The sequence below is a fragment of the Olea europaea genome, unplaced genomic scaffold (assembly GCF_002742605.1).
Source record: "Olea europaea var. sylvestris unplaced genomic scaffold, O_europaea_v1 scaffold2880, whole genome shotgun sequence".
Classification (NCBI taxonomy): Eukaryota; Viridiplantae; Streptophyta; class Magnoliopsida; order Lamiales; family Oleaceae; genus Olea; species Olea europaea.
In genome coordinates, this window is record NW_019247342.1 from 76793 (window position 1) to 138489 (window position 61697).

The 61697-nt window shown below is 36.3% G+C and overlaps 4 protein-coding genes across 4 annotated transcripts; all 4 read right to left on the bottom strand.

Moving 5' to 3' along the window:
• Positions 1-5670: 5670 nt before the first annotated feature.
• On the bottom strand, positions 5671-7027 carry LOC111384259 (lignin-forming anionic peroxidase-like). The gene is made up of 3 exons (XM_023008519.1): positions 6566-7027; positions 6295-6460; positions 5671-6190 (listed from the first exon to the last, which is right to left on the bottom strand). The coding sequence occupies exons 1-3, from the start codon at positions 6974-6976 to the stop codon at positions 5802-5804; spliced, it is 966 nt and encodes a 321-aa protein (XP_022864287.1). The 5' UTR covers positions 6977-7027; the 3' UTR covers positions 5671-5801.
• Positions 7028-24439: 17412 nt separating this feature from the next.
• On the bottom strand, positions 24440-25794 carry LOC111384261 (lignin-forming anionic peroxidase-like). The gene is made up of 3 exons (XM_023008522.1): positions 25333-25794; positions 25064-25229; positions 24440-24959 (listed from the first exon to the last, which is right to left on the bottom strand). The coding sequence occupies exons 1-3, from the start codon at positions 25741-25743 to the stop codon at positions 24571-24573; spliced, it is 966 nt and encodes a 321-aa protein (XP_022864290.1). The 5' UTR covers positions 25744-25794; the 3' UTR covers positions 24440-24570.
• An 18486-nt stretch (positions 25795-44280) lies between these two features.
• On the bottom strand, positions 44281-46000 carry LOC111384262 (lignin-forming anionic peroxidase-like). The gene is made up of 3 exons (XM_023008523.1): positions 45384-46000; positions 44892-45057; positions 44281-44804 (listed from the first exon to the last, which is right to left on the bottom strand). Exons 1-3 carry the CDS (start codon positions 45795-45797, stop codon positions 44416-44418), a joined length of 969 nt encoding a protein of 322 aa, XP_022864291.1. The 5' UTR covers positions 45798-46000; the 3' UTR covers positions 44281-44415.
• Positions 46001-51982: 5982 nt separating this feature from the next.
• On the bottom strand, positions 51983-55310 carry LOC111384260. Its single transcript, XM_023008520.1, has 6 exons — positions 55244-55310; positions 54655-54979; positions 54279-54613; positions 54037-54179; positions 53133-53866; positions 51983-52880 (listed from the first exon to the last, which is right to left on the bottom strand). The coding sequence occupies exons 1-6, from the start codon at positions 55308-55310 to the stop codon at positions 51983-51985; spliced, it is 2502 nt and encodes an 833-aa protein (XP_022864288.1).
• Positions 55311-61697: the final 6387 nt, after the last annotated feature.

Here is a 61697-nt window from a genome sequence, read left to right on the forward strand (position 1 = left end):
TATATATATATATATATATATATGTATGTATGTATGTATGTATGTATGTATGTATGTATGTATGTGTGTGTGTGTGTGTGTGTGTGTACAAAAATTGATGATAGAGTTTATGTTTATTGAAAATTAACAAATTTCATTCTCTAACTACTTCATGAAAGTTTGGATCCCTTTGGAATCGGACCGAACTGAACTGCGTGCACTCCTAATTTACCTTACATCTAAAATCTAAAGAACTCTTTCAAAGAATCTCTCTTTTCTAAATAGGGAATTTTTAAAAGAATATTTATTTACTATTTCAAACACAAAACATAAATAAATTGATGTCTAATTCTCTGTTCAATCTTTCTATCAACATAATGGTTCACTATCTCCGCCAACATCGACACCAACTGTCTCCACCACCATCAGAGTATCAGATTAAAAAACTTATTGTAATAATGAAACTATAGTTAGTTTACATTACGATCGTGTTTGATGGGATTAAAATTAAATTTTGATAAAAGTTGATAAAATGCATGGTTGGAAAATTGTGGGTCCAATCCCCTTAAATATGTGGTTAAAATTAATATTTAATTTTAACTTAAATTAATCTAGATTTTAATCACTACCAAACAGAATTTATCTTTGTGCATCCCCAAGGTCAATTTATAACAATTTTAAAATGTCGCAAGAGAGTTCGGATTAGAATTCTTCTTCTGTCAATGATTCGAGAACCGGATCAGAATGTCATCGGAAAAAAAATGATCTGACATTTGTTGCACACTTAAAATCAGACCAACAGGAATTTGGCCAATTAATGTGGAGAAGTGTTCTGTTCGGTGAACCAATTAATATTAAGATCGTCACGATTAACTACAATCATAGATCTGCCGATCGTGAAGCCATAACAAGGAAAATTCGGTAATTACAGCTTCGAAAATCCTCAGGGTTTCTAAGAAAAAGGTTACGTTTAAAAATCACTTCTCTATATATCCCTTGTTTGAGCCCCATTTTTTCAATAATAAATTTTTTCAAAATTCATTTTCAATCACACATTCTTTTATGAAATAATTATACACGTATTTCAAAATATTTTCTTACTTTTTAATCACACATTTTCCAAAAAATCATTATTTCACAATGCATTCTATCTCAAAAATGGGAATCAAACAGGGGATGAGGGGCATAATTTAGAAGTGACCAAAACATAACTTTGCATCATCCAATTCCTCACAGCCATTTAAACAATCATCTATTGCCACAAGCTATGGTCAAGCATTCAACGTCTCAACTTGACGGCACATATTTACGTATAGCAACAATATGCCTATTTGAACCTCACAAGCAATGAGGAGTCTCCTCGGCTATAAAATGATAAAAATATTGTTGTGCTTTGATACCAAATGATGTGAAATGTAAATATGGACGAGATAAATTCAAGAATATTGGACATACTTGTTTCGCGCGTGTTAATTCGCTAACAATTAAAGAGGATCAGACGATTGTGTAAGGGACGAAACCTCTTGAGACAAAATCCTAAAAAGGGGTGTTCCTTTTATTGGCGATGAATTTTACAATTGGAAATGGAAAACAACATGCCTCCAAGGGGCGCAAGCACACGAGTTACAGAAAAGGAAGTGTTTAAGTCTAAAAGCTAAAGGAATGAAAATTACATATTCTCTGTTCGAGAGTTTTGGATTCGGTCCTTTGCTTCTAAGTTCTTTCTCCCTTTTATACTTCATAGGCGATCCCTTTGTGATTAACTGCTCTAAAAAACTGCTTAATCGCCCTATAACTACCCACTTTCTTTGTAGTGGCCATTTTGTCATGAAACTGTCCTTTTAACTGCTGTCATTATCTTGCATCGTTCAACCGCTTTCGATTGAACCCCTTGAGTCGTGGAACGTGGTAAGGTTACTTTAGCAACTGCCTCAATAACTGCATTTCTTGATAATCATAATGCGTTATATTTGTTGATACCTTGGGCGACTTGAAGATTTGGGCGAGACTCCGGGCGATCGTATGCCACTCTATTCGTTCAGACTCTGAGCGACTTGCAAACTTGGGCGATGGCGTTACCGCACTATTGGGCCCCTTATTTGGGCCTTCACCTTGATTCGTTCAATTGGATTTCGTTCTTTGGGCTATCTGATTTGGGGATTCTCCAATTGGGCTTTACTCTCTAGGCTGTTCGATTTGGGCTGAATTTTTATGTGTCAACAATACTCTAACCTCTTTGATTAACAATATTGAACAAAATCAATTATAATTGCTGTTGAGGTTTGTTTTTAGGGAGTTTAAATGGCCAGAAGTTCGAGATACAATCAACCAAAATCAAAGTGAAGTAGCACAATTTGAACAACTAATATTAAATACATAATGAGGTAGCATAAATGGACCACATATGATCATGTTGATTGGTGAACTAATCAATGTTGATTTCGTGACTTATGGCTGCATTAGGCTGAATAATGTCCTATTGAGATCTGTAGCTGTTAGAATTAGTGTTTGACCCGAATTTTATTTGGAAGACTATTTGAAAATTCTATTTGATTGGAAGTTAGTTTTAGAGTTGGTGATAGGTTTGAAGAGATCTTGAATGTGTCCAAATTATAATCGGAAAAGCGAACATCGAACTGGTGCTCACCTGGCACCTTGATCCCGCTCTAGTGCTCAAAACAAAAGCACCAGTGCTTGCTTACTGCGAGGCAGTCGGCAGCCTTAGAGCGACGTTCATTCAACTCAATTCCAAGTTTTATTTTTGTGATGGCAACTAAAAATTTTCCAGATTAGAGGCAAGTCAAAGAATTTTTTACTAGAAAGTTAAAAAAACTATATAAAAAAAAGCTTCAACAGTTGTTTAAAGAACAAACAAGATCTAAAAAAGAAAAAAGAAAAAGATATAACAGCAAAAGACCCAAATCTTTAAAGAGATCCAATCAAAAAGTTGGATCGAAGGGAGATCGTAACAAAACTCTTTAGAAAACACAATTTGTTTTCAAAAACTTACAAAAAATTCTCAAGAAATTTTAAATTTGCAAACTAGTTAGTAGAAAAAAAACCCTAACCCTAATCTTTTATAAAGAAAGCTCTGATACCATCCCCTTTTTTAAGTCCCCATGTCCTCCCGTGTGGCGACATGGGGGCGAAAAAAGGAAAGAGAGGGATGGGGTTTCTCTCGCTATTAGTAAAACCGCAGAAAATTGGATGAATACAAAAAATTTTCACTCCTTATGATCCGAATGTTCAACCAAAGACCTATTCACCACGTTGAGCATCTACCAAGTAGATTTTGCTCAAATCCGTTAAAATCATCAAGAGTAGTACAGATCGAACGTATGAAAAGATTTTCTCTCTCTTCTCTAAAGATTACACCACAACAATCTCCTAAAAAATCTCTTTTGTACACCAAATGCAACAACAAGCATCATTCTAAAAGATCTCACGAAGAAGAAGACTATGCAGCACCGATAGAGAGAACCAAAAAACATTAGAAATCGCACACCAAGTCTTGAAAAGAGACGATTGGGAGCCTTTTATAGTTCATCAAAATGTTAGATCCAACGATCCCGACATGGCCACATTAAGGCCAATATTAACCGAAACTTATGAGGCAAAGTTGCATTCCACAAATGGGTTTTTACAAGTTAATGGACGAGAACCCGTAAGCACATTAGTGGACCAAAACATTAAGACCAATAGCAGAATAAAGAGGCAACCCGATAACAGAATGGGAAGCAGCCCAATAATACTAACAAGTAGCTAAATAAATAAGAAATAGATTCAGCCTGCATAAGGAAAATATCAATTATTTTGTGAATGTTCTAAAATATGAGTTAATTCGTTCTTGAATCAATGGATTTTATTGCCTAATTTTCTCAAAATGTGTTTCAAAAGGGTAAAAAACTTGAAAGTGAAAATAAGATGATCAACGAAAGGATTAACTATCACAATGTCAACCTAATTAAATATTTCTCAATTGTCCTTAGATGTCTACTAAGGAAAAAGTCAATCCACCATGCATCAACCATAGTGGAGATAAGTTGGTTTGAATTCTGGACATTGCTTGCCGAAATGTACAACCTGTTCAAGGTTTAATATTCAATTGTTAAGGAATTGTTTTTCGAGAAAACATTACTAAATGAACGTCGTGAGACATTTTTTCGTTTCATACGATGGCTCTAACACTTCAACAGTTGTTACATATTTAAAGAGCCATTTGACATTTTACTTTACTAGGAATTGTTTATAAATTGCCTTAAGACTTTTGACCTATAAAGATTTTCAACCCACTAAGTGGAATATTCAAAAACAAGTGCTAGATCAATCCTTCTCCGTCATGGGAAATGTCGAATTCCAAAAGAGAGAGAGCATGTATTTTTAAACGTGTAGTCTGCCTCTAAATCAATCTTAGAACGATTTTTTTTTTCTTTTAGCATTTCTTAAAAAAATTGCTAATAATCATTTTTAGTAGTCTAAGGATCCGAAGGGAAAGTGGGAAAGGTCTCACGAGTTTGGTAGGGTGTCAACAGTTTCCCTAAATCAGCCCTAATTAATTTCATCAATTTCGTACCATTTACTTGTTTCTCCCTATTCCTTCATCATCCTATGTCTTGAAGTGAATTTTTGTTTGTAAAAATTACGAATAAGCTATGAGAGGCTAAGAATCTCTAAAAGTATTTGTGTACTTGGATCGGTTTGATGGTTAATTACATGCGAGTGATATCAAATTGAGATTTATTCAAACATGTACTCGTGAACAAGAATTTGTTATCTCTATTGCAAGAAAGTTGTTTCAAATTAGATTAAAAAAAAACAAAAAAACAAAAAACAAAAAACAAAAAACAAAAACTGATTACACAGAGATTAATGTAAAAAATATTCTTAATTCTCAGAGTTGTGGCCTTTGATTCGGTTATTTTTTTTCCCTAATAATATACATATTGAAAATTATGATTTTTTTTTTTTTTAATTCAATCTGCTGCAGGGCTGATTCTTAATGCTAAGATTTCGTGAATCATTGCGGCGTATATCACAAGATGACATTGCATCAAAGTAACAAACACAATTCACTATTGTTTTGAAGTTTTCAAGAGCATTTTTGGACTAAGACACGAAGAGAAGTAAACCTTATATGCTTTGATATCAATGTAACATTAACTATATAACATACGATAATTAAGATTCGTTTCAAGAATTTCTTACTTAGAACAAATTATTTTTGAAATCTTTGTATGATTGATTCACATGTGAATCTCTTTATATATGCATTATGTGTTAGGAACTCAATTGCAATGTAAAACGGTTCCAAAATGCAGTTAGAATTTTGTTCTACCAAATGGCCTTCAAGTTTTTTGGGTGATTTCCATGCATGAATCTTTCTTATAAATAGTTAGTTAACATTAAAGTTTATATTTTCACTGTTACCGATTTTTTTAGCGCGTAATGGGAGGTTGACCTTTTGAATTCAAAATCGAATTACTCCCTTAGACCCATTTACAAAAGTCAATGTGTCGGATCAGCCCAAATGATCGATCCATGACCCATAATCCAACAATATTTTTTCAGGCATGAATGGATAGCATGTCTTATCTTGTGTGGCTTTCAATATTCTTGAAACTGGTAGTAAGCTATACATGGCTACAACTTCTCTTTGTTTTTAATATCAAATTGAATGAAAAAATGAAAAACTTGAAATCATAAAGAGCAAACTTTAATATTTGAAATCATAAAATGAAGACATAAAGAGAATATGAATAGAAATAGATAGACAATTAGAAACTTGGCTAATCTGCAACGAGATCACATAGGCTTGGAGTAAACTAGTTTATGACACTACAGATCCTTCTTATGATACCATTTTGGCCGGTGAGTGGTTCAATGTCTCCCATTTTGATCATGGCATTTCCAAAATCAGACAGGAATGTTCTTGGATTTCTACTGTACTCAGAAACGATACTGTCCGTTGATCCTCCACCGAAAAGAACTTGGTCTGATTGAAGGAGTCCCTTTCTCTGCATCAGATTCTTAAAGTAATTGTTATCAAAGGAATTGGGTGTCACCAAATCAAGTGCTGCCAAATTGTTGTCTCCACTGTTTGTAGGGCATCGGCGCCTACGAGTGCTGGCAAATCCGGCATCAATGTCCGTTCCATTGCTGTAAATCCTACGACGGAAAAGAAAACACTGCGCTTGGCCTATTGTGTGAGCTCCTGCACGAAAATAATGATTTTATATTGCATGTTCGAAAGCTCGCTGTGTCCCGACAATATCTAGCAAATATTGTAACTGATTTTCATATCACGTGTTTAATTACCTGATAAGGCCACCATATCTCTGGCACTAAGTCCTTTGTTGGCGAAGGCAGAAATAAGGGTACCGAGATCGCTAAATGGGCCTGGAAGATCAGTGTTAGCCACAGAACGACTTGCCGTAGTAGAATCCCTTCTTCCAAGATTTACAGTCCATGACGGACCACCAACCTGCGGTTTACGAAAAAATAAGTTTAGGTATTATAATACACCCACTCAAGTACACATATTTCATGGATCAACTGAAAAGAAAAAAGAAGAAATGCGTGTACTTACAGCAGCGGAGGCATCCCGGGCTGCTACAGCGAGTATGTCTGCGCAAGAAACAACTCCAAGACATTTCCGCTCAACCTCTCTCTTGGCAGCCTCTATGACTTCATAACCTCTTACAGAATTGACATTTGGAAATGCAGTTTTCTCACTTTCTATAGAAGGGGTTTCATCTAATAAGATTGATGCATCACAACCCTGAACAAAACAATCATGGAAATGGAGGCGAATGAGAGAGGCTGCCATCCGGCGCTCTCTGGACACTGCTTGCCGGATTGAGGTACGGATTATTCTGAGTGCATTTGGACATGTACTGCTATAAAATGATGGAGAAAGTTGAGCTTCACATGGTGTGTGGAGCAAGACGAAGACTAAAATAGAAACAATCGCATTGCGAAAGAAAGATATGGAATCCATTAACAAGTATATAGATGTAACAGAAGATCCACACGAACAATGAGATTTATTTGCAACTGAATTTGATTGAGAAGAAGGCGTTTCAGGTCTGAATTTATAGGACGAAATGTGTTGGGTCGCTATCGGCTGCTAAAACGCGTTGCTGTTGTTTTTCTTGGAACCGAGTAATTCAAATATTAAACATGGATTGGGTAAAATCTCTGTTGGTCAAACATGTATTTAGGCATTTTATACATATAAGTGTTTCTTTAAGACAGCTAATGTTGGAAAGCACAATGTCAAAAGTCGGATTATATAACTATTAATCGAAGGCTTAAAAGTTAAAAAAATCATATTACACCTCCATTTGAATGCGTTATTGAAAGTGAAGCTTGATCACTTATAAATAATTTGAAAATCACTAACTCATGAACATTATTAGCCCTGCAGTTTCTTTGCATGCTGGTGTACACCTCATGCACGGAATCAACAGTTGAGATTTCTCAACTATGAACGGGTAATCTGTAGGAATCAATAGTAAAGCTCAAACTAACTTGTATCAGCTATGATGGATTATCCATTCATTGTCTATTGAGGGGAACACTCCTTCCATACCAATTAGTTCTGTAATATTATATCAATAAATTTATCGATTGTGAATATAGTAGAAAAGATGAAAGGGAAGGAATATATTCCTTTGAGTCTAGACAAGAATTTAATTTACCATAAATTGAGATTGATATTCATGTGAGGTGACTTTAAATGATAACGTCAATAAATTGATTCTCTTATTCATAAATTTAGTTGTTTGGGTCTTATTATTTAAAATTCATTTTTCCTCAAATTCGTTTCCAGCTACATATTTTCCCAATAAAATATTTTTCTATGTATATTTAAAAAATTTCCTACTTTTTAGCCACAAATTTTTTATAAAAATCACTATTTACAAATTATAATACTATCTAATATCATTGATGTGACAACACCAATTTAGGTGACACTATATCATATGCCCAATTAAAGATAACATTGTGTGATTCATTTAATTGTTCATTTCATTTAATATTACTTAATGCCACGTATTGAAACAATAGTGTGAAATAGCATCAAATGTCGCCCAAACATGAGTTTAATTGAACTCTGAGTGCAAGCCAATTGGCAAAATTTCTTCTAACCCTTATGAAGAGGTCAAACCCTCGTGATGAGGCCAACCCCTCATGCACGAGATGATGCAAGGTGCTACATGGATATTCAGTACAAGATCTTCCATGATTGATTGATATGACCACTAACTACATCAACCACTCTACAAAGTCAAAAAATCAAATCTAGTCCATACAACTTAAGCCATAGGTTTGCAAATAGCCAGAATATTTAGCCCCTATTTGATAGCCATTATAAACAGAAATTGTAGAAAAACGATGTTTTAAATAGTGATTTTTGGAGAATATATAGTTAACAAAATAGATTTTTTTTGACCGTTAAGATGAAGTCACGTGTCTCTTCATCCAACAATTATTATTTCTCTCATATTATAAAAGCCCACATTAGTCTTTATTTGGTCGCATTCTTTTCAAAATACTTTTTTTTTTCTTTTTCTTCCTTTCGACTACACATTCTTCAATAAAATAATATTACACACAAATTCAAAATTATTTCTTATTTTTCATTAATTTACTATTCCAAAATGCATTCTACACAAAAAATGGGGCCTAAACAGATTTTTAATGCCATTTGAAAGTAGTGCAATTTTATATTCTCAACTATAACTTTCTCTCTTATAGTTCTCTCTGTACTCTCATATTTGAACCTATTTTTTGCGGTTCAAGTCCTTAGAACATTCCATGCTCAATTATATATTCTCAAATAGATTAACTTAATTGTCGGAGTGCTTGTGGTTGCCTCCCTCACCACCAGAGAAGGCTACGTTATTTAATAGTTTGTCCAAATGTGCAGAAAAGAGGTTACATGGACATAAGTGGAATTATGATATGTTGGTCATGTCATTCTTAAAATTTTTGGGTCAAAAAGTGTTATTCTTTTTCTTTGATCCATGATACACCATTAGATGAGTTGATTTAAACAATGTTTACCTAGAGAAATGACAAGGAAATAGATTAATTAGTCAATATCATACTAATTATAAATTTTTCTACTGTCGTTAGATGTCAACTGAGGAAAAAGTCGTTCCACCAGGCATCACCATAAATTTAAATTTGATAAAGTTCAATTGTTGATGCCAACTAAGAAATTCTATGGCGAGAATATGTTTACAATATTACATAAAATGCCTAAATACAGTTTTGACCATTGCAGATTTTCAATCCACTGATGAGTTAAATAAATGCTAGATCAAATCCATTTCCGTTTCCAAGAAAAAGAGCATGTATTTTTTAATCATGCAGTCTGTCCCTACATCAGTTTTAATTTATTTTTTTAATTAGCACCTTTTAGGACTCTTTCACCAAGTTTTATTGCGGAATTTTGGGGACGAACTTTTAGGTTTCTAATTGATTTCATTTTTGTAAAAATTATTTGCCATGAGTTCAACCATAATACTCGTTTAGAGCTGTGTAGCTACGTTTGGCCAACCAGATCTATTCATTCACTCTAATTAAGCAATCTCGTAGTACTATTTTACTCTAATCCTTGATTTTCTGATGTTTTGAAGTGAATTTTTGTTAGCAGAAATTAACGAAAGAGGCTAAGAATCGGTGCCATAAAAGTCAAAATAATAATTAAATAAAAGTCCTAATTTAACAAGGTTTATACTTGATAGGGTTTTTGTCGTGCGGGATTAAATTAGGATACCAAGGTTCCAATCTTAAAACACCTTGTTTCAGAGGAAGTGCCCTAAGCTCCAAACTTTACGTGTGCTTCACCAAATGTAGCAGCACCTGGTAATATCTATACCCTAGTGAAAATTGTGAAATCAGGTTTGAAACGCTACTGTTTCGCGCGGGTTAGTCGCTAACAATTAAAAATGAATCAGACGATTGTGTAAGGGACAAACTTCTTGAGACAAAGTCCCAAAAAGGGGTGTTCTTTTATTGGCGATAACTTTACAATTGGAAATTAAAAACAAAGTGCCTCCAAGGGGTGTAAGCACACGAGTTACTGAAAAAAATTGTTTAAGTCTAAGCTAAGGAAATTAAAATTATATGTTCTCTATTCGAGAGTTTTTGATTCGGTGCTTTGCTCTATGTGTTTTCTCCCTTTTATACTTCATTGACGATCTCTTTGTGATCAATTGCCTAAAAATTGTTTGATCGTTCTACAACTGCACACTTTCCTCGTAATGGCCAACTTGTCATGAAAACTGCCTTTTTTAACTGCTGCCGTTACTCTTCGTCGTTTAACCGCTTTCGATTGAATTCCTTGAATCGTGGAACGTGATAGGCCTGCTTTAATAACTGCTTTGATAACTGCACTTCTTGACAACCACAACGCTTTATGTTTGTTAAGACCTTGGGCGACTTGAAGGTTTGGGCGAAAATAGATTAACAGCTCTAGGCGACTGTATGGCACTCCATTCGCTCAGATTCTGGGCGACTTGCAAACTTGGACGATGGCGTTACCGCGTTCTTGGGCCTCCCCATTTGGGCCTTCATCTTGAATTGTTTGATTGTGCTTCGTTCTTTGGGCTATCTAATTTGGGGATCCTCCAATTGGGTTTCATTCCTTGGGCCGTTTGATTTGGGCTGAATTTTTATGTGTCAACAATTATCCCCCAATATGGCAGAATTAATAATAATTATTAAATTTTGCCATATTCACTTTGTGTTTCCAGCAACATTCGAAATTCCCAAGAGTTTCAATCATTGTTTTCTTCCATAACTCGAAAATGTGCGTCGTTTTGCAAACCCTTATAACCCCCAAACACGTCATTTCACTGTACCATTAAATCACGCCTCAAAATTTTCACATCTCTCTCACGATTTACTGTTCATCTTTTGCTTCCCTGCTACGTAACCCTGAAAAACTTCGTTCTTTCTCAAATGGCTACTTCACAATCTCAAGCTGGCGACTCCTTTAGTTTTGATGACTTTCAGAAACTTCTAAGTAGTCCATACATAACTTCGAGTTTTCTCACGCCCGTCGATGTCGAACGCAATGAGTTCTACTTGGGTCCTTTCTTCAACAATGCAGAGGCAGTTGAACAGGCGGCGGTGGGTCAACTGTTTCCTTGCACTCAAGGCCCTCCATTTCTAAACTCTCTGCCGTTGGGGCCACTTCGCGAAAGAGGTATTTGCACTTGGCCTAAATCTGATGTAGCTTTCCGTAGGTGGCATGCTCGCCTTGTGGGCCATGGTCATACTAATGCACTTTTTGATAATGCTAGGATTTCTGATTTGTTAGAAATCTCTATTCGCCCCCCTACATTTGATTCAGCACTTTTTTCGATTGCTTTGAGTTTTTTGTCTTCAGAGTATAATGCCTTTATTTTCCCTCTTGGCCCCATGTCTATTACTTTAAGGGATATTGGGGTCCTAGTGAATCTACCACCTTTGGGCGATACCATTTTTCCTGGTATCTTGGTTTCTGGTGGCGCCCCAAAGTTTGGTAAAAACTACACCGAGTCTTATTCAAGCCTACAAACCCTTCACAATCATTCAAGCGCTGAGCCTTCCCATACTAAGCGAGTGACTTTTCTTCTAGTTTGGCTTTGTAAATATGTTTTGTGTGTGCCAAGCATAAAGCCCTCCCTCAGTTATTTACCCATAGAGCATGAATCGGCGCGTGGCAGGCCTTTGAATTTATGTTCTTTCTTTTTGGCTGCCCTTTATAGAGGCATGGCCTCTCTTCAAACTCAATTGAAGAATGGTGCATCTCCCACTGGTAGTGGACCTCTTTGGTTCACTCAACTATGGTTGAGATCCTATTTTCAATTGCTTGGTGCTCCATCAATTTCTCGCTCCTCTGCTAGCTGTTATGGGCTAGCCATGGAGCCCTTAGCCTGTCCAGAAGGGACATTTTTTCATTCTTTTATTCTTTGGATTCAATCTCTTCCTTTTTTCCTTTTTCCTCCTTTTTTGACTCCAGACTATGTACATCCCCCCTCCACTATAGACAGCCGAGCATCTCCCTGCTCATTTGGATCCAGTTTTTAACCGGGAGGGAGCTATTTCATGATTTTTAACTGGGACCAATGCCAAGGTAGGGGTAGAAATTTATGCTCCCCAATTTTTTGCTCGCCAGTTTGGTTTCGGCCAAACTTGGCCTGTTTCTCCTTGCTATTTAAGGAACTTAATTGACCGTTTTCATATTATTAATAAGGCGGAGGCAGAGGCTATAAATGCTTGCAACCTTCTTTTAACCAGCTATTTATCATTAGCCCCCTTCAATTCTAGCCACGCCATCCATCCTCTTTTTGAACAGTTCTGGCCGTCAGTGAAGCACAGATTATTTGCGGCTGATGCCAATCATGCCTTTCATTCACTAGACCAGCCGAGCATTTCTTTCCCTCCCCCTGTTTTAGTCACTCCTTTGTCCATCCGGAGTCCTTCTCCTCCTCATCGCGCTAAACAGTCTGCTCGTCCATCTTCTTCTCTTCCTGCCAAGCCTACTACAGCCAAGAGTGCCCCAAGCCGCAAACGGCCAGCCTCAGCATCTCCCATTCTGGAGGATGATATTGATGATGATGATGATGATGATACCCCTCTTATCGTCAAGAAGAAGGTAATTAAATTGGTTTACTCACAAGCATACTTTTCCATACTTGAAACTTTTCTGTGTGCTGATGATTTTTTGGACTTCTCAGAAAAGTTCAGTCTCTCATTCAAAGGTTTTGGCATCGATAGCTCCTGCTCCATCATCCTCCGCTGAGGCTGTTTCATCCAAACCGGTTGATGAGGGGACTACGCTTAAAGAGACATTTTCAATCCCAAAATCCTCATCACAACCCATGGATGAGCCACCTCCTTCCTTGGGCGTCAACCCCCCAAACATCAAAACAGAAGGTAATTCAGTTTTTTGATGCCTAACCTTTGCTCGTGCTATTGGTTTCTGATTTGTTGCTCTTGAGTTTTGCAGATACTCCTATGAGTCTGCCCGTTGTGGCAACATCTTCTCGCTCAGACAAGGGGAAGTCCTCACGAATGGAGGAGTCGTTGGTGGCAGACTTAGCTGAGGACATGCCATCTTCCACAATTGTTGATGAGGTAATCTTTGCCTCACTTTTATTTCTATCTTGTTCGTTGTAGTGAGAATCTTTAATATTGACAATTTTCTTTATAGGATGCTGACAAGATTGTGCGTTCTATCCAAGACTTGTTCGCTTCCTGGGGGCAAGTCAAGACGTCTCGCCCTGCTCCATCTGATCGTCCTGTTGCTTCTTCAGAGGAAGATTTGAAGTTCCTCAAGCAGTCGATATTTGAGTACGTGTCCTTCATGGATATGGACATTAGTAGGGCTAGTGCTGCCAGACATAAGGATAAATTTGAGCATTTGAATGCGAAGTTGGAGCAAGCACTGACGCTTCCGTCGCTCAATCTTTCTGCCGATTTTAAAGCGATGTTGAAGGTCATCCACTCCGAGGTCCTTTCTTTGCTAGCCAAGAATGCTGAACTAAAGGCCAAAAGTACTCAATATCTTCGAGCCGTATCTGAGAAAGAGTCTTTGCGTATGGAGATCAACAAGGCTGAGGACGAGTTGAAAGAAATCTCTTCCGAAGTCATGGTTGAAGACTCTTTGATGGTTAATTTGGCTGCTCAGATGAAGGATCTTCAAGCCAAAATGGACGACTGCAAGGCGAGAATGGCTGCTAAAAAGCGTAACACCTCCCAGGGAATTGAGCGAACTAAGTCCTTGGTTGAACAGTACAAGAAGTTGGAAGTTGATGATGATGTCGTGGCCGAATTGAACATCACTTCCTCTCGGCAGAATGAGGATTAGGAAAAACTTAGGGAACGAATTCGTTCAGTGTGGGGTGGACTGTAATTAAGACATATGATGCCTTTTTCTTTTGTAATTTGATTTTCCCTTTGTAACTTTGTTCATCATTAATGAACATATATGTTAACTTCTTGTGCATTTATTTGACGTTTGTTTTTTTAGTCGTCAATTCTTCAAGCATTTAACTACTTTGTGCTAAAAAATCTTGCATATTTTCTTTTGATATTTCCACCTCTTTTCCCAAGATTTTGGGCTACTTAATTTCATTTACTAGGCAGAATGTGGTTGTTCATATTCTGTCTCTTCATCTCCACCCCCTATAAATGTACGTATGTTTCACACTTTCCATCTTCCATCTTCATCTTCATTTTCGTCTTTGAAATCAATTTGCTGCCATTGTTTGGCATTTGACAATCAATCCGATCCGAAAATGGACTGTTTAGTCCGCCTATTTTACTATTTGCCTTGATGTCACCCTTGATGTGGGAGGTATAGGAAATATTTTTTGGCCGGCAGCAAAGTTTTTACCATCGAAATTCTTCTCATCGTCTCTTTGTCCTTTACAAGGAGTTGATGATAGAAGGCAATTTTTGGGATGCTTGCGGGTCACCTTGCTTGCTGAGAGTGCTTCTCAGCTTGCTTGTTGAGAGTGCTTCTCGGCCTATTTGCCCGTCATTGCAGCGATGCATTTAGGAAGGCGGTGTAAGGCTAGTCCACCCTTTTACTCATCGATCAATCGGGAGATTAGCTTACTTTTGATTGTAGTTTGTAGAGCATCCATTATTTGAATTTTCGCATCTTTGTAATGAACGTTTGATAATAAAGGACTTTATTTGAACGTATTTCGCTTTGACTTTGTTATCCTTAATCGTTCAACATATTTTGATTATGCTTTTATCTGTTCACATTCCCATAAAGAAGGAACATATTTTTTCAAATATTTGCTTTTAATGAATCTCACGTGCTTGGTGCCATCTAAATCTTCCAAGTGATACGCTCCATTGGGCAACACACTGTTTATTTTGTATGGTCCTTCCCAATTGGGCGACCACTTCCTGTACTTTGGATCCTTGCTATCCAAAGGGAGTATCGTCTTCCAAACTAGTTCACCCAGGCTTAACGACTTGGCTATGACTTTTTTATTATAAAACTTAGCCATTCTTTGTTTTTGAACTTGCAATCTATCTAAGACGTCCAACTTTAATTCGTCTAACCCCAATAAATTTTGAACTAGTGATTCGACATATTCATCATCATTCAACTTATGTTGCAAGCGCACTCTAATCGATTGCACGTTGATTTCCATAGGCAAAACGGCTTCATGCCCATAAACAAGTTGGAAAGGAGTAACCTTGGTACATGACCGAGGTGATGTTCTATAAGCCCATAAGGCTTTGTTCAGACATTCGTGCTAATTTCTGGCATTTTCATCTATCATCTTTCTGATGATATTTTTTAGAATTTTATTAGAAGATTCCGCTTGTCCATTGGATTGAACATAGTATGGTGTGGAGTTTACTAATTTAACCCCAAACTCGCTCAAAAATTTGTTCACTTGATCCCCATTCAAAGATGTTCCGTGATCTACCATTAACGTTTGTGGAATTCCAAACCTATAAATGATGTGATCACGGATAAACTCTATAACATTTTTCAGGGTGATCTCTTTCAAAGGTACCGCTTCTACCCATTTGGTAAAATAGTCGGTTGCAACTATAATAAAAGTATGTTGCTTGGACGATGGGGGATAAATTTTCCCTATCAAGTTTATCGCCCAACCCTTGAACGGCCAAAGTTTAATAATAGGTGCCATCTCTCGTGCTGGGGCCCTTTGTATTAGACCATGCTTTTGGCATGCTAAACAACTCTTTGCATACTGAACGCATAATTCTCCCATTTTTGGTCAAAAATATCCACTCCTAATAATTAACCATCTCGTTCTTTGGCCAGCTTGATGAGCTCCACATATCCCTTCGTGCACCTCAGCCATGATCGTCTTGACTTCTTGCAAACTTACACACTTTAGTAATAAACCATCAGAGTGTTTCTTAAACAACTCTTCATCTATTAGTGTATAGTTCAGCAAACACAGCTCCATTTTCCTACTAATCCCTCCATCAGGTTCTTTAAGGAACCTTTTAATCTCTATTCTCCAATCCATTGTATCTCCATCTTGTATGCAGTGAAGTTCAATCTTTCTCGCCCTTCTTTGAGTCACGGGCAATATGATTCCATACTCATAAGTAGACTTCCAATTCAAAACCTTTGAGTATCCTAAGGCCATTTGGGCTAACTCATTTGCCACGTCATTATATATCCTATTAAGGCATTGAAGTTCTACTTGGTCGAATTCTTCCAGCAATTCTTGGGCGATCTCATATTGACTTATAATGGAATCACTTTGGCATTTAAAATCACTAATCAATTGGTGGATTACCAATTGAGAATCGCCCCAAACGATTACATTTCTTACTCCCATATCTATCATTAGTTCTAGGCCTACAATTAAGATTTCATATTCGGCCTGATTGTTGGTGCACATTCTGTCTAAAGTGAATGCGAACTTGTAGCAAATTCCTAAATGGTTAATCAATGCTATTCCTACTCCTGCACCTTTAGAGGTTTTTGACCCATCGAAATACAACACTCAAGGTTTTAACTCGAATGAATTGATTTCTAGTTCAATTTCTTCAGGCATGTCAAGGCATGGATGATCGGCTAGAAAGTTAGCCAAAGCCTGATTTTTGACTGCCTTTTGAGGTATATGTTGTATCTCGAATTCTGATAAAGCTAGTGTCCAAAGGCCTACCCTTTGGTGTAAAATAGGGCGCGAGAACATATACTTAACTAAATTTACTTTAGAAAACGGTTACGGGCCGTAAATAAGCCCTTAATTTTGTACATGTGAAATACAATGCCAGACATAATTTTTCGATAGCAGAGTAATTACATTCACATTTCGTTAACCGTCTACTTAAGTAGTAAATTGTCCTTTTTTCACCAAATTGATCTTCCTATGCGACCATTCCAGCTATTGATTATTTTTCAGTCGATACATACACTTTCATTGGCCGTCCTTGGATTGGTGACACCAACACTAGTGGACTTGATAAATATGTCTTCAGGCTTTCAAAAGCCTTTTTATGTTCTTCTTTCCAGACGAATTCGTCCTGATTTTTCAGCTTTAAAAGTGGACTTTAGTTCGCCCTGCACAGTTAGAAATAAAGCGTCTTAAAAAGTTTACTTGGCCTAGAAACATTTACAATTCTTTTTTGTTGCTAGGTGGTTTGGCCTCTAAAATGGCATTCTTTTGATTTTTATCAAGTTCGATCCCTCTCTTGTGTACTAAGAAACCAAGAAAATTCCCTGCATTAACACCAAATGCACATTTCAAGGGATTCAACTTTAGCTTATATTGCTTCATTCGCTCAAATGAATATTTTAACTGTTCGAAATGGTCCTCTTCTTTAATGGACTTGACACTATGTCATCCACATACACTTCAACAAACTTGCCTATCATATCATAAAAGATTAAATTCATTTCCCTTTGATAAGTTGCCCCTACATTTTTTAGGCCGAAAGGCATAACCACCCATTCAAAATATCCTAGAGACCCAGGGCCTCTAAAGGCAGTTTTGTGTATGTCTTCTTCAGCTATATAAATTTGATTGTATCCTGAATACCCATCCATGAAAGAATACATGACATGTCCGGTAGTCGAGTCTACTAAAGAATCCACCGTGGGCATTGGATACTCATCTTTGGGTGTAGCTATATTTCAATTCCTAAAGTCTATACACACCCTTAGTTTACCATTCCTTTTTAGTACTGACACGATATTGGACAACCATTCGACATATCTGGCTGTTCTAATAAAACCTGCTTTCAATAATCGCTCTATCTCTTTCTTAATCTCAGGGAGCACATTAGGAGCAAAGCGCCTAGGAGGCTGCCTATGAGGTTTAAAATTAGGCTTAGTTGGTAATCCATGTTCCACCAAGTCTCTGTCTAAACCAGGCATTTGTTCATATTCCCAAGCAAAACAATCTTTATACTCATTTAACAAAGCGATTAATTTATCACTAACCTCTTGATCGAGCATCTGGCTGATGAATGTTGGACGGTCTTCTCCTTCATTGTCAATATTTACTTTGATCAGAGGGTCTTGTACTTGAGTGTATCCAGGTTTGATGATCTGCATCACTTCGTCTTCCAGTTCCCTTGTAAGCACATCTTCTTCTAAACAGTTCAACTTGTTGACTTCTTGGCCAATGTTTTGTTCTAACTCGAATACTGCTAATTTGTCCTTCAGTGCTTTCAGGGCTGTCTCTTCTTTAGCCTTGTCATTGCATTCCTTATTGAAAGCCATTAGTCTGGCTTTGAAGGCCTGAATGTAGGCCATTTGCTTTTGTAACTTAGAATCCATTCAAGACTCATTGATTATTCTTTTGCCAATTACTGGCTCTTCTAGGGTCACTATATTTGGCCTCATCTGTTTGAACATTTCAATGAGTGTGTCCACTGAGAATGGCTCTTCGCTTTGCACGACAACTTGAGTTTTTTCCCCATCTTGTACTACCCTGACAGGTCCATAGTTTCCTTCGTACATGAACTTTTCCTCCGAGTTTGCTTCTGTGACAAAAGGCCTATGATCGGCCTGTACCACCTCTGCTTCGCCTTTGTTATTCCAAAAGATCAGGCATTGATGGAGCGATGAGGGTATACAGCGACTTCCGTGTATCCAATCTCTTCTTAGTAGCACATTGTAACTAGTAGGACCATCTATTACAAAGAAGACAGTGGTCCTAGTAGTCGTCCCTATAGTTATGTCCAATGGCATAACTCCCTTAGCTGAAATTGCTCCTCCATTGAAGCTCGTGAGGATGACTTCTGTAGGAATCATGTCACCATCTATCTTTGCGAACTTCCTCATCATCCTAGATGGAATGGTGTTTATAGCTGCTCCATTGTCGACAAGCACTTTTGCCACTGGGATGCCGTTAACTAGAGCTTTAACGTACAATGGCCTCAAGTGTTTAGTCAATTTCATGGCTGGCCGTTTAAAAATAACCTTTTCGGTAGCCTCTATTTCTATTTCCTGCTTGTTTTCTGTCGAATTATCCCCCCATGATAAGTCGACGTGTAATATATCACGCTGATTCTCCATTTCCTGAACTTCTTTCTTACTTTTTTCTAATGCTTCCTCATCAGTTACCCAACCTGTGGGAGGGGGCATTATTCTTGGAGGTGATCCATACTTTTCAGAGCGAGGAACTCTCTTCTTCCTTTTGGGTGTCCCGTACAGTACGTAGAAATCGAAAGGACGCCCAGATGGCTCTCCCAACAAATCTACTTCACGAACTCCCTCTCGATGTAGTTGCTTCAACAGAGTATTGCGCGATACTCCTCTCTTCCTTCCTTCTGCTTCTAGGTCGATTTCTTCTTCAATGTTTGTCATCTCGTCATCCTCTTCATCGTTGTAGGCCTCTCTAGAAGTCTGGCCTTCTTCACATTCCAGCACGCAAGCTTCTCCTTCGTCGTCCTCCATCTCTTCTTCTTTTTCTTTATTCTTGAATTCATTGGCCAGTAAGTAATTATTGGCCACGACAGGAGGCAACATATCGAATTGGATAGTAAGGGGCTGATCTGGATCTTCTCCATCCCTTCTGTCTCGCTCAAACTTTGATCTCCCAGAAGAAGTTTCTGGCAATTCCTTCATCGATTCATCTGTACCGGTCTCTTCACTATTTTTAAGGACATTTTGATTGGCTACCTTGAGTAGTTTAGGCGCTTTAGGATGTGGCACTTCCTGTTGCTGCCTCATCATCCGTCCATAGTTTCGTTGGAAACGCCTTTGTTGGGTCCTAGTCATCTTATCGAAGGGTGTTGCCCTTCCTGCATTATACTAGAATGAATGTCATACACTTGGCCGGCGAGGTTGCGGCCTGAATGTTCTTCCATTATCTGCTGGCCTGAACTGCCTCTCAAAAGGCGGTCCTCTATAGAATGATGTACCTCGCCCTCTACCAGGCTGAGTGTTTAGGAAGAAGGTAGGGCGATGGGGATGCTACCATATCCCTGGTTTCTCCGTATTTCCATTCACTTCTCTTTTACATCTTGCACACAGGATGTCTTCGTCCTTTTTTGGTTCTTTTCCCTTGATTCGTTTAAAGACACTGGGATGTGGTCTAGGATCCTCTTCTCCATCATCTACGACCAACTTGAATTTGACAACTTGTTTTTGAATCCAGATGTCACCATGTTCACTCCAAGTGGCTGTGGAAAAAGATTTTCATCCACTGCCATCTTCTTCTTATCTTCGAACGTAATTCGTCCTGATTCAATGGCATCCTACAATACATGACGAAAAACCAAGCAATTGTTAGTCAAATGTGACCATGCATTATGCCACTTACAATATTTTTTACCCTTAATTTGTTCAGGGTTTGGCAATTTGTATTTATCGCTCAACTTTATCTGCTTATCCCTATATAATTTATCAAATATAAGGTCAGCTTTGGTTACATCGAACGAGAACATTCTAGCCTTTATGTTTCCATCTTTTATGGGCTCATCTTTGCCCGATGGTCTAGGCTTGGCCATTATGGGACAAGTATACGTATCTCCTTTGACCAATTCGACTAAACACATTTCTGCCTGGTCGTATGACTCGTCACTGATGGTATGAACATCAAAATTTGAGTCTTTGTAATAAGTCTCTTTACTAGAAATTTTTCATCTGTTCTTCCTCTCTTATCAGTCGTTCATACCTAATCACATTCGCACTCAACTGGAAAAGGTTAGGAAATTCCTTTTCCTGGAATTTCTTTTTTAAATCAAAGTTCAAGCAGCCCTGAGCGATTTTGACAAATTCTTTTTCGGGCAGAGGTACAAAACACTTGCTTCTTGCTGTCTTGAACATTTGGAGAAAACTTTCTACCCATTCGTTTGGCATTTGACGTAGATTCGCCAAATCATCCAAAGTGACTTCAGACTCAGTTTTATAAAACTGAGCGTGAAATAACTGTTCCAATTGTTGTCATGTTTGAACAGAGTTCGCTGGCAAGTTAATGAACCAGGAGAAAGCTACTCCTATTAATGAACTAGGGAAAAGTCTCATTTTATGGTAATTGATTACATCAACACTTTGCAATGTGAATCGCCCTATGTGTTTTAAAGTAGACACCTCTCCTAAACCAGTAAACAGTGAGAATTATGGCACCTTATACCCTCTAGGCCATGGATATGCTCGGTCTACCCAATCAGGATATGACTTTGTGTAAGTCGGCCTAATGACGGGACACACCCCAAAAGCCATCTGATCCTGTACGATTTCCATAATCTGATTCCTCAACATGACGTCGGGGTCATATAGAATTCCTACAGGTTGGTTAACCGGTTGATTTGCATGAGGCCTAATGTTTGGTCCTTGATTGGCAACAAAATTACCATGATTTGGGCCATTACCATTAGCCTGAACATCTATTCCCTCATTAACACGTGGAATATTCTGTCCATTGTTTAGGACATTGTCTCTTATGTTTGGATTACCCCCCAAATTAGGCATACCACTACCATTGTTCTGGTTTGGCACTGCAGTACCCCCTTGGTTTTTAAGTAGAGGGACCAGAAAGTGGTTCTACCCCTTGGTTCGGGCTTAGGACTGAGGGATTATATCCCACAATTGTCCTAGTTTGAAAGTGATTTGCAAGAGGTATAACCGGTTGACATATTTGGCCTACTAACTTATTCATTATTTCGTTCAAAGTGTTTAGTTGTTTGGCCATGTTGTCATAGTGTGCATTCCCATTTTGGGTAAATCTTTTCATATTATGAATACTTCGAAGATTTACCTGTTCAACGTCTTGTGTGAGTTCTCCAAGTAATGCACGTATGGTTCGAGGACTCAACTCCGTCATTGGTTCGTAACGACTGTTACTACTCTGATTCCGTCCATCTGTTCGTGGAGAGGCATGCTGCTCCTCATATCGCTCGATCACAGATTGGATTCCTCCCTGACTTGTTGCTTCCTTATCGGATCTCTGAGGCATATTGTTTCACCTTTTGTACTTTCAACACCAAACACCACTGTCCCACTGGGCGTGCCAAATTGTTTCGCACGGGTTAGTCGCTAACAATTAAAAAGGGATCAGACGATTGTGTAAGGGACAAACCTCTTAAGATAAAATCCCAAAAATGAATGTTCTTTATTGGCGATGACTTTACAATTGGAAATTAAAAACAAAGTGCCTTCAAGGGGTACAAACACACGAGTTACTGAAAAAAAGTGTTTAAATCTAAACTAAGTAAATTAAAATTATATGATCTCTGTTCGAGAGTTTTTGATTCGGTGCTTTGATCGTTCTACAACTGCCCACTTTCCTCGTAATGGCCAACTTGTCATGAAAACTGCATTTTTTAACTCCTGCCATTACTCTTCGTCGTTCAACTGCTTTCGATTGAATTCCTTAAATCGTGGAACGTGATAGGGCTGCTTTAATAACTGTTTTGATAACTGCACTTCTTGATAACCACAACGCTTTAGTTTGTTAAGACATTGGGCGACTTGAAGGTTTGGGCGAGAATAGAGTAACAGCTCTGGGCGACTGTATGGCACTCCATTCGCTCAGATTCTGAGAGACTTGCAAACTTGAGCGATGGCGTTACCGCATTCTTAGGCCTCCCCATTTGGGCCTTCATCTTGAATTGTTTGATTGGGCTTCGTTCTTTAGGCTATCTGATTTGGGGATCCTCCAATTGGGCTTCATTCCTTGGGCCGTTCGATTTGGGCTGAATTTTTATGTGTCAACAGGAGCCTTTTATAGTTCATCAAAATGTTAGATCCAACGATCCCGACATGGCCACATTAAGGCCATATTAACTGAAACTTATGAGGCAAAGTTGCATTCCACAAATGTGTTTTTACAAGTTAATGGACGAGAACCCGTAAGCACAATAGTGGACCAAAACATTAAGCCCAATAGCAGAATAAAGGGGCAACCCGATAACAGAATAGGGAAGCAGCCCAATAATACTAACAAGTAGCTAAATAAATAAGAAATAGATTCAGCCTGCATATGGAAATTATCAATTATTTTGTGAATGTTCTAAAATATGAGTTAATTCGTTCTTGAATCAATGGATTTTATTGCCTAATTTTCTCAAAATGTGTTTCAAAAGGGTGAAAAACTTGAAAGTGAAAATAAGATGATCAACGAAAGGATTAATTATTACAATGTCAACCTAATTAAATATTTCTCAGTTGTCCTTAGACGTCTACTAAGGAAAAAGTCAATCCACCATGCATCAACCATAGTGGAGATAAGTTGGTTTGAATTCTGGACATTGCTTGCCGAAATGTACAACCTGTTCAAGGTTTAATATTCAATTGTTAAGGAATTGTTTTTCGAGAAAACATTACTAAATGAACGTCGTGAGACATTTTTTCGTTTCATACGATGGCTCTAACACTTCAACAGTTGTTACATATTTAAAGAACCATTTGACATTTTACTTTACTAGGAATTGTTTATAAATTGCCTTAAGACTTTTGACCTATAAAGATTTTCAACCCACTAAGTGGAATATTCAAAAACAAGTGCTAGATCAATCCTTCTCCGTCATGGGAAATGTCGAATTCCAAAAGAGAGAGAGCATGTATTTTTAAACGTGTAGTCTGCCTCAAATCAATCTTAGAACGATTTTTTTTTTCTTTTAGCATTTCTTAAAAAAATTGCTAATAATCATTTTTAGTAGTCTAAGGATCCGAAGGGAAAGTGGGAAAGGTCTCACGAGTTTGGTAGGGTGCCAACAGTTTCCCTAAATCAGCCCTAATTAATTTCATCAATTTCGTACCATTTACTTGTTTCTCCCTATTCCTTCATCATCCTATGTCTTGAAGTGAATTTTTGTTTGTAAAAATTACGAATAAGCTATGAGAGGCTAAGAATCTCTAAAAGTATTTGTGTACTTGGATCGGTTTGATGGTTAATTACATGCGAGTGATATCAAATTGAGATTTATTCAAACATGTACTCGTGAACAAGAGTAACATTAATTATATAACAGACGATAATTAAAATTCATTTCAAGAATTTCTTACTTAAAACAAATAATGTTTGAAATCTTTGTATGATTGATTCACATGTGAATCTCTTTATATATGCATTATGTGTTAGGAACTCAATTGCAATGTAAAACAGTTCCAAAATGCAGTTAGAATTTTGTTCTGCCAAATGGCCTTCAAGTTTTTTGGGTGATTTCCATGCATGAATCTTTCTTATAAATAGTTAGTTAACATTAAAGTTTATATTTTCACTGTTACCGATTTTTTTAGCGCGTAATGGGAGGTTGACCTTTTGAATTCAAAATCGAATTACTCCCTTAGACCCATTTACAAAAGTCAATGTGTCGGATCAGCCCAAATGATCGATCCATGACCCATAATCCAACAATATTTTTTCAGGCATGAATGGATAGCATGTCTTATCTTGTGTGGCTTTCAATATTCTTGAAACTGGTAGTAAGCTATACATGGCTACAACTTCTCTTTGTTTTTAATATCAAATTGAATGAAAAAATGAAAAACTTGAAATCATAAAGAGCAAACTTTAATATTTGAAATCATAAAATGAAGACATAAAGAGAATATGAATAGAAATAGATAGACAATTAGAAACTTGGCTAATCTGCAACGAGATCACATAGGCTTGGAGTAAACTAGTTTATGACACTACAGATCCTTCTTATGATACCATTTTGGCCGGTGAGTGGTTCAATGTCTCCCATTTTGATCATGGCATTTCCAAAATCAGACAGGAATGTTCTTGGATTTCTACTGTACTCAGAAACGATACTGTCCGTTGATCCTCCACCGAAAAGAACTTGGTCTGATTGAAGGAGTCCCTTTCTCTGCATCAGATTCTTAAAGTAATTGTTGTCAAAGGAATTGGGTGTCACCAAATCAAGTGCTGCCAAATTGTTGTCTCCACTGTTTGTAGGGCATCGGCGCCTACGAGTGCTGGCAAATCCGGCATCAATGTCTGTTCCATTGCTGTAAATCCTACTACGGAAAAGAAAACACTGCGCTTGGCCTATTGTGTGAGCTCCTGCATGAAAATAATGATTTTATATTGCATGTTCGAAGGCTCGCTGTGTCCCGACAATATCTAGCAAATATTGTAACTGATTTTCATATCACATGTTTAATTACCTGATAAGGCCACCATATCTCTGGCACTAAGTCTTTTGTTGGCGAAGGCAGAAATAAGGGTACCGAGATCGCTAAAAGGGCCTGGAAGATCAGTGTTAGCCACAGAACGACTTGCCATAGTAGAATCCCTTCTTCCAAGATTTACATTCCATGACGGACCACCAACCTGTGGTTTACAAAAAAATGAGTTTAGGTATTACAATACACCCTCTCAAGTACACATTTCATGGCTCAACTGAAAAGAAAAATGAAGAAATGCATGTACTTACAGCAGCGGAGGCATCCCGGGCTGCTACAGCGAGTATGTCTGCGCAAGAAACAACTCCAGGACATTTCCGCTCAACCTCTCTCTTGGCAGCCTCTATGACTTCATAACCTCTTACAGAATTGACATTTGGAAATGCTGTTTTCTCACTTTCTATAGAAGGGGTTTCGTCTAATAAGATTGATGCATCACAACCCTGAACAAAACAATCATGGAAATGGAGGCGAATGAGAGAGGCTGCCATCCGGCGCTCTCTGGACACTGCTTGCCGGATTGAGGTACGGATTATTTTGAGTGCATTTGGACATGTACTGCTATAAAATGACGGAGAAAGTTGAGCTTCACATGGTGTGTGGAGCAAGACGAAGACTAAAATAGAAACAATCGCATTGCGAAAGAAAGATATGGAATCCATTAACAAGTATATAGATGTACCAGAAGATCCACACGAACAATGAGATTTATTTGCAACTGAATTTGATTGAGAAGAAGGCGTTTCAGGTCTGAATTTATAGGACGAAATGTGTTGGGTCGCTATCGGCTGCTAAAACGCGTTGCTGTTGTTTTTCTTGGAACCGAGTAATTCAAATATTAAACATGGATTGGGTAAAATCTCTGTTGGTCAAACATGTATTTAGGCATTTTATACATATAAGTGTTTCTTTAAGACAGCTAATGTTGGAAAGCACAATGTCAAAAGTCGGATTATATAACTATTAATTGAAGTCTCAAAAGTTAAAAAATAATATTACACTTCCATTTGAATGCGTGATTGAAAATGAAGTTTGATCGCTTATAAATAATTTGTAAATCACTAACTCATGAACATTCGTAGCCCTGCAATTTCTTTGCATGCTGGTGTACAACTCATGCTCAACAGTTGAGATTTCTCAACGGAATCAATAGTAAAGCTCAAACTAACTTGTATCAGTTATGATGGATTATCCATTGTCTATTGAGGGGAGCACTCCTTCCATACCAATTAGTTCTGCAATATTACATCAATCAATTTATCGATTGTGAATATAGTAGAAAAGATGAAAGGGAAGGAATCTATTCCATTGAGTCTAGACAAGAATTTAATTTACCATAAATTGAGATTAATATTCATGTGAGGTGACATTAAATGATAACGTCAATAAAGTGATTCTCCTATTCATAAATTTAGTTGTTTGAGTCTTATTATTTAAAATTCGTTTTTCCTCATATTCATTTCCAATTACACATTCTCCCAATAAAATATTTTTCTACGTATATTTAAAAATTTTCCTACTTTTTCAACCCAAAATTTTTATAAAAATCACTATTTACAAATTATAATGCTATTTAATATCATTGATGCGACAACACCAATTTAGGTGACACTATATCATATGCCCAATTAAAGATAACATTATTTGATTCATTTAATTGTTTATTTCATTTAATATTACTCAATGCCACGTATTGAAACAATAGTGTGAAATAGCATCAAATGTCGCTCAAACATGAGTTTAATTGAACTTTGCATGCAAGCCACTTGGCAAAATTTCTTCTAACCCTCATGAAGAGGTCAAACCCTCGTGCACGAGATGATGCAAGGTGCTACATGGATATTCAGTACAAGATCTTTCATGATTGATTGATGTAACCACTCACTACATCAGTCACTCTGCAAAGTCAAAATATCAAATCTAGTTCATACAACTTAAGCCATCGGTTTGCAAATAGCCAGAATATTTAGCCCCTATTTGATAGACATTATAAATAAAAATTGGAGGAAAACGATGTTTTAAATAGTGATTTTTGGAGAATATATAGTTAACAAAATAGATTTTTTTTTGTTTTTTGTTTTTTGTTTTTTTTTTGTTGTATTTACATATGATAAGGCACATCAACCGCTAAGATGAAGTCATGTGTCTCTTCATCGAACAATTATTATTTCTCTCATATTATAAAAGCCCACACTTAATCCTTATTTGGTCGTATTATTTTCAAAATACTTTTTTTTTCTTCCTTTCAACTACACATTTTTCAATAAAATAATATTACACGCAAATTCAAATTTTTTTCTTATTTTTTCACTAATTTACTATTCCAAAATGCATTCTGCACAAAAAAAATGGGGCTCAAACAGACTTTTAATGCCATTTGAAGGTAGTGCAATTTTATACTCTCAACTATAACTTTCTCTCTTATTGTTCTCTCTGTACTCTCATATTGGAACCTAGTTTTTGTGGTTCACATCCTTAGAACGTTCCACGCTCAATTATATATTCTCAAATAGATTAACTTAATTGTCGGAGTGCTTGTGGTTGCCTCCCTCACCACCAAAGAAGGCTACGTTATTTAATAGTTTGTCCAAATGGGCAGAAAAGAGGTTACATGGACATGAGTGGAATTATGATATGTTGGTCATGTCATTCTTAAAATTTTTGGGTCAACAAGTATTATTCTTTTTCTTTGATCCATGATACACCATTAGATGAGTTGATTTAAACAATGGTTACTTAGAGAAATGATAACGAAATAGATTAATTAGTCAATGTCATACTAATTATAAATTTTTCTACTGTCAACTGAGGAAAAAGTCAATCCACCAGGCATCACCATAAATTTAAATTTGATAAAGTTCAATTGTTGATGCCAACTAAGAAATTCTATGGCGAGAATATGTTTACAATATTACATAAAATGCCTAAATACAGTTTGACCAATACAGATTTTCAATCCACTGATGAGTTAAATAAATGCTAGATCAAATCCATCACAGAGTAAGGTCCGTTTCCAAGAAAGAGAGCATGTATTTTTAATCATGCGGTCTGTCTCTACGTCAGTTTTAAATTTTTTTTACATTTCCTTTTTAACTAGTACTGTTTAGGTCTCTTTCACCAAAGTTTATTGCGGAATTTTGATGGAAAAACTTTTATTCACTAATTGATTTCATTTTGTTAAAAATTATTTGCCATGAGTTGTAGCTACATTTGACCAACCAGATCTATTCATTCATTCATTCTAATTAATCAATCTCGAACTACTATTTTTCTCTAATCCTTGATTATCTAACGTTTTGAAGGGAATTTTTATTAGTGGAAATTATGAAGAATTGGCTCCACAAAAGTCAAAATAATAATTTAATTAAAGTCCTAATTTATCATCGAGTTTTAGTTATAAAATTGTTTTGGTATGCAATGTTATATAGATTTCTGTCGTGCGGTATTAAATTAGGATACCATGGTTGCAATCTTAAAAGACCTTGTTTCAGAGGAAGTGCTCCCTATGCTCCAAACTTTATGTGCGCTTCTCCAAATGTAGCAGCACCTGGTAATATCCATTCCCTAGAGAAAATAAACCTCCAAATGATAAATTTCTATGTCATCAGATGCCATTCTGTTACGGAGATTTACTTTAACTGTACAAAATTTGTGAATAAAAGAAGAGCTCTTTCATTGTAAAATTGGTGACTTCTGTGAGGAAAAAGATTCTTCATTTTCATAGCAAAAAATGTAAATTTTTCTAAATCTTGTAGCTAAAATTTAAAAAGCTTATAAGGAACAAATTTATTGATTGATTCTTAGTTATACATTTAGAAATCTTTTAAGTGTTTCGAGACCATCTATTGTGATTTTTGAGAGAAATGGCCGTAATCTTCACGAGATGAAGATTTGCACCTTGGGAGGAAGTTCAAAGGCTTAAAACCAACAAGACATGCATTGCTAATTGAACAAATAAGTGATATTACACGACAGTCAATTTTTAAAATGAAATGCCGTAATCTACACTTTTTACTTGTACGGTAAATTAATTAATCTGAAATTAAATTATTTTGGTGAAAACTAATACCTGATCTTACACACTGCTTTTAGCGCACTGATCTTAACACAAGGAACGCACGCAAGAAAATAACTTAAAAGTTCATTGCAAGATATGAATTCTTTTTTAAAGGATATCCAATGACAAAATCATAATGCTCTAAAACATGATACCAAATTGAAGTGTTCAATTTGTCCCAGAAACGTTTTCACAGTGACTTTTTTGTTATTTATATTTTGTATTTAAAGACGGACATATTTTCTTCTTTTCGAATTTTATTGGAATGTAAAATATTTAAAAAACGCTTTCGCATCAAAAATTATTTGTCTTAGTATTCTCTATGTAATGACAAACATTATTTCCCTTATTGAAGGAAAAAAGCTTGAAATGATTAAGAGAAAACTTCTAGAGAATTTGAAAGAATACAATGAAAAAAGTAGAGATTAAAGAACATTAATGGAAATTGATATACAATTAAAGATAAAATTGTGTGACTCATTTGATTGTTCATTTCGTTTAATATCACTGAATTCCATGTATTGAAACAATAGTACTAAATAGCATCATATGTGCTAAATATCGGGCCACTTGGCAAAATTTCATCTAACCCATGAAGAGGTCGAACCCTTGTGAAAGGTCGAACCCTTGTGAAGGGTCAAACCCTCACGGACAAGATGATGCAAGGTGCTACAGGGATCTTCCGTACAAGTTCTCTATTAATTGATATGACCACTCACTACATCAGTCACTCTACAAAGTCAAAATTCAAAATCTAGTCTTTACAGCTTAGGTCATAGGGTTGCAAATAGCCAAAACATTAGCCCATATTTTATGGCCATTAAAAATAGAAATTGGAGGAAAATGATGCTTTGAATAGTGATTATTTTTAGAATATATAGTTAAAAATAGGAAAAACTTTGAATTTGTGGGTAATATTTTTTATTCTGTGAATGTGTGATTGAAAATAACTATGTAAAATGGAAGAATTTTAATTTGAAGAGAGACAAATAGGGACTTAATGCACCAAAGTCTAGGGTTGAAAGAATGATGCTTATGAGAAGGCACATTGACAATTAAAACGAGGTCACGTGTCTCTTCAACTAACGATTAATACTCTTCTCTCATATTATAAAAGCTCGCACTTAATTTTTTTTTATCTCATTATTTTTTAAAATACATTTCTCTCTTTCTTCTTTTTAACCATACATTCTTCAAAAATTTCCTTATTTTTTCATCAATCAACTATTACATTTTACGCAAAAAATGGGGTTGAAACAAGTTTTTAGTAGAAGGTACTGCAATTTTATAATCTCAACTATGACTTGCTCTCTTATTGTTCTCTCTATACTCTCATATGCGAATCCCTTTTTTGTGGTTTACGTCTTTAGAACGTCTCACACTCAATTATATATCCTCAAATAAATTCACTTGACAGCCGGAGTGCCTGTGGTTGCCTCCCTCACCGCCAAAGAAGGCTACATACTCTAATAGTTTGTCCAAGTTTGTAGAAAAGAGGCTACATCGACTTGAGTAGAATCAGGATTTGTTGGTCACGTCATTCATTCTAATTTTTGGGTCATCAAGGATTATTCTTTTTCTTTGATCCATGATACACCATTAGATGAGTTGATTTAAACTATTTTTACCCCAAAAAAAAAATGATAGCGAAATAGATTAAGTAGTCAATGTCATACTAATTATAAATTTTTCTACTGTCCTCAGATGTCAACTGAGGAAATAGTCAATCCACCATGCAATTTAAATTTGATATAGTTCAATTCTTGATGCCAACTAAGAAATTCTATGGCGAGAATATGTTTACAATATTACATAAAATTCCTAAATACAGTTTGACCAATGCAGATTTTCAATCCACTGATGAGTTAAATAAATGCTAGAGAAAGGTTCGTTTACAAGAAAGGGAGCATGTATTTTTAATCATGCAGTTTGTCTCTACATTGGTTTTAAATTTTTTAACATTTCCTTTTTAACCAGTACTGTTTAGGACTGTTTCACCAAATTTTATTTCCGACTTTTGATGGATGAATTTTTAGTCACTTGATCTCATTTTAAAAAAAAATTATTTGTCATCAGTCCAACCATAATACTCGTTCAGAGCTATGTAGCTATGGTTGGCCAACCAGATCTATATATTCATTCTAATTAGTCAATCTCGAACTACTATCTTTCTCTAATCCTTGATTTTCTAACGTTTTAGAGTGAATTTTTGCTAGCAGGAACTGTGAGGGAGCCATGAGAGGCTAAGAATCGGCACCATAAAAGTCAAAGCAATAATTTAATTAAAGTCCTAATTTCACAACGAGTTTTAGTTTTAAAAAAAAAAAATGTTTTGGTGAAAGCTAATACCTGATCTTACAAATCGCTTTCGGCGCATTGATCCTAAAACAAGGAATGCAAGCAAGAAAATAACTTAAAAGGCAAGATATGAATTCTTTTTGAAAAGGATATCCAACGACAAAGTCATAATGCACTAAAACTTGATGCCAAATTGAAATGTTCAATTGTCCTAGAATAGTTTTCACAATTTGTTTTTTTTTTTTTTGTTATTTATATTTTGTATTTAATGACAGACGTATTTTCTTGTCTTCGAATTTTATTGGAATGTAAACTTTCTTAGAAATGCTTTCGTGTCAATAATTATTTGACTTAGTATTTTATAACGACAAACATAATTTCCTTTATTGAAGGAAAAAAGCTTGAAATGATTAAGAGAAAACTTCTAGAGAATTTGAAAGAATACAACGAAAAATGTAGGGATTAAAGAACATGAATGGAAACAGATATACAATTAAAGATAAAATTGTGTGACTCATTTGATTGTTCATTTCGTTTAATATCACTTAATGCCACGTATTGAAACAATAGTGCTAAATAGCATCAAATGTGCTAAATATATATCAAGCCATCTGGCAAAATTTCTTCTAACCCCCATGAAGAGGTCAAACCCTTGTGAAGCGTCTAACCCTCATGATGAGGCCAAACCCTCATGGACGAGATGATGTGAGGCACTGTAGGGATCTTTCGTACAAGAACTGTCATGATTGATTGATGTCACCATTCATTGCATCGGCCACTCTACAAAGTCATATGTCAAATATAGTCTTTACAATTTAGGTCATAGGATTGCAAATAGCCAGAACATTAAGCCCCTACTTGACGGTCATTATAAATAGAAATTGGAGAAAAATGATGTTTGGAATAGTGATTTTTTGGAGAATATATAGTAAAAAAAAAGGAATTTTTTTTGAATTTACGGGTAATATTTTTTATTCTGTAAATGTGAGATTGAAAATGAATATGAAAAATGAAAGAGTTTTAATTTAAAGTGTCAAAAAAGAATTTAATGTACCATAGTCCAGGGTTAAAAGAATGATGCCTATGACGAGGCACATCGATCGTTAAGATAATGTCACCTATCTTTCATTCCAACGATTAACACTTTTTCTCTCATATTATAAAAGCTTGTATTTAATCCTTGTTTGATTCCTTTATTTTCAAAATATATTTTTCTCTGTCTTCTTTTCAACCATACATGTTTCAATAAAAAAATATTACACTCAAATTCAAAACTTTTCTTATTTTTTCATTAATCTATTATTCCAAAATACATTGTACACAAAAAATTATTTGTCATGAGTTCAACTATATTACTCGTTGAGAGCTGTGTAGCTATGTTTGGCCAAACATTCATTCTAAATAATCAATCTCAAACTACTATTTTTCTGTAATCCTTGATTTTCTAACGTTTTGAAGTGAATTTTTGTTGGTGGGAATTATGAAGGAGCCATAAGAGGCTAAGAATCGGCGCCATAAAAGTCAAAATAATAATTTGATTAAAGTCCTAATTTACCGAAGTTTAGTTTAAAAAATGTTTTGTTATGCAATGTTATATAGGATTTTTGTCGTGTGGGATTAAATTAGGATACCAAGGTTGCAATCTTAAAACACCTTGTTTTAGAGGAAGTGCCCCTAAGCAACTGATAACATCCATGCCCTAGTGAAAATAAACCTCCAACTGATAAATTTCCATGTCTGGAGTAGACGATCCCCGAGATCAGATGCCATTCTGCGAAGGAGATTTACTTTAACTGCACAAAATTTGTGAATAAAAGAAGAGCTCTTTCATTGTAAAATTGGTGACTTTTGTGAGGAAAAAGATTCTTCATTTGAATGCGTGAAGTTTGATTACTTACAAATAATTTGAAAATCACTAACTCATGAACTTTCGTAGCCCTGCAATATCTTTGCATGCAGGTGTACAACTCATGCACAGAATCAACAGATGAAATTTCTCAACTATGAACGGGTAATCCGGAGGAATCAATAGTAAAGCTCAAACTAACTTGTATCAACTATGATGGACGATCCATTGTCTATTGAGGGGAGCACTCCTGCCATACCAATTAGTATGGCGACAATAAATCAATAAATTTATCAATTGTGAATATAGTAGAAAAGATGAAAGGGAAAAAATCTATTCCATCAAGTATAGAGAAGATTTTTTTTTTTTTTAAATAAATGTAACTTTTATTAATAAGCCTGCACTTATGGCGGAGGCAGACCGTGGTTACAAATAGCAATAATAATAAAACTCAAGACAATACAATCAACGAATACGAAAGGAAGGACAACCATTATAGTATAATACGAAACAACCTTTTGTAATCTTAGGGAAGTCTCTAATATAGTAAGAAAATTGAGAGCGTCCATCTGTACCCAACTTAGCCAAAGAGTCAGCAACCGAATTTGCCTCTCTATAGACATGGATGACAATTAAATGGATGAAGTTTGCCAGATCAACAATGTCATCCCAAACTTGCTGAAGAGACCAAGGAATAGTTCCCATCCCATTAAACCAATGACAAACCATTTGGGAATCAGTTTCAACCCACACCTTTGAAACCCCCAAAAGATAGCAATAATGCAAACCCAATTTCAAAGCCATTGTTTCTGCCATGGAGTTAGTGGCTACCCCAAGAGAGTGGGAAAAGCCAAAAACAAATTTTCCTTTCCAATCCCTAAGCACCCCACCACAGCCAGCTCTACCAGGATTGCCACAGCTAGCACCATCAATGTTAAGTTTAAGAATATCACAAGGGGGCCGCTACCAACGAACAAGGAGAGGAGCCTTAGTTGTCAAAGGAGTTGGAGCCATACCAAGACAATGGAGAGTAGCATGAAGATGAGAGGGAGTAGCACATGGTGGTCGCAGTAATGAATTTTATTCAACCAACCAGTGTTTCACGTTGGAGCAAATTTTATGTCCATTGACCAAATCTAACTTCATTGCATGCAAGCCAAAGCTCCCAAGCAATTAGTGCAGGGTCAAAAGAGCAAGTTGATGAAATTGCGAAGAACCATCAAATTGGTGCAACCAATTAATAAGTACGGCACGCCATGAACTAGCAAAAACAATTCGAGCTCCAAAGATGTTGGCAAAATGAGTCCAAACATGAGTCTCTACTTCGCTAGTATGAAATAGGTGCTTAACGTCCTCCACTTTTGTATGAGAACAACAGTAACACTTTGATACTAATGAGACACCACGACTTCTAATAACACTATCCACTGGTATTATACCAAACCAAACATGCAAGAAGAAGATTGAGATTTTTACCGGGAGAAATTTAGTCCAAATCAATTTGAAGAGATGAAGTTTGTCCTTGGTCTCACGTAAAAGATTCCAAGCCGTATTAGTAGAGAACTCTCCTGTTGGAGTCGGACACCAAATCAGTTTGTCTGGCACTTGCTTCAAGTGAATAGCTAAAGTATGAATGTAAGCTATCAAATTGTCACCTCCCAGCTTATGAATAAGATTAGTATTCCAACCATCCTTTGCACAAACATCTTTCAACTGTAACCTTGGTTCATTAACAATCCAGCCTTGATCATATAAAGAGCCAAAACCTGTCCAGTTTGCATACCAAAATGAGATTTTTCCTTCGTCGATCATCCACCTGCTGTGGTCATGAATAAAAGGAAGATGTTTACTTAAATTACGCCAACATGGGGAAGAACCAAGTCCATGTGAGTAAGAGTTCATGTTAAAATTTACAGACAAATATTTCTGCCTTATGAATCCAGCCCATAAAGAGTCACCTGTCAAAACTCCCCATAGCATTTTACATTGAAGTGAGTATAAAACATCAAATAAACTTCGGACACCCAATCTCCCTTCATAAGAGGGGAAACAGATTTTCTTCCAAGAAATCCAATGATATTTATGCTTCCCTTCATAATCATCCCAGAAAAAATTAGCAAAGATATGTTGTAGTTCATGAATCACTTTATCTGGAGGGCGTATCACTGACATTAAATATATAGGCATAGAGGTTAATACCAATCGAATGAGGGTGAGCTTACCTCCCCAAGAAAGTAGTTTACCTTTCCAGCCTACAACCTTTTTACGAACTTTGTTGACCATCGAAGCAAATAACGAGGAAGTGCAGCGACCATAAAATGGCAGGGCCCCTAAGTAGCTGAAGGGTAGAGAGTTTTCTTGAAAATTAGTAACAGATGCAATAATCCTCCGACGAGAAAAGGCTATTTTTCTACTTTTCTGAGTATTTATAAGTTGAACATAAACTTTCTCATAAGAATGCAAAAATTTCACCAACAGTTTGAGAGAGCCCCTAGACCCGTTGGTGAACAATAGAAAATCATCTGTATATAACATATGTGAAACTGGCGAGCAATTGTCGGGAACCTGATAAGGGGACATTTTTTATCCAGTAACAGATTCAATAGTCCTCTTGATAGAGGTTCTTCACTAAGACTGAACAATAACGGAGATAGAGAATCTCCTTGTCGAAGACCCCGAGTAGGTGCAAAGAAGCCAGCTTGTTCTCCATTAATTTTTACTGAAAATTTAGGGAAAGAAATAGCATTATGAATAAGAGAGACCCAACCTTCAGCAAAACCAAAAGCTCTCAAGATAGCCAATAAGTAGTTCCACTCCACCCTATCAAATGCCTTAGCCATATCAAGTTTAAGTATAGTATTACCTCCACGTGAGTGCTTGTTCAAATGCTGGACTAATTCTTCAGCTAAAGAAATGTTTTCTCATATCAAACGTCCCGCCACAAAATCACCTTGATTCTGAGAGATAATTCTTGGGAGCACCTTAGATAATCTATTGGCCATAATCTTGGCAATAATTTTGTAGAGCACCTGACAAATACTTATGGGCCTAAAGTCAAGAAACGTGTTCGGCTTGTCTTTTTTTGGGATGAGTGGGATGATAGAAGCACCCAAGGCATCTAAACAGAGAGCCCGTGCAAAAAATTCTCGAACGGCTACAATAAGATCATCAGAAATTATAGCCCAAGCATGAATATATAAGGATGAAGAGAATCCATCGGGACCCGGTGCATAATCCTCAGGAATGCCCTTAACTGTGTCATACACTTCATGATCCGAAATCACAGAAAGGAGCATTCGTTATCCTCACTGGTAACTAAGTTAGGCACAAGAGAGAGCATGGGAGATAAATCACGACCACTCTTTATTTCGGTATCCAGATAGCTTTTAAAAAAATCAACTGCTGCTCCTAGAATTTGTTGTGTGTCTATGAGAATATAAGAAGGGCCCATAATTTCAATAACATGGATCTTTTGTTGATTTTGACGAGCCATAGCATGAAAAAATGCAGTATTGCGATCTTCCTTTTTAAGCCATTTGACACGACTTTGTTGTTTTCTATAGATCTCTTCCTAAAGAAGTAAACGATCATAATTGCATTTTAATTCCGCGAGCTCCTTAGCGACTGAGTCATCCGAAAGCATTTGATTTTCAAGCAATAGAGTTTTATCCCTGGCGTCGTTAAGTCGCTGAAAAATATTATCAAAGACTACCTTGTTCCAGAGCTTAAGATCCCCCTTGAGCCTTTTAAGTTTAAAAGCCATCCGTTGCAAACCGCTTAAATGACACTCTCTATTCCAAGATTCCGCAATCACATGAAGAAATAAAGGATGTTGAAGCCACATACACTGAGAGCGAAAAGGAGAAGGCGAACTCCTCCGAGGATCAACCAACTGTATGAGCAACGGAGCATGATCTAAATGAGATCTCTCAAAATGATTAACAATACTGTTAGGGAATTGATCGAGCCAAGCATGATTAGTGAGAGCACGTTCGAGCCTTTCCCAAATCATAGACCCATTGCGGTTGCTAAACCAAGTGAATTTACTTCCCGAGAAAGGAAGATCATATAAGCCATGTGAATCAATAAATTGGAGAAAGTCATTTTTGGCTACCCTGTTAACCGGTAAACCACCAGCTCTTTCCTCTTCATTTTTAACAATATTATAGTCCCCCACAAAAATGACAGGGAAAGAGCTGGACATGAGTTGTCCCAAAGACAACCACAATTTTCTTCGAAGGATATAATCACATTTGGCATAGATAAAGACAAGACGAACCACCTTTCCTTCCCAGTTCATATCTACATCAATAAATTGATCAGTAGCTGCAACCATGGTGAGAATAAAATTTACCGGAAAACAAGCCATATCTTACCCCTAAATTTTGTGTTAGTAACTACTTGTGGAAAACCCAACTTCCTAACAAACTTAGGAGCCTGATTCGAAGAATTTAATTAACCATAAATTGATGGTTGATATTCAAGTGAGATGACATTAAATAATAACATCAATAAACTGATTCTTCTATTCATTCATTTAGCTGTTTGAGTCTCATTATTTAAAATTCATTTTTCCTTATATTCATTTCCAATCACACATTCTTCTAATAAAATATTTTTCTTTGTATATTTATAAATTTTCCTACTTCTTAACCACAAATTTTTTATAAAAATCACTATTTACAAAATATAATGCTATCTAACATCATTGATGCGACAACACCAATTTAAGTGACACTATATCATACGCCCAATTAAAGCTAAAATTGTGTGACTCATTTAATTATTCATTTCATTTAATATTACTTAATGCCACTTATTGAAACAATCGTGCGAAATAGCATCAAATGTGGCTCAAACATGAGTTAAATTGAACTTTGCGTCACCAAGCCACTTGGCGAAATTTCGTCTAACCCCCATGAAGAGGTCAAATCATTGTGAAGGTTCAAACCCTCATGATGAGGCCAAACCCTCATGCACAAGATGATGTGATGCGCTGCATGAATCTTTTATACCAAATCTTTCATGATTGATTGATATGATCACTCGCTGCATTAGCCACTCTACAAAGTCAAAATGTCAAATCTGGTCCTTAAAACTTAGGTCATAGTGTTGCAAATAACCAGAATATTTAGCCCCTATTTGATGGCTATTATAAACAGAAATTGGGAGACAACGATGTTTTGAATAATGATTTTTTTTTTTTAGAATGTATGATTAAAAAATAGAGGAAAAAATGAATCTACATGTAATATATTTTATTCTGTGAATTTGTAAATGAAACTAAGTGTGAAAAATAAAAGAGTTTTAATTTAAAAAGAGTCAAAAAAGGACTTAATACACCAAAGTCTGGAATTGAAAAAATGATGTCTATGACAAGGCACATTGACCATTGAGATAATGTCACGTGTCTTTTCATCTAACAATTATTATTCTCTCCTATTATAAAAGTTCATACTTAGTCCTTGTTTGATCCCATTACTTTCAAAATACATTTTTATCTTTCTTCATTTCAACCACATTTTTTAATAAAATAATATTACACGTAAAATTCAAAATTTTTCCTATTGTTTTATTAATCTACTATTTCAAAAATGCATTCTACACCAAAATAAATAAATAAATAAATTGGGGCTCAAACAGATTTTTAATGCCATTTGAAGGTAGTACAATTTTATACTCTTAACTATAACTTGCTCTCTTATTGTTCTCTCTATATTCTCATATTCGAACTTGTTTTCTATGTGGTTCACGTCTTTAGAACGTCCCACACTCAATTATATTTTCTCAAATAGGTTAACTTAATTGTCGAAGTGCTTGTGGTTGCCTTCCTCATCAATGGAAAAGGTCAATAGTTTGTCCAAATGTGCAGAAAATAGGCTACATGGACGTGAGTGGAAATGATCTATTGGTCATGTCATTCTTTCAGATTTTTGGGTCAACAAGTATTATTCGTTTTCTTTGATCCATGATACACCATTAGATGAGTTAACTTAAAAAATGTTTACCCAGAAAAATGATAAGGAAATAGACTAATTAGTCAATGTCATACTAATTATAAATTTTTCTACTGTAGTTAGATGTCAACTAAGGAAAAAGTCAATCCACCAGGCATCACCATAAATTTAAATTTGATAAAGTTCAATTGTTGATGCCAACTAAGAAATTCTATGGCGAGAATATGTTTACAATACTACATAAAATGCCTAAATACAGTTTTGACCATTACAGATTTTCAATCCACTGATGAGTTCAATAAATGCTGGATCAAATCCATTTCCGTTTCCAAGAAAGAGAGCATGTATTTTTTAATCATGGAGTTTGTCCCTACATCAGTTTTAAATTTTTTTTAATTAGTACCTTTTAGGACTCTTTCACCAAATTTTATTGCGGAATTTTGGGGACGAATTTTTAGTTTCTAATTGATTTCATTTTTGTAAAAATTATTTGCCATGAGTTCAACCATAATACTCGTTTAGAGCTGTGTAGCTACGTTTGGCCAACCAGATCTGATCATTCACTCTAATTAAGCAATCTCGTACTATTTTACTCTAATCCTTGATTTTCTGACGTTTTGAAGTGAATTTTTGTTAGTGGAAATTAAGAAAGAGGCTAAGAATCGGTGCCATAAAAGTCAAAATAATAATTAAATTAAAGTCCTAATTTAACGAGTTTTATAGGTTTTTTGTCGTGCGGGATTAAATTAGGATACCAAGGTTGCAATCTTAAAACACCTTGTTTCAGAGGAAGTGCCCTAAGCTCCAAACTTCACGTGTGTTTCACCAAATGTAGCAGCACCCGGTAATATCTATGCCCTAGTGAAAATTTTGAAATCAGGTTTGAGACGCTACACACTACTTCAACTTTTAAAATTATCAAATTTACGTTCCAGACAATTTATCAATTCGACCTTACCTGCAAAATTGACTAATAAAAGCAACAAGTCACTTTTAATTAGCTTTCTAGATGATTATACATACAAGTCAAATTTCCCTAAGTTTGAATGTCGGAATAATAATATGGAAAGTAATAAAAACACAAAATTTGTTGACGGAGAAACCCAATGCGGGAAAAATTTCAGGATCAAACCATTTACCTCAGTGTGATTCCAGTCTAACAACTTTCACTAGTTCTAACTGTTGTAATTCCTGTAATCTCTAAGATCCGTTGTCAATCTTACAATCTCATGATCTATTGCCATAAATACTATCTAGCCACTCCACTAGACTTCTTGATCTACCTGTTGTAGTCTCCAAGATCTGCTGTCTTCTTACAGCCTCTTGATATGATACCAATTGTCTCTTCCAAGTGAAGAATTTCAAGAACCTCATGCTCTTGTTGTTTTTCCTACTCTTGCAGTCCACCTCTCTCAATGCCCAACTGAGAGAGTACATTTCTTACAGTGTTAAGGAGTGTTAAGGAAGTCAGGTTTTTGAATTCAAGGGTTTGATGTTTTTTCCCAAATGTATGGTTGAAGGATCTCAAGAATCAAAAGTGATGAATCAATAAATAATGTCTTGGATCTTCAAAGAATGATATGAATATGGAATATAATGAACAACCACACTTTTGGACGTTCATAGGGTAGGATGTATGTGAAAAAATTGAAAATCTTCACAATGTATATAGAGAAAAGTGTTTGGGATGAAAAGGAATTGAAAAACCAACTGTTTGAAGCAAAATAGAATTCTGGTAATCGACTTGTTGCTCGAGCGAGGAGCTAGCGACAAGCGAGCAACAGTCGAGTAGTTATCAGTATTTTCATCATAACTTTCTCTCCCAATGTCTGATTGAGGTGATTCAAAATGTGTTGAAAATCTAACTCAAAGGGCTACAATTCTTCTAACAATAGCCTTGTCCAAATTTCAATGTTTTCTATGTGAAAAATGCATTGTAAGTTATGACTAAGAATTTGGAACATAACTTGTGCGACTCTTTGATATTCTTTAGGCTTTTAATTGCATTCCAATAATCATGTATAATCTGCTAGGATATCTTGAACTCCTTCAAGGACTATACTTACCAACCTCAACTATTTTGCTATAATTAGGACTCAATAATTTACTTTGATTGCAACATTTCAATAGACTCCTTGACTTTGACAACTCTTTTATATTAATCATTTTGTCTAAAAAATTGTCAATACAATAGAAACATAACAAAAATAAACCTTCAATTCATAAATTTCCATGTCTAATGTAGACGACCCCCGGAGATCAGATGCCATTCCGTTACGAAGATTTACTTCAACTGCACAAAATTTGTGAATAAAAGAAGAGCTCTTTCATTGTAAATTTGGTGACTTCTGTGAGGAAAAAGATTCTTGATTTTCATAGACAAACATGTAATTTTTTCTAAATCTTGTAGCTAAAATTTAGAAAGCTTAGAAGGAACAAATTTAGTATTTAATTCTTGGTTATACACTTTGTTAAGTTTCTATGGAATGAAAATAAACTTCATTAGTTTTGTATGTAATACATTGATGCATATATATATATATGATTTCATGTAAGGAAACAAAACTAATCTAGGAAATAATATGTAGCAAAATAATCTCTATGATCCCTAGAATCATGCGTAATACTCCCCCTCAAGTTGGAGCATGGAGGTCAGTAATGCCCAACTTGCGAGTGAAATGGTGGAAAAGTTCCTTCCCAAGAGCCTTGGTAAAAATATCAGCTAGTTGAAATCTGGTAGAGACTTGTGTAGGAAGAATAAGCCCAGAGAGATGTTTTTCATGCACAAAGTGGCAATCACTTTCAATATGTTGGGTGCATTCATGAAAAACAGGGTTGCGAGTTATGTGAAGAGAAGCTTCATTGTCACAATAGAGCAAGATAAGTTGGGTTGAGACAACAGCAAGGTCATGCAGAAGAGATTTGAGCCAAATAAGCTCACAGATGGCCATTGCCATGGCATGATATTCAGCTTCGGTAGAGGAGCGAGAGACAACTATTTGCTTCTTTGTTCGCCAAGAAATGGGACTAGTGCCAAGAGCAATGAAAACTCCAGTTGTGGAGTGACGAGTGGTAGGACAACTAGCCCAATCAGAATCAGAGTATACAGAGAGATTGAGATCACACTGAGCAAAATAAAATAGTCCATGTCCTGGAGATCCCTCCAGGTATCGCAGAACATGAAGTGCGGCTTGGTGATGTGAATCCCAAGGGTGTTGCATAAATTGACTTAACATATGGACATTGGAGCAAATGTTGGGTTTCTTCTCGATGGAGGATAGCATAGCAACGAGTAATAGAAGGGCGTGGATCTGTGGCTAAGATCTGTGATCGAATTTGCTAAAAACTTTCATTAAGGCCCATAAGGAATTGATAAACCCGATCTGTGTCTTGAGATTCAACGAGAGATTTACGGGCATCACATGTACATGGACTGATTGGTTGTAAGGAGCCTAATTCATCCCATAACTCCTTCAATTTTCCATAGTATGCTGTAATTGAATTTTGTTCCTGGTGGAGATTGGCCAAATCCCGTTTTAGTTGGAAAACTTTGGTGCGGTTGCTTTGTTGGGAGCGGGTTTCTAGTTCTACTCATAAACCATTCGGTGTAGCACAATAGAGAAGGCTGCCTGTAAGCAAGCGATCGATGGAATGGAGCATCCATGACATTATCATGTCACACCATCGGTCCCAGAGTAATGCTGCAGCGGAGTCTTCGGTGGGTCGTTTGATGGTGCCGAGAACAAAGCCCAATTCGTTCTTGGCATTAAGTGCTCGAGTGATTGCTCGACACCAAGCGGGATAATTCTCGCCATTAAGAGGTGTATCCACAAGGAACTGATTTGGTTGGTCAGATGAATGCAGGAAGTATGTGGATGAAGCATCAGTGAGAGACTTGTTGATGTCTAAGGCAGGGGATTCGGCCATGGTAGAAGCAAAGGTATGAATTTCAAAACCTAATGCTCTGATACCATGTTAAGGCTCCGTTTGGTAGGGATTTTTTGCCAAAAAAATTGATTTTTTGTTCGTTATTTTACTATTCAAGTCGTAATTTTTGACTTCTTCTCTCATATATGGACCCCACTTTTATTCTAACGGTTAAAAAATCAATTCTCAAAATCCCTACCAAACAGGGCCTAAGTTTCAATGTAATGAAAATAAACTTCATTAATTTTGTATGTAATACATTGATACACACACACACACACATATATATATATATATATATGAAATCTGCTATGTAAGGAAACAAAACTAATCTAGGAAATAATATGTAGCAAAATAATCTCTATGATTCCTAGAATCATGCATAATACACTAAGAAATCTTTGAAGTGTTTCGAGACCATCTATTGTAATTTTTGAGAGAAATGGTCGTGTTCTTCACGGGTTGAAGATTTGCATCTTTGGAGGAAGTTCAAAAGCTTAAAACCGACAAGACATTCAGTGCTAATTGAACAAATAATTGATATTACAGGACACTGTCAATTTTAAAAATGAAGTTTGTTTTTAAAATTGTATTGTGTCCTCGATCTTTTTCAATTTTAGTGAAGTGTTCAATAGTTGGCTGTGACCCGCGGATGTAGCCAATTGACAAATCATGTGAATTTACCAGTGTTATTATCTACGCTTTTTACTTTTACGGTAAATTAATTAATCTGAAATTAAATTTTTTTGGTGAAAGCTAAAACCTGATCCTACACATTGCTTTTGGCGCACTGATCCTAACATAAGGAACGCATGCAAGAAAATAACTTAAAAGTTCATGGCAAGTTATGAATTCATTTTGAAAAGGACAAAATCATAATGCACTAAAACTTGATACCAGATTGAAATGTTCAATTGTCCCAGAAACGTTATCACGATGACCTTTTTGTTATTTATATTTTGTATTTAATGACAGACGTATTTTCTTCTTTTCGAATTTTATTGGAATGTAAACTATCTCAGAAACGCTTTCGTGTCAATAATTATTTGTCTTAGTATTTTATATGTAACGACAAACATAATTTCCTTTATTAAAGGAAAAAAAAATCTTGAAATGATTAAGAGAAAGCTTCTAGAGAATTTGAAAGAATAAAACGAAAAAAATTAGAGATTAAAGAACATGAATGGAAATAGATATACAATTAGAAACATGGCAAATCTGAAATAGGATCATATAGTCATGGAGTAAACTAGTTGGTGGCCCTACAGATCCTTCTTATGATCCCATTTTGGCCAGTGAGCGGTTCAAGATCTCCCATCTTGATCATGGCATTTCCAAAATCAGACATGAATGTTCTTGGATTTCTACTGTACTCGGAAACAATACTGTCTGTTGATCCTCCACTGAACAGAACTTGATCTGATTGAAGAAGACCCTTTCTCTGCATTAGATTCTTAAAGTAATTGTTATCAAATGAATTGGGTGTCACCAATTCTAGGGCTGCCAAATTACTGTCTCCACTATTTCTAGGGCATTGGCGCCTACGAGTGCTAGCGAATCCAGCATCAATGTCTGTTCTATTGCTGTATATCCTATCCCGGAAGAGAAAACATTGGGATTGGCCTATTGTATGAGATCCTGCATTTCAGTAGTAAATTTTAGCTCAACAAACATCAAACAAGTGTAAAAAACAATAATAATATGGATGCTAGGCGTTTTAATTACCCGATAAGGCAACCATGTCTCTAGCACTAAGTCCCTTGTTCGCAAACGCAGAAATAAGTGTGTTGAGATCGGAAAAAGGACTTGGAAGATCGGTGTTAGCTACAGAACGACTAGCAGTTGTAGAATCCCTTCTTCCAAGTTTCACGTTCCACGATGGCCCACCAACCTGTGGTGCACAAAAAACTCTCAATGATGCTACACTAACATCTTAAATCACATCCTAGATGACAGAATTGTCACGTGGTAAAATTTCATTGAACTGTTTAAAAACAATTAACAAATTCATCCAATCACTTTTTTTGCACTTCTTTTCTGTCAACAAAGATGTCAAATTTATCTCACAACAAAGCTTAATTCAAAACCAATAAGTTTAGATATACGACATGCCCCCTAATATCCGTGACGAATTTATTCTTTCTTACAAGGCTTTACACGTCCACAATTTTCAATAATGACAATAATAAGATGATAATAAGGTATACTTGTACTTACAGCTGCGGAGGCATCCCGGGCTGCCACTGTGAGTATGTCTGCACACGAAACAACTCCTGGACATATTTTCTCAACCTCCCTCTTGGCAGCCTCTATGACCTCATAACCTCTTACAGAATTTATATTTGGAAATGCAGTTTTCTCACTTTCTATAGAAGGGGTTTCGTCTAGTAAGATTGATGCATCACAGCCTTGAACAAAGCAGTCATGAAAATGGAGGCGAATGAGAGAGGCAGCCATCCTGCGTTCTCGGGATACTGCTTGCCGGATGGAAGTGCGAATTGTAGTGAGAGCATTTGGACATGTATTGCTATAAAATGATGGAGAAAGTTGAGCTTCGCATGGTGCGTTCCAAAGCAAGATCAACACTGAAAAAGAAACAACAATATTGCCTAAGAAATGTACAGAATCCATTATAAACTGAGATGTAGATACTGAGATTTGGTTGCAACTTAATGTGATTGAAGAAAAGGTATTTTGAGTTGAATTTATAGGCACAAAAGCTTAGTGCTTTGCAAATGGCGTTGGTCACCATCGGCTGCTAGAACGCGTAACGCGTTGCTGTCATCTTTCCCGGAACAAAATTGTTCTTTTTAGAAATAGGTGCTTGCTTTTCCCAGTAGTGGATTTGGTTTATCTTCAGTTTTTGGATTATTTAATTCATTGTGCATGTATTCCATATAATCTCTGTTAGTCAAACATGCATTCGGGCATTTTATGTAAGACAGCTACGGTTGGAAAGCATAAATTAAGTCAGAAGACTGCTTAAACAACTAGTTACAGTCCTAACTTTTCCTCATTGGAAGCAGATTGGAAGTTCACAACGGTGATTTTTAAAAAAAATAATAATAAATTTAGTTCAACATGATAAGAATCAAATATATAATCTTCAGTACCACAGCATTGGAGAGAGAAAGCAAAACAATATTGATCTTTGATTGATTTAGTAGGGACAAACTCAATATCCGCGGGCTCCATCCTAAACAAGGCGGGGAAGAGGGTAATCCGATCGGGTATGGGTAACGGGAGCCCCGCCCCATCCAGTCCCCTTTTTTTTTTTTTTTTTTTTTTAAGAATTCAATACTTTAAATGGAAAAACTCCATGAAATTTCGTTAATTATAATATAAGATGGCAATTAAATTTATCTAATGTATATGATAAACAATAAAAACCTTAATTTACCAAATATATTCGAATAATTTAACTTTTAAAAAAATAAATTAATTAGAAATTTAATAATTATATTATTGTCTCACGTGAATGAATGAGTGTAATAAAATGAATTATCAAAAACTAAAAAAAAAAAAAATTAAATGGGTAAGTAAACAGGGCGACCGCCCCGCCTTAAACTGATAACGAGGCGGGTACAGGACGGGGGTGGGAGAACCCGCACCCGCCCTGCCATAAACCCACCCCAATTTAGATGAAATTTGCACAATAAAAAAAGAATTTCAAATGATTTTTTTAGTTTTTTCATATCTTTCAACCATACAATACTACATACTAAATACAATTATTTTGTATGTACAGAATGATGTTTGACAGAAAAATTCCAGATCCTACAAATCCCATGTGAGTAAAATATTACCACAAAAAAAAAAAAAAAAAACTCACCCATCCCTTCCATTATGCGTGCCTTGTATAACTCTTGTGAAGCCAATTTCGTACGCCAAGTGCAATTCTACTAATTATGCCAAGAATGACATTCATTCAACAACTGGCTCCCAAGTTAGCATAACTTGCCTTTTTCTATGCATTACAAACAATTCTTTCTATTGCTGCAAATGATAGCTAGGAGAATTGAGGGCAATGAGGTAAACTCAAGGGATGACCAAAAAATTCATTCAACCTGATGTCCATGGATTCCACTTTAAATGGGGCGGGGATTACTCGCCTAATTAGGTAAACAGATCTAGGACAGGGACGGGGTACGAGAAACATGGTCATGTCCAGTTACCTGTCTCATTTAAAGTTACTTTCAAATTAAATTTTTTATCAAACAAAAAAAAAATATTTATCATCATTTTTAAAGAGAACAAAAAAGTAATGATATTCACTAAATAATGATATAAAAAAAAATTTAACTGAAATAATAATAATAATAATAATAATAATAATAATAATAATAATAATAATAATAATAAATAGAGTGATAAACGGGACAAAGGACCTGCCTCGTATAATAATAAATAGAGTGATAAACGGGACAAAGGACCTGCCTCGTATAATAATAAATAGAGTGATAAACGGGACAAAGGACCTGCCTCGTATAATAATAAATAGAGTGATAAACGGGACAAAGGACCTGCCTCGTATAATAATAAATAGAGTGATAAACGGGACAAAGGACCTGCCTCGTTCAATCCGACTTAAATCGAGTATAGAGACAGGACAATGTAACAAAAATACCCGATGGGACGGAAATGAAAATGGCCAACTCGCCCAATTGCCATCTCTAGTAAACTCTAGGTACATCCCAACTAGATTAACACTCACCATGAAATCCATCCTGGAATTATATTTAAATGAAAGCATTACAGGCATCAATAATTTACAATCCAAAATGACAAAGAAAAAATAACAAATATCACAATTACATATTTTTCTCACAAATCAAAACACAATAATCCGGAGCAAAATGCACCCCCATGACATTGATTGGCCCGTCACCACATGTACCTCCAATACAGTATCAGCTGCGTTTTCTTCACAAATATGTGGCAGGCTATGAAGTTCATTTAAGATAGATACTGAAGGCACTTAACCCATTTGGATCACAGGTTCCAAGGTACTGAAGACGCCTTAGAGTTCAACAATTGCACCATATATGAAGAATTAACTAATTTTTTATTTTTTATTCCAATAAAAAATAAATTTTTTTTTGTAAACTAATCTCTTCCTAAAACAATTATTCTTAAAAAAAAAAAAAAAAAATTGTTAGTGAGGAAAATCTTCGGCGCTCAAAATTTTAAGTTTTACATGAGCTCAAGTGCAAGATTTTAGAGCATTTTAACTCAGAGTTGCACAAACACTAGAGATAGAATTAATTAAAAAACATGAGATGTCTACTTCAATTTATTTCACATCAATCTTAAATAGAGGTTTAGCCATGAAAGAAATACTTCCAAACACACTATACCGAAGACGTCAGAAACTCGTACATGCAGAAAAAGCATTTAAACCTGCAAGATACAATATAGCTAATAGCATGTTTGAGCCCCGTATTCTTAACAAAATGCATTTTGGAATAGTATTTTGATAGAAAATGTGTGGTTAAAAAATAAGAAAAAATTTTGAATTTACGTGTAATATTATTTTATTAAAAAATATGTGAATGAAAATAAGAAAGAAAAATGTATTTTTGAAAATAATGGGAACCAAACAAGGACTTAAAGGTACAATATTATTATATTAATTCCATTAAAAAATTAATTAATTCCCTAAAAATATTATTGCATTGTTTGAAAAAACTTTGCTAAGTTAACTAATGCTTCTACTGAATTTGAGTCCTAAATCTGCCAATGTCTGTAGCTAAAGGTGCAATATAAGAAAACTAACTATGTCCAGAAACGGGGAGAACGATGAGAAAATTAAAGAAATATACTTTTTGGACCTAGTCATACTCCTCATGATGATACGTTAAGTCTAACTCAAGATGCCCTATACGCTAGCAATTCAAAGTTGATAAAATTCAACAATTGATGCCAGTGAAGAAATTGTATGGCAAAATAAAGTTTTAAAACTAATAGTTTATATGTGCAAGAAGCCCTTTGACATTTTGCTTTCAATTATTAGCTGTGTTTGAGAAGGTCAGAAGGACATCTATATAAAATGCCTAAACTGTTTTGACCAACTAAGATTTTCAAAGAATTCGGTTGAATAATCCAAAAAAGGATGCTAGATCATATCCATGACGAGGAAAAGGTCCATTTGAAGAAGATAGAGCAGATAATGAAAAGGAGAACATGTATTCTTAAACATCTTAATCTAGTGTATGGTCTGTCACTAAATCATCACTTCAAAATATATATATATATATAGGCGCGCGCACACACACTTTTGAGAGTTTTTGCATGGGAAGTTTAAAACATTAAACCTTTTATCATTGTTCAGTTGCTTTTGTTTTTTTTTTTTTTAATTATACATAGTTCTCAAGACCGTCGTGCGTGTGAGATTAATAATGGTAAACAAAAAAAATTACGATAACATTATAACACGAATATTACAATAAAATTTATTGTACCTTTCTTTAAGCACGAACTTAGATTGTTATTTTTAATATTTACCAGAAGTTAATTTATTTGTTCTGCCCATTTCTTCAATATTTGTGTAATTGCCCAAAAATAAACCGACACTATAAATGCGCAACCCATGTAACAATTCAGAATCCCATACCAAGTTACCAACCCCTCAAACATTTAAACCACACCAAAGCCCCACAAAAATTATAACCCAAACACAACCTTAATCAGGTCCTACTTTCTAGGTTTTAGACAGTAGAAGAGAGCAAAGGAAGAGGATAGCAAAAGCTTGAAGCTCTTACGGATTGAATACCATGTAGTAAAGATAGAAAATCCATTGGATTGAGCGAGTGGATGGTTCTTATTAGAATTGATTCTCAAAATAATAATAATAATAATAAAAAAGGTTGAACCCCAACCTTAAGGGCTCCCACCGCCCCGCCCCTAAAACTTTGTGAGGGAGGTAAATCGCAGGATGTGCCCCAACAGGTCAGGGAACAAGAGTTGCATGTACACTGCACCTACAAGGAGTCCAATTCCATGTCTCAGAAATCGAACCCCTACACTGCGACTGCCAACAAGGCATAAGGAAGAGGACAGCAAAAGCTGGAAGGCTCTTATGGGTTCTCTCTTCTATCTCTTTTCACTCCTAGGGTTTTCACTTTCGCCCTCTAGTTTTTTAATATGAGCAACCACATTAGCTTGGATATGGTAGATGTTGGTGCTGGTAAAAACATTTTCCCTAAAGTTCAGTGCAGGCATGGGCCTACATTGGGTCCGCCCTGACGCCGGGTAGGATAGTGATTATCCTATTGGCTTATTCTAGCAGATGATTCGCAAGAAAAGAACGACAGAAAATGCCCAAAAAATTAGAGAAAATATTCTGAATTCAACTCAATATTATTAATAATGCAGAATGATGAAAATTAACCCACAAGCCGGGTTAAATAGCTGCGAAATACGAAATTAGGGGAAAATTATCAAAAATGGCAAAATCCCAAAATTATACCAAAATAAAATATTAAGTAAAAAAAGTAAGTTCCCAAAAATTTGGCTCAATTCGAGTTTTCTAACATATGAAAAAAAGGAAACGAAATATTACCATAAATAGTAAAAAAATAACTTAAAATTGAATTTTGGAAAGGAAAACAGTGGATTTTGGGCTCGAAATTGACGTTCACCGAGCATAGCTGGGTGGCCAAGACGTGCGCGCCGAAGAGAGCTTTCCGGATTGGGGTCATAATAGCGATTCCGATAACCGTAGCCATAGTTATGGCCAAATTACCAAAGACGCATCAAATTCCTCTAATTAAGGAAATAATGGTGATTCACTTTCCATCTTTGCGCCGATCCGTCATCTCATGGTATCTCGGTGCCATCATTGTGCTATCTGACAAATCAGCATCACTCGATTCGGATCCTCCTGCATCAGTCGCCCCGGGTTGGAAAGAACTCGCCCTCGAGTTCACAGTTACTTCATCGGACTCCATAAAACAAGGGCTTAGGTGTTCTACATTGAAGACATCAGAGGTCTTCAAATGGCTCGGGAGGCGCAATCTGTAAGCATTATCATTGATCTTCTACAGCACTTCACAAGGTCCAATCTTCCGCTCCTTTAGCTTATTGTATTCCCCAGCTGGAAAACGATCACGAGTTAATATTGCCCAAACAAAATCACCAACATCAAACAACACTTGGCGTCGATGACTATCTGCCTAAACTTTGTACTTAGTATTATTATCCTGTATGGACAGCTTCACCTGCTCATGGATACCTTGAAGATGTTTAGCCATCTCATCAGCTTTGTTATTGAAGCGACCCACACGTGGAATTGGAGCCAAATCAAGTACTCCGGATGGGTTTCGACCATAGACAATTTCAAAAGGACTCAGTCCAGTGGTTCTATTCCTCGACCGGTTATAAGCAAACTCTGCTTGAGGTAATGCCAAATCCCACTGGTTCGATTTAGTCCCGGCTAAGCTTCTCAAAAGATTTTCCAAACTCCGATTCACCACCTCAGTCTGACCATCTGTTTGGGGATGGTATGCGCTGCTAAAATTCAATTTCGTTCCAGGTTTCTCCCACAAACTCCTCTAGAAATGACTCATAAACTTAGTGTCACGATCAGAAGTAACTGACTGTGGAACACCATGTAAACGCACAATCTCTCTAAAATAAAGATGAGCAATCCGAGTAGCATTCATTGTCTTTCGGCAAGCAACAAAATGAGCCATCTTTGAAAATCTATCAACCACAACAAGAATGGAATCCATCGCCCGCTATGTACGAGGTAAGCCTAAGACAAAATGCATACTGACATAAAACCAAGGAGCTTCAGGTACGGGTAATGGTGTGTACTATCCAGCATTAGTAAGAGCCCCGTTAGACTGCTGACATACATAACACCGCTCCACATAATGCGCTACATCACTGCTCAACTTGGGCCAGTAATAATCAGAAGAGATCAATGTCAATGTCTTGTCTCGCCCAAAATGTGCTTTGTTATGAAGTTCACTAATAATCTGCTGCCTTAGTGAACAATCCGGAATGCATAACTGCAATCCACGAAACAGGTAACCATTATGTAAAACAAAATCATGTCGGTGATTATCAGTTACCCCCCGAATTATCTTCCCAAATGAAGGATCCGCAGCATACATATCAGGAAATGCCTCAAATCTGACAATCTTGGTGCTCATGATGGTGAGGAGTAATGTGCGACAGCTCAATGCATCTGCTACTCGATTCAAACTCCCTGCTTGATGCCTGAGTGTGAAAGTAAACTCCTGCAAGTACCTCGCCCACTTTGCATGTCGCCTACTCAGCTTGTGTTGACCATTGATGTACTTCAAAGCCTCATGATCAGTGACAAGGATGAACTCCCTTTGTACCAGGTAATGACGCCAATGCTTCAGAGTCTGAACTATAGCATAGAACTCCAGGTCATAAGTGGAATAATTTTTCTTCGATCCCGATAGCTTCTCACTAAAAAAGGCTACTGGACGTCCCTCCTGACTCAGAACACCACCAATGCCAACTCCAGACGCATCACAATTTACCTCGAACACCTTTTCAAAATTCGGAAGTGCCAAGACTGGGGCCTCCGTTATCTTCTGCTTAATCAACTGAAAACTAGCCTCTGCCTCCTCAGTCCATTGAAAATCACGCCCTTTAAGGCACTCTGTGATAGGAGCAATCAAGGTACTAAAGTTTCTGATGAATCGACGATAGAAGGATGCCAATCCACGGAAACTCCTGACATCGTGCGAAGTTTTTGGTTTCGGCCAATTCAAAACTGCCTCGATTTTGGATTCATCTGCATGAACCCCATCAGTAGACAAAACAAAACCCAAAAAAGTTACAGAAGTTGTGAAGAAAGAACACTTATTCTGATTGATGAATAAGCGCTCCGTCCTCATTACATCAAAGACAGCACGAAGATGATTAAAATGTGACTCCCATGTCAGACTATAAATAAGTATGTCATCAAAATAAACTACCACAAACTTCCCCATGAAAGGCCGTAAAACCTGATGCATAAACCTCATAAAAGTGCTGGGGGCGTTGGATAGTCCAAAGGGCATGACCATCCGCTTGTACAACCCATGCTGTGTCTTGAACGCGATCTTCCACTCATCTCCAGGTCTGATTCTGATCTGGTAGTATCCACTTTTAAGGTCAATTTTTGAGAAGACCTTAGAACCGGACAATTGATCCAACATGTCGTCCAGACGGGGAATTGGAAACCTGTACTTCACTGTAATCCTGTTAATTGCCCAGCTGTCAACACACATACGCCATGACCCATCTTTCTTCGGCACTAGGAGAGCAGGAACTGCACAATGACTCATACTCTCACGAATGTAGCCCCTTTCCAATAATTCTACCACATGTCGCTGCAACTCTTCAGCTTCCTTGGGACTGAGGCGATATGCTGGTCGGTTTGGTAGACTCGACCCCGGAATGAGGTCGATCTGATGTTGAATGTCCCTCATAGGTGGTAGTCCTGGAGGAAGATCCTCCGGCATCAAGTCAGAAAACTCCATCAGTAGTTGCTGTACTTCTGCTGGAAATTTTGAATCCACATTCGCTGTACTATTTTCATGAGGCATTAAAGCATAAACTATTTTTTCACACCCAACCTCAACCAAGAACCTGGACATAGAAAGTAGATTGGGGTTTTTAACTACCGGAGCAGTCTTTCCCTGTGAGGCACCAAAACAATTCTCTTCCCTTTGATGCTAAAAGAATAAATATTCTTCCGTCCATCATGGATAACACTGCGATCATACTGCCAAGGTCGTCCCAACAAAACATGACACACGTCCATTGATACCACATCACACCAAGCATTATCAAAATATTTTTTTCCAATCGAGAAAGACACTAAGCATCGTTTTTCTACTGTTACCTCACTGCCTTTATTCAGCCAAAACAACTTGTATGGTTTAGGATGACGATCCATCTTCAACTGCAGTTTCTCGATAGCCTCCTCAGACACTACATTCTCACAACTGCCACTATCAATTATCAGCTTACAGACTTTATCAGCAACTGTGCAGGTTGTGTGGAAAACATTGGTCCTCAACCAATCATCCCCTGAGTCGCCCTTGGGAGTCAGCAGGCTCTTTCGAACGACCAAGGTCTCCTAACCATCTCCATATATCACGTCCTCATCTTCACCCTCATCATACACGGGTTCCCCAACTTCCTCAAACTCCTCTATCATATCCTCCTCAATCAGAAGATTTTTATTCTTCTGACCAGCAGGCTTCCTGCAATCAGTCGCCCTATGCCCCTGTTCACCACACCTAAAGCACTTAATACTTGAGTTGGAACTATCCCGCTGTGGCTGATAAGCAGGACGAGATTCTTGAGGGCGAACTGGCTGACTTCCTTCACCTCTGACCACTGGCCTCCTACTTTGTTGTTTCTCTACTGCAAGTGCTCGCTGATATGCCTTAGAAACTGTCCACAATGAATGAAGGCTGAGAACATCCTGCAGGGGCTGCCTTAATCCCCCAAATACCGTGCTACCATCTGCTCCTCCGTCTCAGATAAATCATTTCGAGCCACCAACTGATAGAATTCTTCAGTATAATCATTGACCGATCTTGCGCCTTGCCTTAGTGAATGAAGTCTCTGAAACAAGGTTTGAGTATAGCCGAAAGGGAGGAAGTGCCCTTTCATCTTCTTCTTCATCTTCTCCCAGTTAGTAATTTTGGATTTCCCCTGTCGCTCCCGTGAACGCTTCAACTGTTCCCACCATGCAGATGCCCTACCTTTGAGTTTGATGGCGACCAGTTTCACTTTGACACGATCTGGAATCACCTTATATTCAAAAATCCGCTCCACTTCATTCAGCCAATCAATAAATCCTTCAGCCTGCAATGTACCAGAAAACTCGAGCAGATCCACTCTGAAACCGAGATCCACATGACGATCCTCCCATCCACGATGCTCCCAAACTCGAGCACGATGGTGATACGGGTTTTCGAAATTGGTATTGGAATCGTGACCTTCTACATCATGATTACCGAACTCCTACTCCGCCAAACGTTGGGTTAACTCCACAACTTGTCTCTGCAAATCTTCAATTGTCACATCCTAAATATTACGATCACAGTACGGGACTTCCTCAATCGGAACCTGTCCTCGACAACCACGACCACGTCCACCAACCATTATAACTGATGGAATTTATCTCCCAAGAAGATGCTGACGCTCTAATACCAACTGACGCCGGGTAAGATAGTGATTATTCTATTGGCTTGTTGTAGCAGATAATTCGTAAGAAAAGAACGACAGAAAATGCCCAAAAAATCAGAGAAAATACTCTGAATTCAACTCAATATTATTAATAATGCAGAATGATAAAAACTAACCCACAAGCCGGGTTAAATAGCTGCAAAATACGAAATTATGGGAAAATTACCAAAAATGGCAAAATTCCAAAATTATACCAAAATAAAATATTAAGTAAAAAAAGTAAGTTGCCAAAAATTTGGCTCAATTCGAGTTTTCTAACATATGAAAAAAAAAGGAAACGAAATATTACCATAAATAGTAAAAAAATAACTTAAAATTGAATTTTGAAAAGGAAAACAGTGGATTTTGGGCTCGAAATTGACGTCCACCGAGCATAGCTGGGTGGCCACGACGTGCGCACCGAAGAGAGCTTTCCGAATTAGGGTCATAATAGCGATTTCGATAATCGTAGCCAAAGTTATGGCCAAATTACCAAAGACGCATCAAATTCCTCCAATTAAGGAAATAATGGTGATTCACTTTCCATCTTTGCGCCGATTCGCCATCTCATGGTATCTCAGCGCCATCATCGTGCTATCTGACAAATCAGCATCACTCGACTAGGATCCTCCTGCATCACGTCCCTTACGTGAAATGCATTGCTTCACCCCTTTCCATCGTAAGAGCATTAATTAGGGCAACCTAAATGCTAGTCGGCTCATCTCAACACCCTACAAGCTCTCCGTTTGGTGGGACAAGCTAAGATGGCTTGTGACACTCAAAAAATCGTGGCTTCAAGAATGAATTTTTCGTTGATGAAGTCATGATATCCGTTGCAATTATCTTTTACAAACCAAAAATGTTTGACGGCCCTTTGACCAAAAGTTTGTTGCTGTTTTGAGGTTCAATGAAAGATAACAGCGGATTTTTTACTCATAAAAGTTTCATTTCATCGTTAGATATGGATATTTCATCAATAAAGGCGTTTTCGTTACCTGCAAAAATTATGTAGCTAAACATAATAACATCACCTAAGGATTTTTCGTAGGTTATTTATGGAATTATCATTGATATAAGTGTGTTTTATTACCTGTAGAATTTTCGTTGGCAATAAAACATGGCATTACCTACATAATACCGTACAACGTTTACTTCTCACCAACGGAAAAAATTGTAGGTAGAACATAATTTTTTTTAAAATAAATAATCGTTAAAAATATATAAAAATGCACTAAAACAAGCCTGTTAATTAATACTCAATATACCAAACGAAAAACAAAGCGCATTAAAACTTCAATAGATTAAGTTGTTATATCGAAATTCCAAAGAACAAATACTATATGTTTTATATATCATCGTTTCATGATTCAGAGCTAGGAGGAAATTGTTTCAACTCCTTTAAGGCAATCATCAATCGTTTCACTATTTTTTTCATTGTATTTCGTGCACTAGCCGACTCTAACTTCAAATTTTTTACCTCTTCATTACTCATAAAGTCACGTGTAAGTATCAAATGTCTAGATGAAGTTGTTGTGCCAAGAAAATGTGAAAATGTTGTCGAGGACCAAATATATAAACAAGGCCCTTAGATGGGTCATTGACACCATTGACCCATAAATCTAGATCAAACCCATGTTGATTATTATTAAAGGAAAATTTCATAAGTAAAAGATTAAGTATAGCATATTTAAAAATTAAGAAAACACGTTTCAAACTTCAAAAATCAGATTTTTATTAAAATTTATTTATGATTTATTTATTTATTTTATTAATTAAATATATTTAGGTTACATATATATACAATTTGATCACAAATTAACAATTTAATTAAACACTTATTATTATTTTTTTTGGGTCACAAATTTGAAATTTTATGTCACAAATTATTTTACGATCACAATTCAAAAAATTTGTAGGTCACAAATTAAAAAATTAATTAGTCACGAATTAATTTTTAGTCACAACTTATCAAATTATTGGTCACAACTTATTTTTCAGTCACATTATTTTCGATCACGAATAAAAAAATTTATAGGTCACGAATCACAAATATTATAGGTTACAACTTATTAAATAAACACAAATTATTAATTTTTTAGGCCATACATTATTTTTTGGTCACAATTTATCTTTTTTATTGGTCACATATTTTTTATCGATCATTAATTAACCAATTCACTAGTTGCAATCAACCAAATAATTGTGATCATTACCAACACGTACGATCACCACTTCAACGCTGCCTCCAACAACACCATCACCACTGTCACTGTCAAAACTACCTCCACATTGGTCACAAATTAACCAATTTATTGGTCACAACTTTTAGTCAACTAATAAAATCGTCACATACACCCATACCCCATCCCACCACTCCGAAGCACCACACTACCACCAACCTCTAGTGACACCGCCCACCGCCACCACCATCAATATCACCATCACTACAAAACCAATAGTACCCACGTCCCATCTCACCACTCCAAAGCATCGCATAAAACTCGATGTCGTCGCATCACCACCACCACTACCTATTTCAACAATCACCAACACAACCACCTTAAATCAACTATTTCCTTCACCTCTACCAAAAAACAACCAACACCACCAATATCTTCACCACCTTAGAGTACTGCAAACACCAACACCACTATAGCCACCACCACAACTGCACACAACCAACGAATCAACATCTATTAGTGAGATTACGGTAACATTGTATCAAAATTGAATCATGAATTTATTGCGACCGTAGAGCGATGCTCTATCATCGTTGACAAATAAAGAATGGAAGAGATAGAGCAGAGCCTTTGCCACCGAATAGAGCCACCAATACCACAATAGAGCCCCAGCCGCCGCCGCCACCAGATCCAATGCATAGTACAACACCGCCAAAGTAACTGCAAAATCACCACCTGTACTGCACAGTACACCACTGCGATGATCGACCACCAGAAATTACACCAAACCTCCGCCATCGACCACCAGAAATCACAACCCCACCACACAACCCACCACGACCACCCCACCACACAACCCACCACGACCACATCGCACCATCGCCACAACAACTATCACGATTCACCTTTGCCTCTGTCTCACACCAGCACCATCATCATCACCATCACCATCACCTCTTCTCTTCTCCTACTCGATCTGCAGCACCGATGTCAATTTGTGGAAGTGAATTGAAAGCTATGGGCTCAGTGGTCAATTTGTGGTAGAGGGCAGAGAGAGACGACTATAGATAGACGGGGTTGGGTTAGGTTAGGTTAGGTTAGGTGAATTACGTAATATAATTTAATTTAATTTTATAATATTATTAATCAATTAAAATGTGTATTTATCATTTGATTTTTGAAAAAGCAAACTTTGAACTTGATTTTTGAAATTGGATGTTCAAATATATGGTTTGGTGTAATTTCGACTATTACTAACTGTACCGTACTTGGATTGACTTGAAGTCTTATAAGTATCCTATAAAAGCAAAATTATTTGTTATCATAGTTACTATTATGTATGAAAAAATTATGAAGTATCTAAACTCTATTTATACTTACACGAACTCACATGGATTATTTACCAACAAAATCAAGTCATCAATGAACTTTTAAGTTAGGCCACAAATGAGACATTTGATGGTCCATATCCTTCTATTGTATATACGCAATAAATTAATAAGTTAAGCCATAAATGAACTTTAAAATTCAAAATTTAATATATAAATCAAAAAAGAAAAAAATATATCAGTCTCTTCTTAGTAATCTCAAAAGAGACTAAATCGACAATATGCGTGCATCTTCATTTCACCATCATGTCCTTGCTCAAGACAGTTCTCACGAGCAATCTTTGCAATGTGTTTCCACTTCTTGGTATCCTAATAATTTGAAAGATTATTCCAGTGCTCAAAGTCAGATAAGACAGTTCTCAAGGTGTGATATAATCTTGAATATTAAGATTTTTGTGTGGATGCATTTCTTAACATTCTACCTTCCAGAGCTTGCTTTGTCAATGGGGAATGGAGATTAAGCCAGCTTGCAGCATGTGCTCAAAATCGGATAGGATAGTTCTCATGCCATATTTAATTTCCCGGTGGCAAGACCCGTATGGGAGGAGAGTAGCTTTAACATTGATGTGGATAATCCAACTATGATTAACATTGGTGGAATTCTCTTATGCATGCAATAGAGACTCGATATGAAATGGCAAATAGTGGTTAGGGGTGAACACAGTTCAATATGACGATTTATGATTAATTTTCAACCATGGTTTGGAATATTTTCAAATAAAACCAAATCACTTAAATTTCTAAATTAAACCAAATCAATTCAAATCACTTTTGCGATTTAATAAAGAAAAAATAAACCAAAATGCATAAAATTCAAATAATTTTTAGGGCAAATCACCGCATCAACCATATTTGTACTTAACGAACAACTAAAGGAATCAAGAATTCAAGAAAATGCTGACTCAGAAATAATCGTGGATATTTGAATAGATAATAGAATTTTAGCCATTTAGGGGATAATCTTGTATTTATTTGCATTCAATTTTCCCAACAAAAGACTTACCGGTTAAATCTTCAAAATGGCCATTTAAATAACCTATCAAATCATTCTAGTAATTAACAACAAAATCTAGAAACTAAATTAAAATGTGAATAATTAAATGAATGACCTAATCAGGAAATTGAGATGCAAATAAATAAAAAATTGATGTCCGCTAAAAATTTAAGGGAGTCCGCTACAAATTAGAACAAAACAACACAAATATAAATAAAATATTACAAGCAATTACCAAATAATGAAAATTTAGATATACTGACTTGAAAATTTAGCTGAAATTTGAGAAATTTAAGGAAAAAAATTGTGTGAGTTTTAGTTAAAATCTAAATTTAATTGTTTACTTAATTGTAATAGATGGTCAATAAATATCGTTTAGTAGCACTTGTTCAACACTTCATCCAATTTATTGTGGTTATTTAAATATGATTTAATTAATTGTTTGTGATGAATTATTGTCTATTTATGTATTGAGTTTAATTGGATTATATCTAATATGGATGTATCATTTTAATTGGGATGTGTTTAGTTTTAATTGGATTGAATAAAATTTAAATTAACTTTTTTTTCTTTTTTTTTTCTATTTTTTTTTTTGGGTAAACAATCTAATGGTTTAATATAATTTGCTAGTATTGAAATGTAAATTAAATCACTCTGAAACGACTTTGTTTGGTTCAAAATCAAAACGTTTATGGAGTCATGTGAATCCATACCAAAGGTTTTAAAAAAACCAAGTCTAATTTCATTTTGTCGTTTTGATGATTTCATTGTTCAGCCCTAATCGTAGTCGCATAGAATTGCTAGAAGGAAAACTGTTAGGTAATCAGTCAAGTCATTCTCTAGACAGATTGCTAGAGGACTTGCATGGATGCATGAGTTCTAGATGACGTTTATTTCACAATGTACAGTTGGTGAAGGATGGGTGAAATAAATGTCACAATACACACAAGAGGTAATTTTCATTCATACAGTCAATAGGTGGGTTACAGAGTTTATATAGGAAAAAAAATTTCTAATTTTGGATAATCACAAATCTGTAGCTAATTAATTGATTCTACACATAATTGCCTAATTCTATTCCCTTAAAATGATACAATTATATATGATTTATGTTTCCAGAAAAAGATTTCTAACAGCTCACGCCAACACTCCCCCTCAAGTTGATGCATACAGGTCTCTAATGCCCAACTTGTCAAGTGAGTTGTGAAAGTCCTTGCTTGAAACTGCCTTTGTGAGTATGTCTGCTAGTTGATCCTCGGACTTTACAAAAGGGAAACGAATTGTCTTTGCTACCAAGTTTTCCTTGATGAAGTGTCGATCTATTTTCACATGTTTCGTTCTATCATATTGAACCGGGTCATGAGATATGGCAATGGCAGCTTTGTTGTCACAGTATAGATCCATCTCAGTAATAGGAGCAAAGCCAAGTTCAGTGAGCAGTTTTCTGATCCAAAGGAGTTCACAAAGTCCTTTTGCCATTCCACGAAACTCCGCTTCAGCACTCGATAATGATACCACTTTTTGCTTCTTACTTCTCTATGTAACGAGATTACCGCCTACAAACATGAAGTAGCCTGAGGTAGACCTCCTATCTGAAATGTTCCCTGCCCAATCTACATCTGTATAGCCATCAACTTTCAAGTGATCATTCTTTGAAAACATCAGTCCCCTTCCTGGTAAGGACTTTAGATATCGAAGTATTCGAGTCACAGCATCCATGTGGTCTTTGCTAGGGCTATGCATAAACTGGCTAACTACACTT

Bases quoted from the DNA above. Each gene is read 5' to 3' on its own strand.
- LOC111384259 (XM_023008519.1), bottom strand. From the start codon at position 6,976: ATGGATTCCATATCTTTCTTTCGCAATGCGATTGTTTCTATTTTAGTC. The intron at 6,461-6,565 runs GTAAGTACACGC...CGTAAACCGCAG, and splicing joins CCCGGGATGCCTCCGCTGCT to GTTGGTGGTCCGTCATGGAC. The intron at 6,191-6,294 runs GTAATTAAACAC...ATTTTCGTGCAG, and splicing joins AGATATGGTGGCCTTATCAG to GAGCTCACACAATAGGCCAA.
- LOC111384261 (XM_023008522.1), bottom strand. From the start codon at position 25,743: ATGGATTCCATATCTTTCTTTCGCAATGCGATTGTTTCTATTTTAGTC. The intron at 25,230-25,332 runs GTAAGTACATGC...TGTAAACCACAG, and splicing joins CCCGGGATGCCTCCGCTGCT to GTTGGTGGTCCGTCATGGAA. The intron at 24,960-25,063 runs GTAATTAAACAT...ATTTTCATGCAG, and splicing joins AGATATGGTGGCCTTATCAG to GAGCTCACACAATAGGCCAA.
- LOC111384262 (XM_023008523.1), bottom strand. From the start codon at position 45,797: ATGGATTCTGTACATTTCTTAGGCAATATTGTTGTTTCTTTTTCAGTG. The intron at 45,058-45,383 runs GTAAGTACAAGT...TGTGCACCACAG, and splicing joins CCCGGGATGCCTCCGCAGCT to GTTGGTGGGCCATCGTGGAA. The intron at 44,805-44,891 runs GTAATTAAAACG...ACTGAAATGCAG, and splicing joins AGACATGGTTGCCTTATCGG to GATCTCATACAATAGGCCAA.
- LOC111384260 (XM_023008520.1), bottom strand. From the start codon at position 55,310: ATGGTTGGTGGACGTGGTCGTGGTTGTCGAGGACAGGTTCCGATTGAG. The intron at 54,980-55,243 runs GTAATATTTAGG...GGCTGAATGAAG, and splicing joins GGAAGTCCCGTACTGTGATC to TGGAGCGGATTTTTGAATAT. The intron at 53,867-54,036 runs GTAACAGTAGAA...TTATTCTTTTAG, and splicing joins GGCTGAATAAAGGCAGTGAG to CATCAAAGGGAAGAGAATTG.